Here is a 63544-nt window from a genome sequence, read left to right on the forward strand (position 1 = left end):
ATGATTTAAGCTACTTAATTATTTCTGCCACATTTTACCGTCAATTCTACAAATATTTTTATGCTAATCTTCTGTCTTGAAACTAGATATGAAATTGTTTTGGTCTCTTTTCCTTGTAGATAATTATATATTAGGAAAGGCTGGTTAAATTAAATTGTTTACAAAAACATCAATGCCAGGTGTGTTTTGAGTAAACTTTATAATACCATGAATTTTCATTTCTTATTTACAGATTATGAGGATTTCAAGAAAGCCATTCAAAACTATTTCTTCCATAAAAAGGAAAGTGCATCCCTCATGGAATATCTCAGCAATGTGGAAAGTTTGACGAAAGAGTACCTAGACAAAAGGTCTGCAGGTCCCAGTACCAGCAATGAGCCAACGCCTAACAGCAACACTAGAAGGATGATGCACGTTCATCCACCAGCCCCAAGACCAGAATCAATGATGACGATGATACCCCATGCTTTGGGAATGACTGCAGTGAGGACAACGTGGACACAGAAAAGAAGGGAAGACTAGAATGGGGTATCTACATGTCCAGAAAACTTCTTTCCATCTACAAGGAGAATGCAGACACATTGCAGACAACCAGAAACAAAAGGAAAGTATGGGATGAGATAGCTGCAGCCCTCCCTCAAGAGACCTCCAGAAATATTAACATCACAGGGGAGCAAGCAAGAGAAAGGTTTTATACTTTGAAAAGAGGATACAGAAAATATGTTTTGGAATCAAATAAGTCAGGAAACAAGAGGCCACGACCTTTCCTCCTTGAAAAAGAAATGGAAGAAATTCTTGCGAAAGACCCGACATTTGCTCCAGTAGCAGCTAGAGGCTCTCTTACTAAAACTGGCACCGAGGATTCAGATGAGGAAGAGGATGACGAATCACAGGTTAACACAACTCCGCCCCCAGAAAAAAGGAGGAAGAAGAACAAAACAGAGGAATTGCGCAAAATCTTAGAAGAAAGGGACGACAAGTTTTTGAATACTCTCCGGGAAATGCAGGAATCGCAAAATGCTGTATTGAACAAAATAATTGAAAAGCTTTCTTAAGCTGTCAATTTGGTAAGATGCACATGATGCATGTATGAGTAATTTGCGCATGTTGCAATGCCCTTTATTAATTATTTTTCTGCAGCAAGGAAAGCTATTCTAATATATGTTATACACTGTAAAGTGTTGCATACAATCGATCATGTTCATGAAATTTGTTCATCTTTTATTTTTGTAACTTTATTTCCTGATAAATTTTGTTATACAAAATTGTGCATAAAAACTTTTAACAAAACATATGTTTTCTGTTTTTGAAACAACACATCATGTCTATTGTTGAGTGGCTAACTCTAAAATTCAATTTAATTGAACAAGATGCTGCATTATGTTATTTCGTAGTCGTACACCATTCATTTGATAGCCACTAGGTCTTGATTCTGCATTATCACAAGCATGGTTGTCGGTGTTATCATCAAACAGATCAAAATTTTCCTCATTCATTTTGATGCAAATATTGTGTAAAACACAAGCTGAAAGAATGGTTTTGACAATCAAGTTCATGTCTCAAGCATCAAATCTAAGCAGACGTCTAAATCTGACCTTCAAAAGCCCAAAACTTCTCTCAATAACTTGTCTAGTCTTGATGTGACACACATTAAAGAGACGTTGGCCTCTTGTTAAGTTACCAAAGTCTCTAAATGGTGTCACAAGCCAGCCTAGGAGTGGAAAAGCTGAATCCCCTAGTAAATAGAACCCTGGGGGAAACAGATTATCCGACTTAACAAACAATTCTGATGATCTGAGTACAGACGCATCGTGGGTACTGCCTGGATTGCCCGTCCAAACATATGTGAATTGCAAATTTGCATCACATGTAGCTAAAAGTACCACTGAATGAAACTTTTTTCTATTATAATACGCATTACGATTTTCTCTGGGAGCCTTAATAGGAATGTGCGATCCATCAACTGCCCCAAGTACATTGAGGAATCCCGAGATCTCTCCAAATGCATCACTTGTCTCCTGGGCTTTTGCACCACGAGGCCACTGTATAACAGATGGCATTATTTCGTCCACTAGTGTTCTTGCAACTCTTGAAATACTCAAGTGAAAGGAACTTTTTCCTACGTCAAACCTACCCGCCATTGACCGGAAACTCTCCAGATTACCTATTGGTGGATGATTGAAAAAAAAAAGATGTAGATTACTAGATTGTACAAATGTTTGTTAAAGGATTAGACATTTCAATTTATTAGTAACGGAATATAAATGATGATAATTACTTGCATTGATATAGCAAATTATACAATTTCAGAACCCACCTATGTACCAAAGGAACATTAGAGTATCCTTAATAGGGTCAACTTCTGGCCCATGTGGCTTGTTGTACGTTTCACAATTGCCTATTTGCGTCGATAAGCAATCAAAAGAATCTCTTGTAAGTCTGAAATGACTTCTAAATTCATCAGGCATATACCTTGGGATAATTTGGTCATAATAGTGTCTTATTCTTGTGATCTCCTCTTTTTGTTGTAGAAAAGTTTCTGCAAGCATGCTTGTGGTGCTAATATGGTTAATCATTGCGAGATAATTTTGACCACTCTGTGTTTGTATAGATGTTAAAACTGCTCTAAGAATTAACTTATTTTTGTCGTCCATTTTTATTGGTTTAAAATGGTAACAATTGGTGACCAACTGTAACCAAGGGATACCATTTGTTTTAATTTGACCAAATATCATTCATAGTTCTACAGGTAAAAATTGCTACAAATGGTAGCATTCGGTTACAATTGGCTACCATAGTTCACCGATGGCAACCAAATGCTGCCAGTGGTCGTTTCCAAATCCACCAATGGTACAACTCTGAACGCACCTAATAGCGACATCAGAATTTGTTGGAGCGGATCAAAGATCTGATTTTAATTTAGATTGTTTATATACTGGTCGCACGCCAGTATAGAATTTATCTCAGATAAAATTTTGTTGAATAATAAAGATTTTAACATAATGTACATTGCAGTTTATTTCCTCTTTACTTGCAGCAGACATTTTTCTTAAACTTACAAATAAAAATTGACTTATCACAGATTCCCCCCTCCCCCGTTTAAAAAAAAATCAAATAAACGTATAAAAACAATTTGTTGATCACATAAGGAAAATGGATCCCCCGGGAGCATGTAATACCGTAAATAGTAGTGAAAATAAAGACACTTTTGAGCAGCTAAAGAGCTAAAGGCATACCACGCATTCCCCATTCCTCACCCCGATTAGAATTTTCCTGATTTTGTGAATTTTATTTTTCTTCTTGCATGTGAAGATTTTTTGAATGATGTTGCCACGCCCCATTTAAAAAACGTTCCTGGAAATTACCGTAAATATAGTGAATACTAAATGTGAGCATTCATCCAAATGAGAGCAAGTTAAAGCTGTTTCCTATCTCTGAAGAAATGTCCCGATTCGTTAGCTCTGCAAGATTTTGAGAAGATTTTGGTATTTATATTTCAGAAGATTTACAATAACTTCTTAGAGTAGTTTCCCCTTATTGTGACGTCAAAGTTCACGTCGGTCAAGTGTAGTCTGTCTCTTTGAAAACACACTAGAAAAAAAAACTAAGCGAAAAATACTGTTTTGTTCACTTAAAAAGCATATTGTTCTGGAAATTACACAATTTATCTGTTTCTCAAAAGTTTTACTTTGATTCTCGCGAGATGGTATCCAGTCTAGTGAGATCGGCCGACATTGAGGAATTGCATTGTGGGTCGAAATTTACTGACTCCGAAAAATTTTGTCGGATCAATGTGTAAGAAATCCATTGTGACGTCACTCGAAAGGACGATAACTCCGTTAGTCTTTAAAGTAATGGAAATTGGCGTTGTGTTATTTACAGTGCATGTACATAGTCTTTTACCTTGTTCTCGTGAGAGTGTGAAATGGGAAACCACAATTACAGGGAACTACTGGGACAATTAAAACAATGCATTACTGGTCCGATTTACTGACGCCAAAAAAATCCGTTGAATGAATGTGCAAATAGTCCAAATTTTCTATTCACACACGCCTTGCCGGTAGAGCTCGCTTCGCGCCGGCGCTGCGCGCCGGCGAGCTGCGCTCGCTACTAAGCATACTAAACCAGTCTGGCTTTTAACGTGACTGGTACCCTACCGGTAGTTAACAGTATAAAACCTATTGCAATTGTTTTCGTCGTTTGTTAACATTTTTTCTTTCTTCTTGAAAACTACAAGGCCCTTTGTTGCCATATTTGATTTAAAGCCTATCTAAGACAGGAATCTAAATTGTGAAACGCATGACATTATCACCCCTTGGGCCGCATTGGCTGCGCCATTTATGCAAAAAGGGTCAAATCATCTTCTCTAGTCTAATCCACGTGAGTGAGATAAACTAAATAAATGGTTATTATATCCATAAAGTTCTCTACAAAAATTGTGAAATTCATTGTCCTTGATCAGGAGTTCGGAGTGGACTATGGCTGGTCTAACATAGCCATGTAGTAAAATGAAATATATCTTAGAAATCTATTTTTTCTTCTTCGGGGTAAATTTGAGAAATTGGTTATAATGTCCAAGAAGTCCTACCAATATTAGAAAATCCACGGTCCTTTGGTCAGGGGTTGTAGCCTTAGGGCGCGAGGCCAACAGACCATATTGTGAAAATATATCTAATCTTAGGAAATCTTTTCTACATCCACAGCATTAGGGAAGATTAATGCATGCTTATGATATCCATGAAGCCCTCTACTAATTCTCATATTCAAGGCACCGCGGTCAGTGGTTCAGGACCTTATAGTAAAATATATAGAATCTTCGAAAAAATGTCTCTACACCCACTCGTATGCATTTTAGAAAAACTAAATGTATGATTATGATGTCTATAAAAAGTATTGTGAAATTCATGGGCCCTGTGTCAGTGGTTAAGGTCCTAAGACGGGCCAATATGGCCATTAAGTGTACATGTAAATGTAAAAAAATAAAATCTTAAAAATCTTAAACGACACACTTATGACAAAACTGCGCTGACTAGAATCATAAAAAAAAAGTTGCTACAGGGAGTCCGACACGATGTTATTACTCGGGCTACTTTAATGTACTTTGTAAAAAAGATCTCCATTAATCTCCGACAAGCAAGAGTCGTTAATTTCCTACAATCAAGAGTCTCTCTTTTTGATTGATTTATTTATTTAAATATTTAAATAAGTTATATAAAGATAGATCTTCACAATAAATTACGCAGTTTATATCAATCGGGTTAAAAAGATATAAAATTAATCAATAATTTTTATAATTATAAAAGTCCACAATAAATGCAGCATTTGAATAAGTTACCCGCCTTAAATCGATCACGTGACGTCACGCTCTGTGGCGACGACGAGAAAGATAGGCATACCGTTAAGTTTGACAGATTTGGCAAAGACAGACTGACAAGGATAAGAACAAAGAGAAGATTTTCGTCGGAGACCCTGTAGATTGATGGAATAGGATTTAAAGCCGAATTAAACTTAAGTTTTTCTCATGAAGTAGTAGGGGCTTTGCTATAGTCAGGTTCATACGTGCTCCGTGTGCTCAATGTCTTTACTTTATAAGTTATAAACCACAAGTGGATTTTCGTTCAGAGGATTTTTTGAATAAAAAATAAATAAACACTCTCTGTACATGCATCCCTCGGGGAGAAGGGGTATTCACTCATTTTACCGTGTCGTTGATGCTAAAATCCGTGTTTCATCTTGGACAAGTTTCATCAATTTATAGCGTTCTACATTAATGAATAATGGAGTAATAATGCTTCGGGTATCATCTGATGTAAGAATTATCTAATATTAAACATGAAAAACGTTATTCTAATTTGTAAAAAAAAGTTTCTTCCATCGTGTTTTCAATAGTAGGTTTTCCCGCACGGATGCGCAGTGGCCTTACAAATGGCGGATCACATGAATATTCATCAATAGTGTAGCAAAGGTTAGAGAAAAATAACTAATTAAAGAACATGTTTTATGGGCCAAGAGTTTGTGAAACGTCTAATTATATGAAACATGATGTATATTTTTACTCAAACTCATGTCAAAAATTTACTCTACGCCACATATACCTTTAACGAAAACTACTCATAAAACATCAAACAGTAATGCATTTGAACGAGCATTTTATGTTTAGCGCACATTGATGACGTCATAATGAAAAATTACGTCATTTTAATGTCTGTAAGGATTTCATACTTAGTACAATGCACAACATCAATTACGCGGACAAACGTATACAATATGTTAAATTTTCGATCAAATAATGCCAATACCGTATCTTATTCTTTGAAGAGGCCCATAGGCTTTGACTGTCACCTGAGTACCATAGCCCGAAGGTGGACCTGTCAATGAGTCTCAAGTTTGCATTTGCAGGGTTTAGCTTCATATAGGAGTCTAACCCCAAAACCCCTCCGACTGTTTCCCCCACTTTTATAATTTGAGACTAGTATTTGCAAACATCAATTCATAAAAGGGAGGGTTAGAGTCGGAGGAATCTCTGATTATCCGTACCCCAGCTCAAGGGTTTTAATGATTAAATGCATTTACCACTATATGACCATTATGGCCCCGCCTTACGGCCAGAACCTTTGACCTACGCAGGGTCATGAATTTCGCAATTTTTTAAGAAGGCTTCATAGTTATCAAAACCATGCGTTTATGGTTTTTTTTTGTACAGGTGAAGGAATAGAAAGGAAGGCATTGAAAACAATTGCTTTTCTAAAATTTCTTGCACACTTGGCTCTGCTTATGAAGCCCCAAGGGTGATAGGGTCATAAATTTCACAATGTAGAGTCCTCTCATCCTATAGATATAAATAACAATTGGCTTTGTAGTTTTCAAGATGAATGTTAATATGTATACAAGTCGGAACCCGGGGGAGGGGGGGGGGGGCTAGGGGGCCCTCCCCCCTCCCCCTCACTTACCACCTTTTTGCAAAGTTTCCCATGTACGTAACCGTAACGAAAAACCTTTGTTTTTTTAGTTTGTTTTTTTCTGGGGGGTTTTTTTTGTCAAGAATTTCTGATAAGTCTAGCCTCCGCCCCCTTTCAATTTGCCTCCGACGACACTGATATGTAAAATTGTTACTGGGCTTTGCACGACAATGGACGAAGACCAATGGCAATAGATCACCAGAGTCACTCAGGTGACTATAAAATCAATATGGCAGCACGTGTATTTAAACGTTTTATTATATCGCAACAAAAGAAAACAACAATAGGTGGCGAGAAACAGGTAAACGAACTTTTCAAAAATCTAGAATAACACTATAGTTTCATAACTATAACAGAATGACGGTGGTTGGCGGAACGAGGATAGTGAACTTTGATAAGTAACAAAATACTATAGTCATACATGTACAACGCATACCGTGAAAGTTTCATTTTGTTAATTTTATAAAAATTCGTATTAATTTGAAAAAAAATATTAATGCATATCAAGCGTTAGTGTGGCGATCGGGGTTTTTTTGGAACGCAGTTTGCTTTTTGCAATTCGAAAGTGAACTGCATTCTAGAAAGCAGTTCGCGGTCCAATTTTTACACATTTTATAACATCCAGTCGTCAATTTCAAAAACGCATGTATAATAGTAAGAGTGATACAATGGTTCCTCAATAGTTTCGACAATAGAGTAAATGAAATCATTCAAACAAAATTAAGGCAGGGATGTTTTATTAAATGATGATCTACACATGCAGAAGAAATACTATTGTTTCTCCAGTCTGCATATGTGAAAAGAAAGAAGAAGCAAATCACTTTGTATAAAAGTTTTTCGAATACACGATTTCGGTTTTACAGACACGCATGTTTTACTATGTTAATGGTAACTTAGATTATGTAACTAATGTTAAAATTATTACTGCTATGCAGAAATGTATGACCAATTCTTGCATATTTACATGAGTATTATATTGTGTTTTTCCTGTTTTGTCCTTGCCTTTCTTGTTCTTTATATCATGATTAATGATAATTGTGAATTAAGGGCTCCAAAGTCCAACCCCTCTCTACGTCGTAGATTCTGGAAACGGTTAAAACCGGTTTATTGGACAATGGTGAAGCTGGAGGGCAAACCACCCACCAGCGGATAAATACGAAAATAGAAACGACTACCACATATTCACACAAAACGAGGAGACACATGACGCGACAGCCGACAAAGTTGTTCTCAGCCAAGCATCCCACCAGAATAGGAGTGTAGAATTTAAGGACATTACACCAAACCGTAAAATGTCAACAACTGGCTATGAAAATGGATAGATATAACATAGAAATCCTATGACTAAGTGAAGTTAGATGGAATACCTGAGGAATGACCATCTTTTCATCTGGACACACCATCGTTTATTCAGATAACTCCAACAAAGATAATATTCACGATAAGGAAGTGGGATATATGCTTACCTAAAAATCAGCAAGCGACTTACTGGAATGAAACCCTGTGTCATTAAAGATTATCTCAGCAAGATTTTAGACTAAGTCCCAGCTCAGCTATGTTAAGGGCGTCCATACAAAAATAGCGATATTTATCACATAAAATGTTAGCCTTTGAACAATCTTGGTATTCTACTCCAAACATTTGTTAAACAAAGTGATATTTTATCGATTATACAAATTAAATAATTTGTTATCGGATGAGCAATTTTTGAGTCTCTTGGGAATACCCTGTCACGTGATACTGCTAAAAATAGATGAACCAGGAATAATACGAAAGAATGCAAAGTGCAAGGGCATAACATAAACAAATAAAGTTATTTCTGTTTCTAACTTGTAAAATGAACCTTCAAAATATCGAAAAGTGCTGGGAGCTTAAAATATTCAAGTAAGAACAATTATTAAATTCAATGTAAACAGTGTATGAACAGCAATTTACTGGGATTTCCCGCAATTAACGCTTATTTATATGAAATGCGTAGCGACTTCATACAGCTCCCAGCACTTTTTGATATAATAGGGATACAATGGTAAGACATGGAAATTTTCAATATATTTGATCAAGTGTATGCCCTTGCACTACTGCATTTTATCTGACCCACTTCACTTTCAGCGTCATTTGCGTGAAATTCAAACGCAACACTGACTAAGATCATGATTTTAATTTTCATTCTTAAAATAATTTAACGCTGTGAATTTCACTTAAATAATGTTAAAATGTTGTTTCTGTTCACACCAATCATCATTATAAAATTGTTGAAATTGGAAAAAAATAATTTCATCAGTTGCCTTTTCATCAGTTTCATCAGGGGGGGGGGGGGGGTGTAAGTGTTGAGTTTGTAATTTACACATTTATGTTTCATAATAATTTATGTTACTATGCTGGTGAATAAATTCTTTTAATGTATTATCAGGTTTACTTGTAATTATAATTGATATTTTAGTACTAATTAAAGAAAGCAAGAAGAAACAATATATCAATATTATCAAGAATTTATTTTGATAATCAACTTTACAAATACTATAGAGATTGCTTTTCTGTGACAAACTGTTCAACAAGACTACCAGTAGTGTTTTCTGATTTTTAGTATTTTTCAGTCATAATGTGGAATTTATGGAAATTGACAATTCTTCTTGCACACTACATGTTCTTCTCTTCTGTCTTTTTGATATTAGGAGGTAGTCCAGTTGATAAGAAAACCAATACCTGAAATGATGAATATATATCAATTTCAAATTTCATTTCAATAGATATCAATGCAAATAATTATAATAGGTTACATTAGTATCATTATCAATATGATATTAAAAAACAACAAACTATGCATGAAGTTGAAGTTTATATATACATTTGTAGTACCTACTTTTTATCAACATCCCAAGAAGTGTTTTCAGTGGACCACCTACTGCCCAAGTAATCCTGAAAATGAATAATGTGTCATAATTAGCAAGCTATTGTGTTAAAGATAACATGAAAATGAAACATTACTCTATTATTGGGCATATTAATGGGGGTTTCAATTTCAGTGATATTACAACAGGCATAATCAAATGTTTAAAATGTGTGGAAATTCAGTTTGAACACACTTTAATTTTGTCTTAAATAAAATTAATTAGATCTTCATAAAGAAGGCTGAATAAAATAACACAAACAACATTACAATCTTGTCTATAATCATTCCAGATCCTCACAGTAATCTTTGTAGTGCTAGCACATACAGTGTTTGGCCATGGCCTTTTTAATGTGTACTTTGAACATGGAGGAAATGCGATCTATTATTATCGCGATATGAGACCAGTAAAAAGCTACAATGAGCCTCAACGCTCTCTATGATCAAAACTAGCGAAACGCAGAACAATTACTTTGCCTGACTGAGTCACCAAACTGATGTTTGAACACAATATTACATGAAAAACAAATGTAAACAAGTAAACAAAATCGAAGCCGAGGAATTTCACTTCGTTTCCGTTCCATCCAACAATATTATATAATATAAAACAATATCTAGGGGAAGTACAGATAAATCCTACCTTGTTCAGTTGAATCCTATGCCGATTTCTGTCCACGCTGGTTGTAAACGAGTTAAATTCCGAGATATATCACTGAAGTCCACATGTTCATTCTGATCACAGCTGCAAGCGCCGATGTGACGTAGTCAACCTCGACACGTCATCAGACGACTTAGGAATTTCATGATTTCGCGAGATATAAAGAATAGTTTATGATTTTATTTCAGTACACCTTTCTTGAACCATTCAAACCCAATAATTAATCATATTCATTTTGGTAGATGTTTGTTAATTACCGAAATACCCATATCTCGTAAAATCTCATGAATAAGGGGCGGGGCTTATGCAAATTTTTCTAAATCACACGTGGTAGAATTCTTAGACCTTCCTTAACATAGCTGAGAGAAAACAACCATCATCCATGTATACGCTCAGACAAACAACGCAGATGAGTATGAGAAGGAAGATTCTATTCCTTCCTATAGACAGTTGTCAACAATGTGCCAAAACGTGGTGACAGGCGACCTAAATGCTGTTGGGTTGGGGAGAACACACAGAGAGAGAGAGAGAGAGAGAGAGAGAGAGAGAGAGAGAGAGAAATCGGACCCAATGAAATTGGAGTTATGAATGAAAATGGTGACTTTTTTGCTGACTTTTGTGCAGTGGGCGGTATTGCTATAGGAGGAACTTTATTTCTGCATAAGTCTTGTCATAAAACAACATAGGTGTCACCAACTGGAGGTACAAAAAACCAAATAGATCACATCGATTATGCTCGAAGATGGAGATCACCCCTTCAAGATGTAAGAGTAAATGAGGAGCAGACATATCTTCAGACCATCACCTGCTGGTTGCAGATATAAGATTAAAACTTAGCGCACAGAAACGAACTGAAGCCAAGAGGAAAACTTCAATACGGGGATCCACATAGCGAAGGAATTTCAGTTGTCACTCAAGAACAGATTCAGTGTATTACAACAACTAAATGTAAAAGAAGAAATAAACACTACATGAGAACATACTAAAGATGTCATCATAACAACATCTGAAGAAACAGTGGGATTTATTTAACACGATCGGAAACAGTGGATTTCAGAAAAGACATAGGAAACGATATGCGAGAGACGTCTGACAAAGAACGAATACGAAAGGCAACAAGTGAAATAAAAAAATTAACAGAAGATGAAAACAAGATAAAAGAGACGATGTAGAACAACTAGCTCATCAAGCAGAGAACGCATGCGGAAATGGTGTCATCAAATCCATTTATAAACCACAAGACAACTAGGAGGTAGACCAGCAAACTCCTGACGCTTAGCAAGTTAGAAGACCAACTCGGAAGATGGAAAGAACATTTTCAGAAGGTAATTAACCGATCTCCACCATGAAACCCACCAAATCTAGAACCTGGTCCAACACTAAACATCAATGTCGAAGGTATTGCAATAGCAGGAGCAGCAACAGCCAAATGACATCTCAAAAATGAAAAATCTGGCGGAGTCGACAACATACCTCAAGCGGCCTTAAAGTGCATGGACAACATTTCAATATCCTATATCCATCGTCTCCTAAACAGGATATGGAATGAGGAATGTAAACCAGAAGACTGGCAGAAAGGACTCCTCGTAAAGCTACCAAAATATAGAAACTTCTCTATGTAACAACTGTGGAGAGGAATTACCCCCTCATATTCAGACAAGAGCGTTTGTGTGTCGATCAGATAGCCACATTAAGAATCATCATACTCATTGAACAGACCATTGAGTGGCAGACATCCCTATCCCTGGATTTCATTGACTTCCAAAAGGCATTTGACAGTGTGGACCACCAAATTTGGGAAATCCTCAAACACTATGGAATCCCGCACAAAATTATAAGCATCATTCAGAAACTGTACGACGGATTCACATGTCAAGTCATCCGTGAAGAAACCCTGTCTGAACCATTCCAAGTAACAATAGGAGTGAGGCAAGTGTGCCTACTTTCTCCCTTTCTTTTTCTCCGCGTTATAGACTGGGTCAGCATAACAGCATACAGCAGCCCAACCGACATGCAATGGACACTGACATCACGTCTAGAAGATCTTGACTTCGCCAACATAATGTCTCTCTCTCTCTCTCTCTCTCCTCTCTCTCTCTCACTCACTCACTCTCTCTCTCTCTCTCTCTCTCTCTCTCTCTCTCTCTCTCTCTCTCTCTCTCTCTCTCCAGGACTCAAACACCAGACTACAAACAACAACAAAGCAAACTGGTCTCTACATCAATGCCAAGAAGACGAAAACAATGAGAATTAACCCTAAAGAAACTGACAACATCGAGATCAGCAACACTGAAGTAGAGGATATCAAAGATTTCACCTACTTAGGAAGTATTGTCAGTACATCTGGAGGCACAGATGAAGACATCAAGGCAAAAAAAAGGAAGGAGATGCAAGCTTTTGTCATTTTAAGACCAGTGTGGAGAAGCAGGGCATTAAGAAAAAGCAACAAATACAGGTTATTTAACACCAATCAGTACACCTGTATGGATCTGAAACCTGAAGAGAAACATCACAAAATCAGTCCTAGTCCTGTGATAAAATCAAGTGCATGTGAATTATTTGTATTAGTGTGAGAACCTGGTAAGTTGTCAGAACTTGTGTTCAAACCCACTGTATATTATAATTTTATATACATGAATACAATAAAATACGTTCAAACCAAACCACATTCTGCTATGTTTACGCCCCAGTTCATTATTTTGAAACATGATTTATGTTTTTATCACCAATTCTTGTAAGACAATTGTGATTTAGAATCGCTTATAATATAGATATACATGTACTTGTGTGTTAACGTTTCGTAATGTATATAGATATACGTGTACTTGTGTATTAACGTTCTCGCTCACAACATCTCGGCCTCATGTTCAGAAAACCTTGAGAAGTGACGATTGAAATATACTTGTTTGTCACATGCCTATTAGAAATTTTTGTCAAACTACTAGTAAACTTATTTTAATTTGAACAATTAAAACAACTTATAAACTTACTGAAAGGGCAAAAATATTTACTGAGTATACCTTGATTAAGCGATCTAAATATATCTTGAAATACATGTATTGTTTTTAATTATGCACAATGGTCAAACTGAATAGAGGGACTAGGAAAAATGTATGTACGAGGCTGTAGCAACTTTTTCCTGACCTTTTGCACTTAAAATAGAAAATTTCTATAATAGTTATCATTTGATTTGGAATAAAAACTTTTTAAATATCAAGAACTGTATAAGTTTGATTCAGTTTGCCTAGACATATATGTATTCAGTATCATTTTGACATAATAAAACATGAGGGTCAGTGATGTCAAATTTAGATATAGGTAAAAATATCAGACTTTTTATATACATTTGCAAGATTTTATGCAAAACGTCTATCACTCTCTCAACATATAATTTCGAACATGTCACACAGAACCTACAGAATATGTTACAAACCTATTAAATGTTAAAATTGTGAATAATGAATAAAGTATAATGAAAAGAAAAGTATTTTGAAAAATAAAAGTGCTTGCTTCTGTCATTTTCGTCTAAAAAACCTCCGCACAAAAAAATAGTTCCCCGAAAAAACTTGTTTGTTTCTTGAATTCAAATGAATTTTCTTTCTGAATGTTGTGTAATTATAAAATATTAATCTTTCTGTGATGATTAAATAAATAAATCATACATTTTAAATAAAATGATCATCTACGCAATGAAATCAAAACATAAGTGAGATACCTTAATTAATCAGTCTACACGAGTGCAGATTAGAATTTATGTGGTGCAGGTGTTGCAAAACCATTCCATCCTTAAAACGAAAATAAAAGAAAAACACCCCCTCTGACACAATAGATAATTAAAAGAGACTGTGTGATAACCAACGAACAATAATCAGGAATGTAATATAATTTTTGTAATGGTACAGTATAGGAAATATTCATTAGTGAAAAAAAGAAAAAGAATTATCTATATTTTTGTGGAAAAGCTAGCGTAGAATATTTTTCCTTCTACATATTACATTAGCATCGATATCCAAAGCATTTGTTGTTATGTTGTATCTGTAACTATATATATATATTTTTTTTAGCGCAATTGAGTATCTGACTAGAGTAATATAACACGAATAGATAGTATAGGCACTGATCAAATCATTTGCCTCCACTGCGGTATGGTACATGTAGTGAAATTCATATTTCTTTTTATGTGAAAAATATTTGCTGTGAGAAAAAGTGTGTGGGGGGGGGGGGGGGTCGATGCCACCTGCCACGTTATTGCATCTTAAACTACAAAAAAAATTACCTATATCGTGGTACTGATATCAATAATAATACTGAAACGATCAGAATTTTGAAGAATAGCGTTTTAAATATAAAGTATCTTATTCGAGGTTCTTCTCTGACGCTGCCTCATCATTTTATCTACATCTCATTTTAAAACCTATAGATTGTATAAAGGCAGCGGGGTGTTTTTAAAAAAATTATTTTATGACAGAATCAAATAGACTTTATAAGATGTGCGTTTTTTTATTCAGTTTGTTTAAAAAATACGGAGTATCGTACATTTCCCCTATCTCCAGATCTCAACAAAAACATCACGTACAATTAATTGTATCCTTAATTAAGCTAATTTGTTTTGGCATATATAAGCAATTTTCGCAAGATCGCCACACATCTCATCAGGAAATAGGACCAAGAGCTGAACTTACCAGGCTTACAAGAAATTGATCTCAATCGTGTTTTGTGACCAAACCATGGCCAGATCCGGCTTCTACAAATAATGCAGATATTATCGGGATTATTATGCCGTATTGATTCCTTATATAACAAATATAGCGCTTATGTTCTTTGCATAAGAGAAGGGTATATAAAGTTTGGTTAGGTTAAAAAGTTAGATGATAATTTTAAGCGATTTTCGGGAGGTTTTTCTGAACATGTAATCATATTCATAGTTGTTTTTTTCAGTTACTAGCATAGTCCTATAAAGAGCCAAAAATATATGGAGAAATTTCGTTTTTGAAAGGAAAATACTAGTACATTACCAAATGGAAATGTACAAATACTGTATATACGAATGTAACACCGAACCCATCGAAGTGCCCGGTCTAGGTTCCTGATTTAGTATTCTATTGAAATTTCCGTTTCGTAGTTGGCGCGAAAAGAATTAATGAAATGAATGTAAACATGGTAAACATTCAGTAAATTATTTTATCAGTGTCTGTAGATCAACCAGTTTCTAAATCAATGGTAAGTTCCCTGAAGGTTTTCAGGTTAGCAAATACATATATGAACTTAACCAATTGTCGTGATCGTCATTAAATGAATGTAATGTGCAACCGAGAAAATTCGAACGAAATAATCTCTAGGATGGGGTACCGTTACCTCTTAACTTTGCAATTGGAAACCCTTGTTTTATATGGTTATACTATTAGAATTGATTTAAAATTGTTAACAAAAGTTATTTTATTATTGCAGAGACATGTGTCTGATTCTTGGAATGGTTTCAGCATTGATTAGGGCATGCATGTATTGATGTATCGTTTATCATGGTTTATGTGTTTACACATGGTTTATGACGCCCCGATCCTACCATTTTTAGATGTCTGTTTTTAGCTAATTGTGATTTTCGTAATATGTAAATGGTGTGACCTTTGGACTGAATGCAGATTTAACACAATGCAGTTTGAATTTTGTACAACAATTTATTTGAAACGCACACAATAAGATATAGAGGATCAGCCTACTTAAATCCTTAGCCAAATTTTAACTAAATGTCGCTTGCTCAGTGTACATTATGATGTCATGTTTTGTACATAAAACATACAAGTTTTGTCTTGAGAAATAGCCAAAGAGAGTTACATAATTCGGACAAAAATTTATTTCTTCTTTCATTGTTTATCAATTTAATTCATATGTTGACTACCGGTAATAAAATGGAATACTTTATTCAGTATCTAAGAGATCAGTTCCTTTATGTTGTTTTTATTTTCCACCTGATTATTTGGTAAGACATACGTAGAAATAGTCGTGTTTCTTGATTAAAGCACTATTGAAACTTATTTGGTTTTCAATTTAAGTTTTATATCCCCTCGCGCAACTTCATGGGTTGTTGCGAGGGGGATATAGCATCGCTGCTTTGCGTGTGTATGTACGTGGGTCCAATCTAGACTCATTAGCAAAATTCCAAGAAAACCCTTAAATGAATATTCATCAAACTTTGTACACTTCTTTGGCAATATGGTAAAAGGACAAACCCTATTGATTTCCAAGTCATTTGATTCAATATTTTTTAAATTATCGTAAAATAAAACGAAGTTAAAACAGCAATTTTATATACGACTTAACAATAGACATTTCCAGTAATTTTATGTTACAACTTGAAGAAATCGCTACTCATAACTGTATGCAATTCAAATCAACAACTTGATATTTTTGGGGATTTAAATCAAATAAAGGTAAAAAAACAAAAAACAAATGTTTTGTAGTATTGGAGGGTTAGATGATTGCCCATAGTTAAAAGTTGAAGTTGGCAAGAGATAAAAGTCATCCGATTTACGTCAAAACAGGCAGTCAACTTTTGGACAAATTTTTCCTGTATTACTTATAATAGAACTACCCAGGTAGCCCAAAATTTTGAAGAGCCTTTGACAGATATCGCACATTTATCATGTGAAAATTTTTTCATACTAATATCTACTACTATGGGTTGACATACCACAAGCAACAAGAATTGTCCATCACAGCAGACTACAGATCGCTAGATCTTCAGCTACGTTTCATAATCATAAATGTATGCGGATCATTTATGTATGCTTATATAAGAATGAATGTCACTAAATAAATCTAAATTATTAAACTTTAAAACGTGTTGAGTTTCTGATAGGAAAAGAAAACTGTACAAGTTTACAACCACGTAAATGTAACTCCCCCCTTAAATGCAACTCCCCCTTCCCCCAGGAAAGTTTTTAATTTAATAGGGGCAATAAACATCGATAAGCGTCAGTCTATCAATGATCGAACTAACTTTTTAAAAACAAAATGGCAGCCAATATGGCGGTGCCCTGGGCTGGAAGAAATTTTTTTAGCCCATAGTACCCCTGATTCAACTCTTTTATCTTTCACTGATTTTCTTATATATACATGTCATTATAAATCCTTGCTGCGCAAGGTGGGCTTTGCCCGCCTCTTGCTGTGCTCACTATTATTTCCATCAATAAAAATATGACACAAAGAAATATTCTTAGGATTTTATATTTGTATTAGTGCCCTCATGCAAAAAAAAAAAAAAAATAATAGAATAAAAAAAATCCCTCTTTATCTAACCTAATTTTTTCATCAGTGTTACCCTAAACACACAATATTTTCTTAAGCTTAATCAATTGTCAACCTTTCAGTCATTGGATGTGCTTTTACTTAAATTTGTCCAACTTCAAGCCATAAAAACTAAATCAATTGGTGCATACAAGGAAGTATTCATAATCCCCTATTTTGCCATTACCAGAAAGCTGTCACTTTCAAGAAACTGAATACAAGTTTAGTCAAGGTCAACAGAAGTTTGAGTTATTGAGATTTAACTGCATCATATACAGAGCAACACTTTACCTGCTATTATTCATTTTTGCAGGATCTAAGAAATTATTTCAGTGTGAAATCTTTCAAGAAGTCAAATGAGGGAGAAGAAACAAGTACTAAAAACGAAAAGGAAGGGCAAGCTGAAAAGGCACTGAATAAAAAGAGTTCATCAAGTAGAGAAAATGGCTCAAAGAGTAAAGCTCCCAAGAACCAATCTTCGAAGAAAACAACTCCCCAGAAAAAAAATTCAGGGCCGAAAAAAGACACTGAGAAACAGAAAAAGAAAGTTTATGTGATAGACAGTGACTCTGACTCAGAGTTTCAGAAAACCTCTCAGAGAGACAAGCCACCAAGTGCAAAGAAAGAAGTGAGTAAAAGTAAAAAAGCAAAGAAGTCTCAGTTAGAGGACAGCGATGATGAAGAAGTCGCAGGAAAAAATGGCAAGAGGAAACGTCATCAAGTATGTAAAGCTTGTTAATAAAATCTATCTTCAGTTTAGGTTCTTTGCAGTTTGCATACACTAGTCATTAGAATTTTTTTTAAGGGGGGGGGGGTCTATTGGGAGTTTTTTGGTACCGTCGGGCATTTGCGTGATGTTGATAATTGATGATATTAATAGCTCACCTGAGCTGAAAGCTCAAGTGAACTATTTTGATCACCCAGAACCACGAGGCCAATTTCAACCAAACTTGGCACAAAGCATCTTTAGGCAAAGGGAATTCAAAGTTGTGAAAATTAAGAATAACACCCATTTACAAGGGGAGATAATTAGGAATTACTGAAAATGTTCAAGAAATTTTCAATAATCTTCTCAAGAACTATTGGGCCAGGAAAGCTAAAACTTATTTGGATGCATCTTCAGGTAGTGTAATTTCAAGGTTGTGAAAATCATTATTCCCGGGGGTAGGGTGGATCACAATGGGGGGGGGGGGTGGTCGAATTTTTACTCAGGAATATAGAGTAAATCTTTAAAAATCTTCTTTTCAGTCACCATTTGGCCAGGAAAGCTGAAACTTATGTGGAAGCACTTTCATGTAGTGTTGATTAAGAGGCGAACATTTTTTTTTTAATTGGATTACGGATTTTTTATTTAAAAAATTGGGTCGGTAGGTCGAAAAAAAAAAAAAAAAAAACCTGGCAAACTTCAAAGAAATAAAATAAGTCTTATGTTTTGTTTGATTTTTTATTTACTATTCCATGTACACATGCTTAAGTGTGTCTTTGGGCCACTTTCAGGGCATTCCGAACCGCAGGTCTCACACCTCTATTGACACACGATTTACAAATTCAGGCCTCTCACACCTATTTTTGGTACTGGGGCCGGGGCGAATGGATTGGGAAAAATGCAACGTTTTGATAGAAATTGGGAATTTTTATTCCTTGCTTAATGTACAGTCCTCTGAACAAAAACCAGGGTATATTGATAGGATTTTTTAAAAGTTATTTTTTTTTAAAATTATTTTTAAAACTGGGAACATGTGTGTATAATAAAGAGAAGGAAAAAAGTGTATTCACAGTGTGTGATACAAGTTTGTTACTGACTGAAGATGTAAAATTTCCCAAAAGGTTTTTTGTGTTTAGTAGCTTGCTATATGTCAAATGGCATAGAAAATAATAAAAGTTTTTTTTTTTTAGAATTTAAAAAAAAGTTATCTTATTTTTATTAATGTAAAATTTAATCTATATTTGTATTTATACCTTTTACAGATAAATGTTTCCTGATTGTGTTAGCCTATTGACAATATTTATTAAATCAGTCTCTGTACTTCTGTGTATTTGGGGTATTAGTCCAACCCATTGACCCACTTACTACCGTTTTGTAGAGGATCTAGATCTGTTTAGAAAAAAAAATTTATAATAATTTTAACATTTATTGCAGAATTATAAACTACTAACAGCTTATCAACTAACTGTAATATCAGAAATAAAAGTAAATTAATGAACATCGTTTTTAAAATTACACCTTCTCTGTCTGAGAAAATTCTGGCTAAGTTACCGATCACAAGAAACAGTTTACAACGCGGTAGTGTTGCACATATTCACAGTGCCTTTATGACTGCTGAATATACAATATATATTTAGAATAAGTATAGTTTTCTTTTAAGTTACTTTATTAATTTTAGGCGATCTCAAATTGGGGAAAACACTCAATTTTGGGGGGAAATATGCCTTTTCACGTTGGGAATGAGGCCGAATATCGCCCCCTGTTAAAGAGAATCGAGAGGCCTGAAATTGGTCTTACAATGAAATATTGTTGCTTTAACTGATGCAAAATGTCTCCGTCATCGGTACATAGAATTACCGAAATACCCGCGATTTACCGAAATACCCGGTGAAAACACCGAAATACCCTTCAAAAACACCAAAATGTCCATTATTACGCCATAATGAGTGTATGTCTAGTATTTCATATAGATAGTTATTTTTAAATAAAGTTAATTTTTGGAATAAATGTATATATTTATTATAGTAATTGAACTTGTGTTATATACGTGTGCAAGAGAAAGGAGCAATTCTGATAGGAATTACGTCTTTAAATAGTTGCTCTTTTTATAGTTGCTTCCACTCTATATGGATTTTTGATAGTTATTATATGATATTAAAAAATAAAAGCTGATAAACTGTTATTTTTAATTATTAGGAATAAAATTTCACACCTCTATTCGAGTGAAAAGCAATTCATGCAAGAGTTATCGTTCTTAACCAAATGTCTACACATGTTAAAAATCGCTATTTATGTCAAAATAATTACATTATCAAACTGAAAATTTGGGAAATACATTTAAACACTTAGATTTAAACTGCTATGTTAAATATTTGTGCTCAAATAAGGCATTTCGGTGTTTTTGAAGGGCATTTCGGTAAATCACGGGTATTTCGGTAATTCTAGTTACCCCTCCATCATATATCGTACTTCTGTCTGACGACTTTATTTCCAAAACTTTGAAACATAATATACGTAGGTTCTTACACTTTCAAGAACTTCTGACACTGCTTGCCCCCAGTATGTGTGGGACAACACTGTTTCAAGGTCTTAAACGATTTTGCAAATGACAGATATGTGAAATTATGCCATTTAAATGATAAAACACAAACCACCGTTAGACAACATGGCACACGTGTGATAGAGAAGTCCGTATTCCAAACCCGATCAATTTTAAAACTGAAAGTGTAAAAGTTAAGGTTTTTTTTTCGTGAATGAAACCAATTTATGTGGTTTTTATTGATATTTTTCACCAGCCATTTTATTTTATTTTTTGTATTTCTTTTAATTTATGTCGGTCAGTAAAAAAAAATTTGGAAAAGTGCATTTTATTTTTTTTCTAAAAGTCAAAAAAATTCGGTCGGCGGATCCGTAATCCAACTAATAAAAAAACGTTCGCCAGAGTTGTGAAAATCATGACTTCTGGGGGTAGGGTGGGGCTACAATGAAAGGGTCGAATTTTTACATAGGAATATAGAGTAAATCTTTTAAAATCTTATTCTCAGAAACCTATCAGCCAGGAAAGCTGAAACTTGTGTGGAAGCATTGTGTGGTAGTGAAAATTCAAGTTTATTCAAATCATGATCCCTTGGGATAGGATCTTATAATCTTTTTCTAAAAAATCATTTGCCTAGAAAAGCTATAACTTTAGAGAAAGGAACTTATATGAAAGCAAATTCAGATTGTGTACATTCAAATTTGTTAAAATAAAAATCTTTAGGAGTAGGGTGGGGCCACATCGGGGATCCAGTTACAAGTACAAAGGAAAACATTTTAATTATTCAGTTTTTATTTAATTATATATGGATTTACTTTTGTGCAGGCATTTTTATGTATTGATGATTATTTCAAATTGTTTAAACTTTGGCCCTGGGACGATTCTTGGGCCTCACAAGGGGTTCAGAGTTTGATGTAGGTTTATATCCTGTATATAAACAATTATTTAGGGTCTTTTTAAGAACTGCAATGCTTAATGTGATATGACTATAAAATCATCCTGTTTGGGAAGGGACTTGATTATAAACATAAGAATATCCAGGGGGAAATGTTTTTTTTTTTAATATAGGATCTACATGTATTATACCACATTGTCCAGATATTTTGTATTATGACTCCATGAAGCTGATTTTATCATGCCTATTGTTGCTCAGGTGATCGATGTGGCCCATGGGCCTCTTGTATTTTGTATTACATCTGTAGCTAAGCAAATCCTAACCATTCAGGAAAAACTGGCCCCCTTAAAACTTGATTGATTCCACAGTAACTGCAAGATTAACCTTATTTATAGAGAATATAGTGTAATGTATTTTAAGGTCAGTGTCATGGTAATATATAGGAGTATTTTATTATGCAGGGCAATTTTTTGATTTCTGTTAGTTTTGAAATCGTTGAGTGGGATAATTTCCACTAAACAAATACTAAATAACTAAACTGATAAGATATTTCTTTGTATAGGTAAGTAGTGATGAAGAAGACGTAGCAATTTCTAAACACAAACGCAAATCAAAAAGAAATCTAGACTCAGATTCTGAAGAGGAAAAGGAAGTTAAAAAAAGGCACAGAAAGGAGAGTGGGAAAAAGTCAAAGTCACACGTGAATGATTCAGGTTTGTAAAATAAGTGAACTCAGATCTTCGTTAAGTGTTTTACAGGTGACTTTTGAGGGATGAAAAAGAATCTTTAATGGTGTTCTGCACAGTCAGTTCCATGTATTTATTACTAATATAAAAAGTATTATGCATTTAAGTTGTGGTTGAATCTTTCCTTAGCTTCAGCAGTATAGCCCTCCTGAATTGGTACCTGTAAAATGCAAATGAAATATAACCAAAATTAAACAAAGCAAAATCTACTGAAATGAAATGAAACAAATCGAAATCAAACAAAAACGAAACCTACAGAAAAAAAATGAATCAAATCAAGCAAAATGAAATCAGTATTTAAACTATCTAACCATTATAATTTGCAATATATTGTATAGTGTATGGTTTGGAAGTAAGGGTCAGTTATAATGAGTCTCTTCTGAAACGCAATGAAAGATAACAATTTTTTACGCATTTCTTGACCATCTATGATACTAAGCGGATGAGAGTCATTGACTCCCTCTGAATGGGACACCAGTTCGTAAATTTCGTGTTGGTAGATAACGTTTTGTTAAATTTTTTTTTCTTGTTTTGCATTTTATAGTTACCCCTACATAATTTTCATGGTGGAGGGACATCATAAATATTAATAATGGTTAAAAAGCAGAAGCAGTTGTAATTGCTTTAAATATATCTAAAAGAATCAAAATCTTGTTCTAGGGTTATTAGCTCACCTGAGCTGAAAGCTCAAGTGAGCTATTCTGATCACTTTCTGTCCGTCGTCCGTCCGTCCGTCTGTCCGTCTGTCTGTCCGTCTGTAAACTTTTTACATTTTGAACTTCTTCTCTAAAACCGCTTATCCAATTTCAACCAAATTTGGCACAAAGCATCCTTATGGGAGGGCGAATATAAATTGCAGAATTAAAAGTCCGATCTGTATTCAAAGCGGAGAAAACCTTGAAACTGTAGAAAAAGGGGGGTGCATTTTAAAAAATCTTCTTCTCAAGAACTACTGATTCCAATTCAACGCAGTTTAGCATAAATTATCCTTATGGGAAGGAAAATATAAATTGCAAAAATTAAGGTCTAATTCTGTTTCAAATCTGAGTTATTACAAAAATAATAATAAAGGAAAGGCGTGTTTCAATCAGTTTAATAGCTTCGGATTCGGCATCCGGTAAAATGGGTAGACAAGACTTGGCCTGGGCAAAACAAAAGATTGGCAGTTATTAATCTGCCAATCTCATTAAAATTTCAGGATATTTGATGGACCAGTATATTTGTATTTGCTGTAAATATTGCTGCAAAATAATGCGTATTTGGAATTGACGATTGCCGATCTGCCCGGGCTTTTATTTTGCCACGGCCCAGGTTTGCGTACCCATTTTACCAAGACTCGTATTCCATACATCTAAAACGAGGTTCATTGTTTAAAGCAGCCATGACATTATATGAAAAAGAGTCGATCTGACTATGATGAATTTGCTTGTTGTGCAACAGTTCGCAAATGAAGGGAAATTTTTGAAACATGCAAAATATATTGGTGCCGATTTTGTGAAGTAAATTGAGGCTAAATATTTCAATGCGTTGACAGTTTTCACACATGACGTTGGTGTTAGCTTGTTCTGATTTTCGTTTCGTTTTCATTATTTATGCTTTGTAACCTGGGAACTATCGTCTGTATTTCGTGATTTTTACGTATCATATCAAACAGAGACTTCGGTAAATCAAACAGTTAACTGTTTACCTGCCCAAATGAAGCAAAATCTGATGTATCAAAAAAGTACTGAAATACAATTCATTCTATCGGTAATTCGGCATTATATTTTGCGTAATGGTATATTAATGCAATAGGTTTTGTTGAGATGCTCGGCATTTTCTCGAGTTTATTCAGTTTAAATAGAGTTTGATATCACTGTCGGAAATATGTAGGTATATACATGTACATGTATATATATGATTCATTTCGAAAAAATAAATTGTGTTCTTTATTTGTTATAGTGCATGTTTCTTGTGTTTTAATTGTTTACAATTTATATTTACTAACCAAATTTGAGTGTTAAGCTTCGAATTATAAGCAAGATACAGAGATTTGCTCACAATTCTATGTTTGTACACAGATCTTAAAAACTGAAGATTAAACAACTAAAAAAAATTTCAATATTTATTAAGAAAATTTTCAAAGTCTCTTCTTCCAGAAACTTTAACAACTTATTGTATTGTAAACTTAACCTTTTTTAGCTCACCTGAGCCAAAGTCTTCTCAAAAACTATTAGGCCAGGAAAGCTCAAATTTGAGTGGAAGCATCCTCAGATAGTGTAGATTCAAGTTTGTTTAAATCATGGTCCCCAGGGGGTAGGGTGGGGCCACAATAGAGGGATCATGTTTTACATAAGAATATATACAGAAAATCTTTAAAAATCTTCTCAAAAACTATTAGGCCAGAAAAGCTCAAATTGAAATGGAAGCATCCTCAGGTAGTGTAGATTCAAGTTTGTTCAAATCATGATCCCCGGGGGTAGGGTGGGGCCACAATTGGGAGATCAAGTTTTACATAGGAATATTAATATATTGAGAAAATCTTTAAAAATCTTCTTCTCAAAATCTATTAGGCCAGAAAAGCTCAAATTTGAGTGGAAGCATCCTCAGATAGTATAGATTCAAGTTTGTTCAAATCATGGTCCCCGGGGGTAGGGTGGGGCCACAATTGGGGGATTAAGTTTTATATAGAAATATATAGAGGAAATCTTTTAAAAATCTTCTCAAAAATATTTGGCCAAGAAATCTCAAATTGGCATGTAACCATCCTTAGGAAGAGTAGATTCAAGTTTGTTCAAATCATGGTCCCTGGGGGTAGGGCGGGGTCACAATGGGGGGTGAATTTTTATAGATAGAGAAAATCTTTAAAAGTCTTCTTCTCAAAATTATTAGGCCAGGAAAGCCCAAATTTGAGTGGAAGCATCCCCAGATCATATAGATTCAAGTTTGTTTAAATAATAGTCCAGGGGTAGGGTGAGGCCACAATGGGGGATGCATTTTTACTTAGGAATATATAGAGAAAATCTTTAAAAATCTTCTTTTTAAAGAATTTTTGGCCAGAAAGGGTTTAAACTTGTGTAGAGGCATCCTCGGGTAGTGTAAATTCAAGTTTGCAAAATCACAGTCCCTAGTGGTAGGGCGGGACCATGATAGCGGTTTGAATTTTTACATAGGAAATAAAGAGAAAATCTTTATAACTATTCTGGAAAAGTGTTCGGTTCAAAACTCAGTACTTAGTGTGAAAGCAAAGGTTATGCAGATTTAAGTCTGATGAAACCATGATTCCCTAGAGAAAAATGGGGCCATGAAATGGGGGGGGGGGTATATAGGAATAGAGACAAATCTTCTTACAGGTACAACAACAAAAGGGGCTTGGTATTTACCAAAAAATAAGAGGTTGATAAAAATTGGCAGATTTTCAATTTTTTTAAGCAAGATCTACTGTACTCAGTTGTCAAGATATTTTGATACTGTAATGCTAATTTGATCAGAATTAAGGCAATTGTTGCTCAGGTGAGCGATGTGGCCCCTGGGCCTCTTGTATATATATATATATATATATATATATATATATATATATATATATATATATATATATATATATATATATATATATATATATATATATATATATATATGGAGGGTTTTTGTTCAACTGTTATGAATATTACCAGTTCCCATTCAGTTTGGAAATTACATGTATCATCAAAATAGATGATTCTCAAATAACAGCTATTAACCCATGTTTGATTGTATGTATTATTTTACAAATGATTGATCAGTTTCTTAAATCTTAAAGCTGTCAACAATATGCATTTGGTGCCATTTTTTCCCTAATTTTACTGTAAATTCTTTATATTACGTGAGTATTTAATTGGAGATCCAGCTGTTTTGTATCAAATTGCAAGATTATAAATTGCGAACACAGAACATTTTATCTGTCCAAAATTAAGTATAATTTTATAAATGTTTTCTACACCAGAATTGTCATCTGACAGCATATTACAATGGGTTAGAGCATTAACTCCCAAGCTTTAAGTCATGAGTTCGAGTTAGAGCATTAACTACTAATCTTTAAGTCATTAGTTCGAGTCCTACTGGGACTTATATCATTTTACCTTTCCAACTAATTTTAAAACATTTTTTTTTGGTCAAATATCATAAAATTTGAAAATTCTAAAACAATGAAAGTATTTTGATTATGATGTTCTTTCATCCATGTTAATATCAGCAGGTGTCCCATACCACCTTAAGATTTATGACTTTTTATTACAGATGAGGAAAAACCTAAAAAGTCAACACTGGATATATTTTTGAAAACCCCTAGTCCCAAAAAGCAGATTAAGGAGAAAGAAGGAAAGTCTGAAACCAAAGCAAAAACTCCTATTAATCCGTTGGATTTCTTAGGAGGCGACTCGGTAAAGCGATCTGATAGAACAGTGGCAGCTAAACGCACAAAGGTCAGTCATTTCTACAAAATATTTTGTAAACAAGATATTTAGATAAACACCTTAATCTTGCATGTTCATTTGGTGTACGTGCTCGGACATTTTAGAATTAGTGAAGCTACGATTTTCCAATTGCATAAACATATTCCACGTGTGTCTTCATAAGTTGATAGGTTGTTTTGATCCTGAAGGCACTCGCTAACATCATAATGCAATGTATTTTACACTAACTGGCACAAATAAACAGCTGATTTTTAATTTTTAATTAATATGAGTCATATAAAGAACATTATCATTGATAATTATATAAATTGGGAATGCTTTGTGAAATATGTTTTACTTAATTAAAGCATTAATTAATTAATTAGCACCTTCTGTCTGTATTAGCTTTGTCTGAAAATGTTGAACAAGCATGAGAGCATACCTGTTAACCTTTCAATTTCAATTCCAATTTATTATCCTTGAGCTTTACAACTCATCGGAATACAAATTATAATACATATAAAATTATATACAAATGTGTAATGTGCAGTAAGTGAGTGGACATATTAAGACAATATAATCATGTACATATCTTAGATATGAATGAACATAAATGTATAAGTAGCTTAAACTGTAGTATTATTACAGTGCTGCGCTCTTATTTTGGAAGCGCTAGATAAATATTTTCCTAAATTATTGAGTTCCTTTGTATTATTAACACTTAAAAGTTTAGTTAGCTTAAAAACACTTGGTTTTTTGTAATAAAAACTCTTTATATATTTCTTTCGTAATTTTCGTAACTTTCAATGTTGCTATGTGGGAGAATCTCCCCCCAGCCAACTTGGCTAAGGGGGAGGTTTCGGGTAATGACATTCAGGACATTTCAACACTAGAAAACCAGTGATAGTACTTTTAACAATTAACCAAATACAGATTAAACATCTTTATTTGCATTCAGAAACTGCTGATATATAACTACAACTTGTGTTGCTGCCATTAGAACCTCATCACTTGGTTTGTTTTCAAAACAACAAACATCTTGATTTTGTTTAGAACAAATTAAGGAACATATGGTGTCATTGTTTAAGTCTGATCTCATATCTGTTTGAATTTTCTTAAGCATGGAAAAGATTCTCTCTGGATCAGCATTGCTGACAGGTATCACACTACAAGCTAAAGCTAATTTATCCAGTAGTCCAAATCTGCATTTGCTACTAAATGGTTCCATAACTTTGGCCATCTGGCTCCAGAATTTGTCAGCTCCCAAGTCAGCAGGTGGTAGCTCTTCTTTTGGTGTTAGCTGTTAGTCCAGAAATTCCTTCTGTAATTCATCCAAACTGCATGTATCACCAAGGATCTGGGGAAATCTTTTAGCAAGTTTCAAGACAATTCTTCTGATCTTATCACGTGACTGTCAAGTGTACAGGTAGTTTTGTTGGGCAGAACTTGATGTTCCTTTACATCCACTTACTGCTTTTTTGTGCAGTGCTGACTCTTAATGTCGTCTTACATCATACAAACCCCCTGATGAAACGCTAAAGTTTGTCCCACACAGAGAACAAAAACACATATCCGTGGCAACACTACTAGGTTGTATCCATGAATGGACTTTCTTCCATTCATGCTGAAATTTGCATGAGTATTTCTTTTTCTTAGCTTCAGGGATAGTTGGTCCTGAATTCCAAAGTTTCCTGGCTGCCCAGCCCAGACATCGCTCAAATGCAATCGAATAGTTAAAAACAGGCATTTATATAAGATACAAGTGATATATACTCACCGATGAGTGTAGTTCCATTGTCGTTGTTATTCCTTTGGTTTTGTATACAATAGGGCTTTTTGTCATGTCCGTAGAAAAATCCAGAGAGACTCTGAAATGCTTTGAAAGACAAGCATTCTAATGACCCACGCTGTGAACCAAAATGGCAACTGAATTCGAATTTCCTTGCTTGCGGGAGAGTAAGTAGGAGATAAATATGTATGCGGGAGGTTTTCGTCTCCTGTGCCTGTAAATGTAGATTTTGCTGGAGTCTCCTGTGCAATGGGGGAGGGTTAACAGGTATGTGAGAGTCATCCATGATGACAATGCACGTGTATGTTTTTACTTTATACTATAGCATTGAATCATGATTTTTTTAAGTATACAGTCTCATAACTGCAGTGGTGTGTACATACAAATTGAGTAACGCTGAAACTTGCGTGGTAGCATCCTCAGATAGTGTAGATTCAGATTTGTTAAAATCATCATGATCCCAAGAGGTTGCGTGGGCTACAAAGGAGGGTTGAATTTTAATGTAAGAATAAAGGAAAACATTTTAACATCTTCTCAAAAACCAATAGGCCAAAAACCTTAAACTTGTGTAGAAGAATCCTCGGATAGTGAAGATTCAATTTTTTTTTCAAATCATGATACAATGGAGGGGGGTGAATTTTTGCATAGTTAATAAAGAGAAAATATCTCATTGTCAAAAACTAAAACAACCAAAGGAGTTTGATGTTTAGTGGAGATATTCGAAAAAAATCCTAATAAAACAATCTACTCTACTTAATTGTCCGAAACTATGTTTTGCATTTGATAGCATTAAAATATTTTCATCAGTTTGCTGAGGTGAGCAATTTGACCCCTGGGCCTCTTGTACTTTTATGAATATTGAGTACCTTTATGTCATTTATGAATACTTGATCAACAACACAAAAGATTTGAACATGTATCACGTTAAAAAAAAAGAGGTACATGAAACAAATCACAGCTGTGCTAGAATTTATTTGTGCCAATGTCTTTGCACTTGCGTTTGTTCTAAAATAGGTATGGGCCAAACTCTCTTGTTCATTACTTAAAGATATTATTTAGTTTACCCATTCTTATGATTTAGTTGATTGCCATATCAAAGTAATATGTTTAACTAAGATATGTGACTGCTAGAATAAGAAATTATAAATGCCATGGCCTAATGGACAAAATGCTCTCATTCAGAGATTTGATAATAGATTTAAAATAATTGAGGTTTGTTAATTTGAAAATTGCACAATAATTCAGGAAGAGTCAGGCAGGTCCCCTGTTGTGTATGACGTTGAGATGCACGAAGATGATGACTTCCAGAAAACACTTGACATGGCGGATGAGAGCAAACCCAAAAAAGTACGGGTAAATTTTGCATTAACTCTCAGGATCAATTTCAGACAAAAACATTTTGTAATCTACTTGTATCATTTTTTTATTCCCTACATGAAGATCAGTTTAAAGATATAAAAAAAGAAGTGATTTGTACTTTTAATCAAGATTCTTTTTATGGTTAACGTATTAAACTTAAATGTTCATTTCTTGACTTTGCTGCATACCTGCTTAACTTTGTTAAAATCCATCAGAATATTATTTGACATCCATTTTATTACCTGCAGTTTTTAAAAAATTGATTAAGATCAATGTTTGAATTAATGTTAGATTTCTGAATGATAATATTTAAATGGTACTTATGAGCAATCATTCTTTTATTTAAGTCTAGTGTACTAAACAAAATTTTTCAGATGAAAAGTGATGTCAAGCAAGCATCTTCGGGTTCATCAGACAGTGAGTTTGATTATTCATGAATTATCCTTGTAAATTGGTTCAATTCAAAATATGTTTGTAATGTTCTATTTCATTGGAAATATTGCAAAAAGTTTATACCTATACATATATAAACTTTTTTAGCTGGTGTCATAATAGCTTGAACCAAAATATGTATAAGAAAGAATTTTTCAGTCTCTGGACATTCACTAAGTTTGCAAATAGACAGATGGAATTCAAATTGTATTTGTCACCTTTCTGTGGTAGGCAAACCAAGTCTGGCAAGCAAATTAGCAGCCAAGGTCCAATCCAGTGAGGAAATTGATGTAATTCCTGATACACCGCTCTCCAGCAAGGTATGCACAGGTGTAGGGTACAGGTATATATATCCTGTATCATGGCTGCATTTACTTACTGTATGCATGGTTATTTTCGCGCCCCCCCCCCCCCCCCCATGTTATTTTCGCCCTTTTTAGCTCACCTAAGCCAAAGGCTCAAGTGAGCTTTTCTGATCACAATTTGTCCGCTGTCTGTCGTTGTTGTCGTCGTTGTTGTAAACTTTTCACATTTTCATCTTCTTCTCAAGAACCACTGGGCAGATTTCAACCAAATTTATCACAAAGCACCACTAGGTGAAGGGGATTCAAGTTTGTTCAAATGAAGGGCCACGCCCTCTTTAAAGGGGAGATAATTGACAATTATTGAAAATTTGTTGGTATTTTTCAAAAATCTTCTTCTCAAAAAGTATTCGGTCTAAAAAGCTTAAACTTGTGTGGAGGCATCCTCAGGTAGTGTAGATTCAAGTTTGTTCAAATCATAGTCCCCGGGGTAGGGAGGGGCCACAAGTGGGGGATCATGTTTTACATAGGAATATATAGAGAGAATCTTTAAAAATCTTTTCCTCAAAAACTATCAGGCCAGAAAAGCTCAAATTAAAATGGGAGCATCCTCAGATAGTGTAGATTCAAGTTTGTTCAAATCATGGTCCCCGGGGATAGGGTGGGGCCACAATAGGGGGATCATGTTTTACATAGGAATATATAGAGAGAATCTTTAAAAATCTTCTTCTCAAAAACTGTTAGGCCAGGAAAGCTCAAATTAAAATGGAAGCATTCTCAGGTAGTGTAGATTCAAGTTTGTTCAAATCATGGTCCCTGTGGGTAGGGTGGAGCCACAATAGGGGGATCAAGTTTTCCATAGGAATATATAGAGAAAATCTTTAAAAATCTTTTCTCAAAAACTATTAAGCCAGGAAAGCTCAAATTAAAATGGAAGCATCCTCAGGTAGTGTAGATTCAAGTTTGTTCAAATCATGGTCCCCGGGGGAAGGGTTGGGCCACAAAAAGGGGATCATGTTTTACAGTACAGCTCACGAGTATCCAGACACCCACAGTGTAAAAAACACGGTGGAAAACGTTCTGTGTCGCACCGTGTACATGGTGTGACACCATGTATGTGTATTGGAAAATTCAAGAAAAAGCACCGTGTTGCACGACGGCTGCCCGTGTAACTCCGTGGCCACTGTGTTACTCCGTGGATATTGTTACCTGAGACGTTAATAGAAATGCCGTATGTTTAGAAATAAATAAATTATGGCTAAACAAGGGTTGAAACATATATATCCTTTTCATATTTAAAAAAAAAAATGAATGTCGACTCAAGTTGCACGGACCCAGAAAATTTTCGGGGCTGTCAACGTGAAGTTATTTTTTTGTGATCTGAAAACTTGACGTAAATGGGTACCTTTTAATTCATTTGTTCTTAAATAAATTGAAATAAATTCACCAATTTGAAATATATTTAATAATCAATTGATATATAATCAAAATTCAAATCAATTTAATTCATCGTGTGTTTTTTTCTAAACACGCTTGATGTTGTTACTGACGATCTGATTAAAATATCGGGAGCTTAAACGTCTTATTTTCTGTTATATCTGAAAACACTTTCTGATTTATTAATTAATTTACAGCCTTACTTTAAACCAATTAAAAATGAGAAATGAAAACATTTCAGATCATGTTTTTTTCAAAAACATGTTGATGTGCTGTAGTAAATAGCAACCCCATATTACCGGTGACTCGAATAATTTGGACTTCAGCTATTTATGAAGCAATAAATAAACAAAAAATCTCTTTTATATTTTAGATTATAGATAAATACATGTACATACTCTTGTTCAATTATATTCAAGCATTGTAGGTGTACTAAAAATATACCCGCATTTCATAAAATAACTTTCAACTTTATTTCCATACCGCTGGTAATGGCGCCCTGATTTCACATGAAAAAATCACTCGTGCGATACACCTGTACGGAAGCTGATCAAATACACAACATTGTCTTTCATCTTGGGTTCTATACACAACAGGTGTTATTGTCTGTCTTGTTAGGTGTCATCGTAATTTACAACTAACTGTGTGTATATTTGGACGTCTGAACAGGTGTACTCGAGATGCCGTTATTCACACCTTTCCACGGACACCTGTTTGGTAACTCATCACAACCCATCGTGTGTATGGTCTGAATATATTTTACTTCTACTTTGTTAGTTCCATGATTTTTCCTAATCTCTAACAAACAAAAAAATTGTCTGTAGATGTGTACACAAACTACTACACGTAAGACAATCGGCGAGTGGATCCGGAGAACAAATCCGAATTCAGCAACTCTATAAATGAGGGAATTTCACAAAGTATTAACTTGCTATAAGAAATTATTTACTGGGTACACATACATGTATGTACGAAAAAACCTGATTGATTAAAAAGATGAATGAGATAATACCGGTAACTTTTTGCAAGCATTTATAACAAACACAACTTTATTTACTTTATAACCAATCTAATATGTGTGATGTGAAATAGCGTCGAAATTTTAACGAAAAATCTTATTACATCCTATACTTTACAAAGTTCTTGTGTTGAAATCGTTATTAAAACCATGGATCTTAAATAAATGAATGAAATTCATACAAATAGAACTCTTATAATTCTAAAATGATTGCACAAAAGACAAAAGTACACAGAGAGAGAGAGAGAGATTTTACAGCGCAATATTCCAACCCTCATACATACAGTATAAGAATGAAAAAACTAAACATTTTAAACACTAAAAACTTCATTGTTAAACATTTTTCTATCTTGTGGACTTAAAAAAACAATAGATCGACATTTATTCCTTATGGAAGGCATGGAAGGAGCAGGTGGTCTATCTCGCGGGCTGATTTGATTGACAGGGATAGCACGTGGACTCTGACTGCATAATTTCTATCGCAATTTTAAGGAAAAGGGTTCAATATAAGGGAAACTATAAATCTAACTTATTACACTGAATTACAAGTGAAATGTACTTAAAATTAAACTCATACCAGTATTCTCTCTCTCTCTCTCTCTCTCTCTCTCTCTCTCTCTCTCATATGACGATCATTAAACAATCAAACAGTAATTATTGCAATACTGAGTAGTTTCTTGGAACACAAATAATTTCTAAACTCAAGTTGCTTATAAAGATGAAATAAAAATTTACAAATTCCGATCCACGGATTCTAAGTGCTATGAATATGTACCGTGCAGTACTACATGGACAAGTACATCACACATATGTATAAAAGAAAGAAAATTTGAAAATATGAATATAAAGCTGTATAATTATATTATTTAGAGAAAGTACAGCTGTTTTCAACAACCCGTTAGATTTGTTATCGTTGAATAAAGTATAAGTGAGAGAAGATCACAGTTATGATTCTATGCCCTATTGAAACTGCCAATCTACAGCAACTACGATTACTACTACGTTTAAAAATGGACTGAAACAAAAACTTATGGAACAGTGTATTTGAATTTTAAAAAGGAAAATAAAGTGTTAGTGTTTTATTTGATTGAACCTTTATGTGGGCGATATCGATTTTTTTGTTCTTAATATCAACAAAAATCAATCGTAACAATCGCATACGTCTGAAAATTGCGTGCCTGAGATTTTTTTTTAATTATTTCTATTTCTTTGTACATCAATAAATATTTTATTCTTTATAAGTTTTATTCCTAAATCCTCCTTTTTAGCTCACCGAGACGAAGTCAAGGAGAGCTTATGCTATACCCTCGGCGTCGGCGTCGGCGTCCGGACCTGGTCAAAGTTTTTGTTGCAGGTCCTGTATCTAAGCTATTACTTGTCCTGTCTTCACCAAACTTGCATGGATGATGCATCTGGACCTACTTATGGACTTGAAAGACTTGGATGCTGAATCTGGGTCCTAAATTTCAGATGCTGGAGGAGGTTAAGGTTGTTGGACCAGGTTAAAGTTTTTGTTGCAGGTGCCCTTTGATAGCAATATCTTAGTTACTGCTGGTCCGTACTTCACCAAACTTGCATGGATGGTGTGTCTTATGATACTGATGCACCAGACAGGTTTGAGTGCTGAATCTGAGCTATAGGTTTCGGATGCTGGATGAGGTTAAGGTTTTTGGAGCAGGTTAAAGTTTTTGTTGCAGGTGCCCATTGATAGCAATATCTAAGTTACTACTGGTCCTAACTTCACCAAACTTGTATGGATGATGCGTCTTATGATACTGATGCACCTGACAAGCTTGAATGCTGAATATGAGCAATAGGTTTCGGATGCTGGAAGAGGTTAAGGTTTTTAGAGCTGGTTAAAGTTTTTGTTGCCGGTGCCCTCTGATATTATATCTTAGTTACTACTGGTCCTAACTTCACCAAACTTGTATGGATGGTGCGTCTTATGATACTGATGCACCTGATAACCTTGAATGCTGAATCTGAGCAATAGGATTCGGATGCTGGAGGAGGTTAAGGTTTTAAGAGCTGGTTAAATAAAGTTTTTGAAACAGGTGCCCTCTGATGATGATATCTTAGTTATTACTTGTCCTTACTTCACCAGACTTCCATGGATGGTGTGGCTTATGATACTGATGCACCTGACAGGCTTGAATGCTGAGTGTGAGCCATAGGTTTCGGATGCTGGATAAAGTTAAGTTTTTTGGAACAGGTCACATGTTTAATAGATGATAGTATACTATTTCAAACTTGCATAGTTGATTTAACTGTAATATGAATGAATCGCAGAGGTAGCTTCAGATGCCAATGCACCTGATGGGCTTGAATGCTGAATCTGAGTCATAGGTTTCGGATGCTGGATGAGGTTTAGTTTTTTGGAACAGGTCACATGTTTTATAGATGAAAGCTTGCATAGTTGATTTAACTTTATTATAAATTAAACGCAGAGGTTGCTTCAGATGCAGAGCCTGATCTCCATTATCAAGGATGCTAAAGAAATCTCTTACCTCACTCAAACCAGATCGATAGATAGATGTGTTTGTTGATAAATGATATAACATGATTCCTATGATATAGTATTGTATGATATGAAACAATCTTGTTTGATATGATACAATATGATATCATATGTTATATTATAAAAAGTTATACGACACGATATGATATTGTATCAATTGTTTTGATATTTTATGATATGATATTGTATCATGATATTGTTATGTATAGTATTGTATATTATGATACAATATTGTATAATATTATATTGTATTTTAATTTATTATTTTATCAAATGATACAATTACATAAGATATTGCAAAATATTATATTGTATCCTATGATACAATATTGTATATTCTATAATATTGTATCATACAATATTTATAATATGATATTGGTTTTAGTTATATAGAATTAAATCACATGAAATTGTATTATATGATATTGTAATATTATATTATATTGTATCATACGATATTGTATGATATGATATTGGTTTATATGATATATTATCATATCACATGATATTGTATTATATGATATTGTAATATATATTATTGTGTCATATGATACAATATGTATCATATAATAATGTATTTTATAATATTTTACTTTATCACATAATATTGTATCATTTGATAAGATACAATGTTGGAATCAAATTATATTGTATTATATGATATAATATCATATAATGTATCAAATATGTTTCAGTGTCATTCAATACAATATCATACTATATTATACAATATAATATCATGTTTCAATGTTATGATGTATTATGTAATATGATATTGTAATATAATACTATATTGTATTATATTTTATGATATTGTATTATGTGATCAAATACAATAAGGTATAACACAATACATTGTCATATCATACGTTACAATATCATATCTCATTATTGTTTATTACGGTATTTTATTGTATTATATGATATATATTATATATATGACATGATGCAATATTTAATTTTATATCATTGAATTGATAAACATATGAACATATGATTATCATAAAAAAAATTATCAGATGATACAATATTTTGTCAAAAGAGAATCCACGAATAACCAAGATCATAAACTATGATTTTCATATAAAATGATAAAGGTGGTCTTATGAAGGTGATGTCTCATAAGGGTGATGCTCCGTCTCGGTGAGCTTAGTAATCTATGATTACCTATGTTTTCACAGGTAAATACTGCGTGTTACACCGTGTTACTGTCCATGTTGCATCGCGTTGCACCTTGTCGCACCGTGTTTTTTCTCGTTTCGTGGCCGTAACAGAGAACAATAGATCAAAGGTACCGACACTTCCACGCTCAGCGTGGACTTTCAAACATGGTGGTCGGTGTTTTTCTCGGGATACTCGTGAGCTGTACTGTACATAGGAATAAATAAAGAAAATCTTTAAAAATCTAATTAGGCCAGAAAAGCTCAAATTAAAATGGAAGCATCCCCAGGTAGTGCAGATTCAAGTTTGTTCAAATCATAGTCCCTGAGGTAGGGTGGGGCCACAATAGGGGAATCAATTTTTCCATAGGAATATATAGAGAAATTAAATCTTTAAAAATCTTCTTCTCAAAAACTATTAGGCCAGGAAAACTCAAATTTGAGTGGAAGCATCCTCAGATAGTGTAGATTCAAGTTTGTTCAAATCATGGTCCCTAGGGTGGGGTGGGGCCACAATTGGGGGATAAATCTTTATACAGGAATATATAGAGAAAATCTTTAAAAATCTTCTTTTAAAACTATTTGGCCAAGAAAGCTCAAATTGGCGTGTAACCATCCTCAGATAATGTAGATTCAAGTTTGTTCAAATCATGGTCCCTGGTGGTAGGGCGGGGCCACAATAAGGGGATCAATATATAGAGAAAATCTTTAAAAATCTTCTTCTCAAAACTATTAGAACAGGAAAGCCCAAATTTGAGTGGAAGCATTCCCAGATCATATAGATTCAAGTTTGTTTAAATAATAGTCCAGGGGTAGGGTGAGGCCACAATGGGGGATGAATTTTTACATAGGAATATATAGAGAAAATCTTTAAAAATCTTCTCAAAACTATTAGAACAGGAAAGCCCAAATTTGAGTGGAAGCATTCCCAGATCATATAGATTCAAGTTTGTTTAAATAATAGTCCAGGGGTAGGGTGAGGCCACAATGGGGGATGAATTTTTACATAGGAATATATAGAGAAAATCTTTAAAAATCTTCTTTTAAAGACTATTTGGCCAGAAAAGCTTGTGTAGGCATCCTCGGGTAGTGTAAATTCAAGTTTGCAAAATCACAGTCCCTAGTGGTAGGGCGGGGCCGTGATGGCGGTTTTTTGTTTTTTTTTTAGTCCAAAACTCAGTACTTACTGAGAAAGCACAGGTTATGCAGATTTAAGATTGATGATTTCCTAGAGAAAAGTGGGGCCACGAAATGGGGTGGGGTATATAGGAATAGAGAAAATCTTCTTACAGGTACAACAACAAAAGGGGCTTGGTATTTACCAAAAAAAAGAGGTGAATAAAAATTGGCAGATTTTCAATTTTTTTAAGCAAGATCTACTGTACTTAGTTGTCAAGATATTTTGATACTGTAATGCTAATTTGATCAGAATCAAGGCAATTGTTGCTCAGGTGAGCGATGTGGCCCCTGGGCCTCTTCTTCCTGTTTTCTCTAAACATTCGAAGGCTGCAATGTGGATAACAAAATAATGTCAGATTTGAAATTGTAGAGTCAGTTTACAAAGATATCTGAGAAGAAAGACTCCCCAAAGAAAGGAAAGACAGTCTCGCCTAAAAAGACTGTCCCACAGAAGACCTCTCCTGTTAAGTTCACCCCCAAGAAGTCTCCTGGGTTCTCAAGCGAGGCAGCAGCCACACCCACATCTGAAGTGTCGAAAACTTCCAGTGCAAAAGCAAGTCCTACCAAAGTAGTAAGTCAGAGGAATGCAGCAGAGAGGCTAGCATTTTGTTAAGGTCAAGGTCAAGTAAATGAAAGGAGCCTATGGATTTTTGAAAATTGGGTTTTGTCTTTCAATGATGCTTTATTAGTTTAGTTTTATAAGGTGCACCTGTGCGTAATTAAAGATAAACGTAGTGAAGAGTGGTGTTTTTAAACTCATATTTATTAAATTTAAATGAAACCAATTACAAATCTTGAAATGTTTTTCCTTCTTGACAAGCAAAATATTTAAACAATGAAATGCTTTCTTTGTTGATTCATGGATGATATGAAGGTGGAGACATTGCAGAATTTTTTTTCAGCAATGATTCATAACATGCATGATTCAGCAAAGAAAGCATTTTATTGTTTATATTTACATCTTTCTATTAACAAATTAACAAATTGGTCAGGAAAAGTGAAAAAAATTTACTTCATATTGTTTATGTACATCAGTATGTAAGATAGAAGAAATAGCCATATCATCTTCTATGGAAACTTGATGGATGTAAATATATCCATAATACATACAGTCTTTAAAAACAGAATATTATATGTTCTTGCATGACATCTTCTTTGGTATTGGGAGTACTTCTATGGGTTATGGAAATTGAGAAAATGTTTCATTTTCTATATAGTTCTCTTATAGTCATAAAGTACATGAAAAGATACATCAAATCAATTACGACATCATAATTAATCTAGCACTGAAAAGAGACTCTAGAAAATTGAATGATATGTTTTAATAATATATCTGGTTCATTAAAGACATTGTTTCTAACTAAAAATATAGGGGTTAAATAAGCCATAGTATCTATAGTAAAAAATATGAAAAATTTAACAGAATTAATTAAAACAAATCAAGACAATATGAATGAGCTGAATAGATGTTACTGATTTTGAGATTTTATTCCTGTACATTTGTAATGAAGAAGCTCTTACCATTGTTCTCTGCCTTTAACAGTCCCCTGACACTCCTTCCATGGCTAAGAAAGGTAGCACTTACCGCAGCTACCTGAACAGAGAGGGACCCCGGGCACTTGGATCCAAAGAAATTCCTGAGGTCAGAGTGCTGTTAGTTCTCACAGGATGCAACAGAAATAGCAAACATTGTGCTAACTTTGAACGAAGTTTTAGATTTAGAATTCAGAGGGCTAATTACTGGAGTATATGATTTTAAAAAAGTTTTATGTTTAAGTAAGAATCTAATTGCCATGTATATAATATTTGTTGTGTCCCAATTTATATGGTGTAATATTACATTCAGGGTGGAGAAAACTGTTTGGAGTCCCTAACCTTTGTGATCACTGGCGTGTTAGAATCTCTGGAGCGGGACGAGGCCAAGAGTTTGATAGAAAAATATGGCGGAAAAGTGACAGGAAGTATTAGCAAGAAAACCAGCTATCTAGTTGCAGGGCGAGATGCAGGAGAAAGCAAATTAACTAAGGTGAGGTAATAGCATGTATGCAGTATTGTGTTTTTAAAGGCCCAGCATGAAATGATTGGGAGATATTTGGCGGAATCATATGAATTCATGGCGATTAATTTTCATTACCGGGTTATTGTCAAATTAAAAAAAAAGAAGCTTTTTGAGATGTAATTTTGTGGGTTTGCTTCTTTGTATAATGATTGAAGACTGTGCTCCATAATTGGTGACCAGTGGGTCTAGTACAGATACATTTTATTCAACTGGATCCTCTGTTAATTTTTAGCATGGCCCCTTTTGTGAAGTCCCTTTATTTATTGGGATTGGGTAGACAACATAGAGAGAATTTCAGTTTCTTATTTAAAAGTTATATCTAGTTGACAATATTTGATCTTTAATATTGAAAACTGTTCGGACAAATAAATTTGAAGTTCAGATAAGTAAATTTTTTGGTCACTTGTCCGAATGCGTAATAGTCTGTCAAGCAATTGATTTGTAATTTATAATTTTTATAATTAAGTCTATATGTACTGTATTTGCCTGACACCAAATCATCTCAAATACTTAATTGTGAGTAGTAGTGGGAGAACTTGTGTGTGTGTATGCCAGATGACTGGAGTCTTTGACATTTAATTCTGCATTTCATAACAATGCTTTGACAAGTTGTTACTATCAAATCTTGATACACATGCGTGGGACTTGGGATTTCTCTCACAGCTGTACCGTTAAGTTTGTTGGCATTCAGATGCATTTAACTTACAGAGTATTTACCTGAGCAGCTGTAGATCTGTACATCTAAATTGACTTATTATCCCCTCGCACAACTTGTTGCGAGGGGGATATAGCATCGCTGCTGTGCATGTGTGTGTATGTATGTGAGTATGTGTGTGTGTGTGTGTCCATTGTCAGCTCTTTAGCAAAATTCCCAGAAAACCCTCCAATGAATATTCATCAAACTTTGTACACTTCTTTGGCATGGTAAAAGGACAAACCCTTTTGATTTCCAAGTAAATTGATTCAATATTTTTTGAATTATCGTAAAAAAGCGAAGTTAAAACATGAATTCTATGTACGACTTGACAGTAGACATTTCCGGTAATTTTATGTAAACTTTAAGTAAATGGCTACCGTGTGCAGTTCAAATCAACAACTTTATATATTTGGGATTTTAATCTAGTAAAGGTAAAAAAACAAAAAACAAACGTTTTGTAATATTGTAGGGTTAGATGATTGCCCATAGGTAAAAGTTGAAGCAGGCAAGAAATTAAAGTCATCCTATTGACATCGAAACAAGCAGTCAGCTTTCGGACAAATTTTACCTATTACTAAAAATAAAACTAGTCCAAAATTCAGAGGATACTTTGACAATTATCGCACATTTATCACGCGAAGATTGTTTCATATCAATAATAACTGCATATCTACTACACTATGAGTTGACATATACCACAAGCAACTAGTGTTGTCCATTAGAGCAGACTACAGATCGCTAGATCTGCAGCTACGTTTCATAATATACATGTAAACGAATCGTTTATGTATGCTTATATAAAAATGAATGTCACTTAATGAATCTATATTATTTAACTTTAAAGCATATGTTTACATGTTTTGAGTTTCTGCTAGGAATAGGAAAACTGTGCAACCACGTACATGTAAACACCCCCCCCCCCCCTCCCATTTATACTGCACAAAGCTTGGGGATTAGGATAAAATAGAAATTATGAATTCAAAGTGGTTTTTAGAAATTCTTCTTTCATATTTATTTTGATCTGATAAATTTTGAGGGGAGGGGATGCTCCGCTTTGCGGTGCCCTTGTTATAGATCTTCACATGCAATAAATAAAAGATTAACATAACTTACATACAGTAAAACTTGTTGAATCTGGATGTTGTGCATTCCGGCATGTTGTCCAATCTGGTGAAATTATTCAGTCCCATGACATTTTCCTTTCATTTATGTTTAAAAAATGTTGTGCAATCCAGATCTTGTCTATTCTGTTAACCGACTGCGATAAAAAGAAAGACTACTTATGATTAGTGAGAGTTATCTCCTGTAATCCGGGCACTTATCAATCAGCCATTATGCAGGATAATTACTGCCCAATTATTTTTCAATTTTCCTGTCATATGCTATTGATTTAAACAACTTTTAATTTCAGTTTATACCGTTAAGTCTAGTTATAATTACATTTTTAGCTCACCTGAGCTGAAAGCTCAAGTGAGCTATTCTGATCACATTTTGTCCGTCCGTTCATCTGTCCGTAAACTTTTAACATTTTCAACATCTTCTCAAGAACTACTGAGCCAATTTCAACCAAACTTGGCACAAATCATCCTTAGGCAAAGGGGATTCAAAGTTGTGAAAATTCAAGGGGAGATAATTAGAAATTAATGAAAAATTTCGAGAAATTTTCAAAAATCTTCTCAAGAACAATAAAGCCAGAACAGCTGAAACTTGTGTGGAAGCATCCTCAGGTAGTGTAGATTTAAAGTTGTGAAATTCATGACCCCCGGGGGTAGGATGGGGCCACAATGGGGGCTCAAAGTTTTACATAGGAATATATAGAGTAAATCTTTAAAAATCTTCTTCTCAGAAACTAATCAGACAGCAAAGCTGAAACTTGTGGGGAAGCATCCTGCGGTAGTGTAGATTCCAAGTTGTGAAATTCATGACCCCCGGGGGTAGGATGGGGCCACAATGGGGGCTCGAAGTTTTACAAAGGAATATATAAAGTAAATCTTTAAAAAATCTTCTTCTCAGAAACTAATCAGCCAGGAAAGCTGAAACCTGTGTGGAAGCATCCTCAGGTAGTGTAGATTCAAAGTTGTGAAATTCATGACCCCCGGGGGTAGGGTGGGGCCACAATGGGGGCTGGATGTTTTACATAGGAATATATGGAGTAAATCTTTAAAAATCTTCTTCTCAGAAACTAATCAGGCAGCAAAGCTGAAACCCGTGTGGAAGCATCCTCAGGTAGTGTAGATTCCAAGTTGTGAAAATCATGATCCCCGGGGGTAAGGTCGGGCCAAAGTTCTACAAAGGAATATATAGAGTAAATTTTTAAAACTCCTCTTCTCAAAAACTAATCAGCCAGGAAAGCTGAAACTTGTGTGGAAGCATCCTCAGGAAGTGTAGATTCAAAGTTGTGAAAATCATGATTCGTGGGGGTAGGGTGGGGCCACATATTGGGGGGTGTTAAAGGTTTACATAGGAATATATAGAGTAAATCTTTAAAAATCTTCTTCTCAGAAACTAATCAGCCAGATGATTCTTTATAATTGTTAAGACTTTGTCTCCAGAACAGATCTTCGGCCTCACAAGAAGGTTCAGATTTTGATGTAGCTTTATATCCCATATATAAACAATTGTTAAGAATCTTTTTGAGAACTGCAATACTCAACATGTGATATGACTATAAAATCATCCTGTTAGAAAAGGGACTAATGATTATAAACATAAAAATATCCAGGGGGAAAATGGATTTTATTTACACAGGATCTTCATGTATTATTGTACATTGTCCAGATTGTTTGTATTATGACTCCATGAAGCTGATTTTATCATACCTATTGTTCCTCATGTGAGCGATGTGGCCCATGGGTCTCTTGTTAGATTATACTTCAGTAACTTCACCCCATTATTTTCAGGCCATGATTCTGGACATTGTGGGAATAAGACTATCGATATCGTTTGAAATGCCCATTGTATGGTTACACTTACATGTACAGAGTTATAATTTTTCTGTCAAAATGCTACATTATTTATTAAATTCTCCTGTATATTAATATTTATTGATTGTTCCCTGCATCAAAACAGTTTTGCCATTACATAATCAGCCACTTGTTGACTTGTCGCATGGTCAATGTTTGTTTAACAATATCCGGAGAAGCATGGACTTGACTCAGGTTAATTGGATGATTAAAAATTGATCAATTACTATGATTTGAAAAAGTATTCACATTTTATGTACTGTAAATTCCTAATTAAATGCGAGGAATTAATATCCGCCTTAAATCGCGAGAAGCATCCTGCAAGGATTTTAAAATCTCGCCATTATTTTCTGAGAGTTGAAAACTACAAGAAATAAGGAGAAAAGTTCAACGTTTGTGATTTTATATTTTCATGATTTGATACAAACCAGCAGGATCGCGGAATTAAGTACTCGTTTAATATAAGGAATTTACAGTATTCTGTTATGCAATTATTGTTTTCCAAATAGAATATAAAAATGAAAATTGGCAACATAATCAAGATCAAGGAGGTCTGATATGCATCAAAAGAATTGGAAATTTTGCAAGTATAGACGTTTAACTCTTTTCCCCTTAGAGGTTTCTATCCTATAACCCTTAATGACGCGTTTTGACAACCCTGGCCATATCCTTAATGACGACTTTTGACGCACCCTATATACAGCATTTAATTGGACCCCTCAACACCTGTTGTTTATTATAAACATTGACTGGTTTACACCTATTCTAAATAAAGATATCATGTGATTTACCTGTGTATGGTGGCGTGATGCATTACTACAATAAACAAAGATGGTGGACTGGGATGCGGACATCACACATGTTTTCAATTTTTGTTTATAATCAAGTTTAGAGGCAGAATTTTCAGTGTTTTCAATTTTTGTTTATAATCAAGTTTAGAGGCAGAATTTTCTAGATTTATTGGTAGTGAGATTGAATGATGAAAGCCAGATGCCAAATTCATGCAAAATTTTGTAGAAAAACTGTGTAATTACAGAAAACAGAACACAAGGTGTGCACTACCTGTAACCCCTAAATACACGAATATACTGGTAAATTTATATTTTTTTCAAAAAGTTAACACACTTATTTTGTTAACATGTTAGATTTATCAAATCCTCTTACACCATTTATTGAAAAAAAATCGTAAATATAAGTCTGAAAACGATAGACATGAATTGAAAAGTCAGCCACAGGTACATTTAATTATTTACGATCAAAAAACGTATTCTATGATGATAATAGGATCTTTCCATAAAAATTATTGAATAATTATTTGTAATACATACAGTTTTAAATATGTTTATCAAGTATCTGCTTAATAAAGCTTTAATGTAGAACACTCAGTTTTATTTTCAAATACCTGTTAGCTACTGGATTGTTTTATTAGTGACTAAAATAATTTTTTTTTTCAATGAATATTGAAATTTTAATTCATTACAAATCCATTGATATATAATTTTCTATGTGTTTGATTTGCTAAGACCTGTAATAAGTCTATTCAAAAACACACACCAGCTGTTTTCAGTACATCTGAAAACAGTCTAAGGGTAGCCCAGGGTAGAGTGTTAAGGATATGGCCTATGCGTCAAAAGGTGGCATTAAGGGTAAAGAGTTAAGACCTACTGTATTAAATGCTAAAATTAATTTGCAACAATGTTCTCCAAACCGGATGTTGCCTAATCCAGCCAAATTTTTCATCACCACCCACACCGAATACCATGGATGTTTGGAAAAGCAAACTCTGAAATTTGCCGAAACTTTGAGCCAAGAAATATATTCAATATGGATGAAACTGGTCTATTTTTGGGGGATACTTCAAGAAAAACTCTTTCTAACTGTTCCAGTGGGAAGCGCTCAAAATAGAGAATAACGTTTGCACTGTGTGCATCCATAATAGGCGAAAAATTAAAACCACTGCTAATAAGAAAGTCTTGACAACTGCTATGCTGTGTGAAAATTAAGCCAGAAACATTACCTGTAATATAAGTTTAATTCCAAGGTGTGGATGAACTCTAAAATAATGGAAGAGTGGTTAACAGTTGGATAAATCAATGGGGTATAAAAAAAAAAATTCTTCTCTTTCTAGAAAATGCCCTGTCTCTTTGGAACTTACAGCTGAAATTTCTTCCTCCAAACACTACTTCAAAAACTCAACCCATGGACATGGGCATAATCCAGGCCATGAAGCTTAAATTCAGGAATATTTATTTAAAAACAGAACAGCTTTTAAATTCATTGTAGATGTTTTCAGCTCATGTGCTATGTTTTATAGGTAAAATCAAAGTGTTAAAAATCACAAAGCTTAAGAAGCATCCTGTCCATAAATGCATTTTGATTAATTCATTTGCAAACTTGGTGCATCTTCAAGCAGACATCATCCTGTTTATTGCAAGTAATTAGAATTTGTATGAGCCCATGCACACTCATTCTTTCGTAACCTTCCTTGCATGTATGAAAGCTAATTTCTCTGTCTATTATGTGGGCATAGTTAGTGTTAATTACCATAGAAATTAAAACTAAATGGGTTTTTAATATTTTTGTTTTCCTTAGTTAGTAATTAATGCAATAAACTGTTGTTCATTTTAATATTTCATTTAAATGCAATTTCTAATAACAAATTATATATTGGTAGGATCATTGGTCACAATTATGTGTCCTAAAAACTGTCATTTTAAATAAATCCACAAAAATTGCTATACTCATAAAAAATAATGAAACCATGCAGAGCAAAAAGAATGATTCGCATTAAAGTTCTATGATTGTAATCAATAACCTGATCTACAATTAATGAAAGTTTTCAATCTTAATTAATCTTAGTTAAGTTAAATCAATCTTAGTTAAGTAAAACTTAACTACTTATTGACAACAGTTCAATTTGAAAATAGCATAATTACTTGGAAGTGCGTACAGAACGTTGGCTTTTAATTCAGCCACTTTCAACCTACAGCAGCTAGACGGACTTCGCTGCATGCCAGACATCAAGCTGTCTCATCAATTTATGTTCCCAAACCAATGAACCTTTCAGGCATACAAGCTACTTGATTTTCTACACATATAAGGTTGTAATTTTATGAAGTTCAGTGAGAACAATGATCTATAAATATTTGTCTAAAAATATCACGAATATATATTCCATATCCTTATGACATCACAGTGAATTTTCTACAGCCAATTTTGGTTCAAATTTTGGTCCTCTCCCTTTTCAAATTTCATGATTTTTTTCCTGTAATTTTTCCCAAATTCATTTTTTGTCCACCACCTTCCCCTAAAAAAACACAGCATTGTTTATCATTGTAAAGAGTCTAAGGAAAGAACAATAAAATATACTAAAGATGAAGATAAATCAATTTAATGTACTGTATAGTTTATCTATATAAACAGTAACACTAGTCACTGGCTTTTCTCATTTGACCCACACTTCTATGACTTTATCCAATTCAAAAGCCCAGTCTCTTTTTAAAAATAGAAAAATCACAGCATCACTAACAACAAAAAATCCTTTAAAGTAACCTTTCTAACCTTTTAATAAATTTTGCAACTTTTCCAACCATTTGAATTTTACATTTGCAAAATTTTGACTATTAATCCATAAACAAAACAGTTGTTTGGTAGACTTGGTATCTGTTTTCTTTGTTTATCAGGTATAGTTAAGGAAAGCTTTTTAGCTCACCTTAACTTTATTCATCAGTTAAGTGAGATGGGTTATGAAATGTCATACGAAATGATAGATAGACAGAAACATAAAGAAATTTTTCTCTCATTTATTTGTAGGAATTGAGATATGAACTTACCCTTTTTTTTGCCTGTAAGAATTTGTCCTAAAACACAATTTTGTATAAATTTCAAAGACAGCTATGGGATATAATAGATTCTTGGGTACAAAAATATTATTTTTCCTCTCATCCCTCAAATATTACATAATGTGATATTGGGGAAAAAAATCCATATTTATACCTTATTTGAACTTAAAATAGTTATTTGGAAGTATATTTGATTTCTTAAAGCTTCTTGTGTTTAGATTTTTAGGTCGCTGTTAGACATGGTTGCTAAGGTGAGCTATGTGGCGCAAGGGCCTCTAGTTTCAAAAAGGTCAGCTATGTGGCTGGAGGGCCTCTAGTTTCAAAAAGTTATGTTCATCGCCTTTGTATTTTCATATAGGCCCAAAGCTTTGGAACAAAGCAAATTGATGAAGATGGGTTGCTGAACTTGATACGAACGCTTCCTGGAAAGCGATCCAAGTATGAACTAAAAGCAGAGGCGCAGATTAAAAAGGTAGGCAGTGTGCTTACAGATTCCATACTCCCTCCTGTATAAATTATGTGGAATGTCTGTAGTAATGTTTTGCAAAAATTTTAAACTCTCTTAATCTTTCTTATTCACTTTGGTACATTTTGCAGTATGACTTCCCTAATTGTATGTGTTTTGAATATATTATCTACATGTTGTGACACTAAAGGATCTCTAAAGCAAAATTTTACAAACATATATATATTTGAAACGTTGGCTTTGTATTTCCAATAGTTAATTGCATTGTCAATTTTTTTTTTCAACTTTATTTCTATCGCTATTTAAACATACGTAATTTATTACCCTTTTGGACACAGTGTATTTGTTAGTAAGCCTTCATTAATTTATCAGATGGAAGTGCATTAAATAAATATGAACACATACTTGGACCATCTCTACAGTACTATCAGTCCTTTGATTTCATAATATTGATGCTTGCAGGAATCGTCTTTCTCTCAGAAAGTAGAGTCAAAACCTCCTGTTAAGTCTTTGATGAAAGAGTCATCTGTAACCAGCATTGGAGACTCTCAGGAGTCGGCATCTTCATCCAGCAGACCTTCAGGAGAAGCAATTAGGGCGGGGGAGAGTAGCCTCATGTGGGTAGACAAGTACAAGCCCACTCAGCTCAAACAGATCATCGGGCAGACTGGAGAGAAGAGCAATGCCAGGAAGCTTCTCCACTGGCTCACCAACTGGCACAAGAATCGGGCCGCTGGAACCAAGCCACAAGGTCGGTAGAAATTTTGGGGGTAAAGGGTTGAAAAGAGGCAGGGTATTGGGTTATTGAGCTGTGTTTGTGTTATAAAAACAAGAAAGAAAGGGGCTAGATCAGATGAAAGGACTAAAGGATTGTGTGTGTGATGGTTTTAAATATATTGAAAAAAGAGAAAGAAGTAAACAGAAATTTTTTATTGGTGAGATATTCTGTGGTAAAATAAGTTTTGGATATCCTGATATATTGACCATGTCTCCTTTTAAGTGGAAGAAATCAGTGTAGAGGTATAGAACCTAGGTAAGCCAAGGCAAGGATTCGATTAATTGAGTACATTCAGGCCAGGTCAAATGTTACTAAGTGTGCTTTTATACCACAAGTGGAAAAAATACTGCCAATTTAAGGGGGATTGCAAATTAATATTTATAGATTGTGTTAGAAATTTGATTTTTCTCTGTTTAGGTAAATTCTTTAATAAGAGTGATGACGGGTCAGGATTCCGAGCAGCTTTGCTGTCTGGGCCTCCTGGTATAGGCAAAACAACAACAGCAACCCTAGTGTGTAAGGTCAGTAAACTCTTACTGATTTATATCATTCTGTCTGGAGAAATAGAACATCTGTACAAACTATTATCAGTACCTGATAATTAGACCACATGCACATTAATTTACTCCATAATAAATAGATCATTTCCTTATTTGCTATACATTTAACTATAGTTGATTTTATGCAGGTTGAATTTAGGCCAAAAACTCACCGATATGTATGTTGCATTGAATATTTTTAAATTGTATATTTTTAGGAGGCTGGTTTTTCCTATGTAGAATTAAATGCTTCGGACACAAGATCAAAGAAAAGTTTGAAAGGGGAGGTGGCTGAGTCATTGGATAATAAAACAATTGTGGATTTTATTGGTATGTGTTTATATATTAACATACTGCATCAGTTTCTCAAAACATTCCTTTAAATTAGAAATTTTAGCAAGAATTAATTTTGGCATTGATAGTAAGTTTTCCAATCCTTCTAGAATTGGATAAGACTAGCAATTAGAACCATTTTAACAAGAGCTTGGACTTTGGGTAGTTGTGTCAAACAGCAATGTGACGTAGGTTTGTCTATTTCATTGCTGGCCACTCAGCCATGGCTCTGTGAAATCAACAAGAATTGTCTGGCTTTTGAGCTAATACTACGCAATCCGTGCACATTTCGCTTGAAACCGTGTCATTTTGAACATTTTTTGACACAAGAAATAGATAGCTATGTCTAACCGAAAGTCCAAGGTCTTGTTAAAATGGTTCTATATCTTTTGCATTGTAAGTACTGTGTTTTAGTATAGAATCTTTAAAACACTTAAGAAGACTTCTCATTTTTTTTAAAAATGGTAAGTTGGTACATTTTCAGGCTAAAACACTATGAATTAGTCTTTGCGAAAAATTCTATTAATCTGCAATCACAGCTTTAACAGAACAGGAGATCCATTATTTCTTATCACTTCTCATTCTGTTTTCCAAAATATCTTCCCCTTTTTGGCCCTGTTGGTTATTTCATCCATTCCAATCACTGAACCTCGTTATGTTTATTTTCATTCTACAAAAAAAGACCCAGCAGACTACTATTAAAAACTTTTTCCATACATTTATTAAGGGGCATTTATGTTTTTCAATATTTTCACCTAAAGTAGTTGGCAAAATCACTGAATTCATTTCCAAAACTAACTCACGTGAGATTTTCCTAGGAGGCACAAACAAAAGCACGGAGGGCAAGAAACACTGTCTGCTGATGGATGAAGTGGATGGAATGGCGGGGAATGAGGACCGAGGAGGACTCCAGGAGCTGGTTGCCCTCATCAAGTCCTCACACATCCCCATCATCTGTATGTGTAACGACCGCAACCACCAGAAGATGAGGACCCTCTCCAACTACTGCTTCGACCTACGGTTTCAGAGACCTCGAGTCGAACAAATCAAGGTTAATGTTCTAGTATGAGTAGGGATTGCAATGATGAACTGGCTACTAAATCAGAACAATAGATCTTGAAAGAGTAGGAATAAAAGCAGCCTGTTTTAGAGACCATTGAGATTACAATCATAGTTATATTTTATCACATGTTTAGCTTAATATGCACTGGATATCACTCGTGTAATAAATTTTTGATATTGCACTGTATGTTCTTGCGCCATGTGACATCATAATTAAACATTATGTAGCTTTAGGCGGATGATTGATGTAGAATGAAAAATTAACAAAATAATTCAGTTAAAAAGTGTAGAGTTATAAATCTGAAGCAGTTAATGCTCTTTTGTTATTTTTCATAAATTGATAAAAATATGTAAGAAAATGAAATGCTTTTTTGTTAATCTTCAAGGAACTTTTTTCCATGTGTAAAGTTGTTGACATCTTATAGTTAATGTGTTGTGCAGCTCACAATTATAATGTTTACAGAAAAGATTGAGGTTTAACAAAAAGAAAGGCATGGTAAAAAAGGTTATAAAAGGATCTTTCATGATTTGTAATGGTAATAGGGTCAAAATTTGCGTTACGTGAACAGTTAACCATATAATATCGATAGTAGTATTTCTATTTATTGGGCTTAAAACAAAATAATATTGAAACCTCAAATATAGTATTGTCATGCTGTTTCATGTGTTAAATAATGAAGATATATATTATTTCGTTGAATAGATATCAGTTACTAAAGACAGATGGTCCTCTTCAAAATTGACTAAGAACATTAACTTCGCCGGACGTCATGGCGCAATGAGGGATACAAACATTGTTGATTTAACTTAGAAAAAAGCCTATACCAACTGAGAAAATGCTCAATGGTACAAATAATACTGTAGATTCCTAATAAAACGTGGAATTAATATCTGCGTAAAATCGTGAGAGCAACACTTGCTGATTTTAAAATCTTGCTGTTACTTTTCAGACAGTTTTGAACTGTAGAAAGTTATAACAAAAAGTTGGCGGTCGCGATTTTATATTCTCGCTATTTGATATAAACAGCGGAATTAAGTACTCAATAGTCTTAAGTTTCAAAATATCAAAAATTATTTGCAAATTTGTTTTTGACTGTAATACATTTTGTGGGTGTAGTTGTAATGGTATTTTTGACATTAGACAGCCCAAAGGAAAATATGTGTAAATATTGAAGTCAAAAGAATAATTCATGTCATCTGACATTCAGAGTTTTCATTACTGTAACCGAATAGACACATGGAAAAAAAAGGAAAATTTGAAGAACTAACTTGTGATTATCAAGCAAATGTAAACAATTAAGATGTTAAGTGGTATAGTCTCATTTTAAATTGCAAGGTGAAAAGCTTAAGAGACTAAGCGTGATATAAACAATGGGTATTTCCATTAACTCTATGTGCGTCATATGGATGCCATGTTTTGAACGTTACCGTGCGCCGTGGTGACAAAACAGGTTGATTTTAAAATAAGGTAACAAAAATATGTTTTCATCAAATGGAATGAAACTTCGTATATCAATAACATAAGTGTTGGTGCACAGATTAATCTGTTAAGTATGACTTTCTTGAAAAATATATGATAGACAGCCACATTGTCTTCGTAATTTTTGATTGACCCTCGTATATGATTTTTATCTAACGCTTTGTGTGTTTTCTATCACCTCGCCAGGCTTGGGGATAGCAAACACAAAAACTTGTTGGATAAAAATCATATACCATTGCAAATCATGAGAGATCCTATATAAATGAAAGTTTTTGACAATGATTTTTAAATTTATTGAATGACTGTGAAATCAATACAAATTCGTGGTGGCTCAATTTTTATGGTATTCATGGGTAACTTTCGTCCACGAATTTACATCCTAAACGAAAATTAAAGGGTTTAGTTTACCTACTGAAACTGAAATCTGACTCATCCATGAAATTACATCCCCACAAATAAGCAAAAAATCCATGATACTACAGTATATTGAAATGTTTTTGATATCAGCACTTTTTTAAGCTTTCTATTATGTAAATTGTTTTAAGCTATAACCTTCCCAATATATGATGTGACTGTGAAATTAGAATTTAAAATCTATTTTCATTCGTAGCTAAATTGTTTATGGTAAACTTAAGCGGAATTTCACCTATCATGGAAGGGAAGGGTTGATATGCATGAGATGCATGTAGTTGAGTTGACTCTAAAGTCATCTAAATGTTACTGAACTTCACATACTCTTTTTACATAGGTTGTGAAATATAAAACTACCAATGAATGATATTATTACTTACCGATTTTACTTCAGGCTACTTGTAAAAAAAATTAATTTAAGCAAGTAGGGGGTATACAGATATATTTACATGTATTCCCATATCCTGTTATTAAATGATGAGTGTATTTTGATGAATAGATGTATTTATTATACCCCCCCCCCCGCAAACGAAGATTGGGGGGGTATATAGGAATCAACTTGTCCATCCGTCTGTCTGTTCAATTCGTGACCGATCCATATCTTTCTTATGGAGAAACATTGGAAGTTCTTACTTCACACAAAGATTGCTTAAGACCTAAGGGTGTGTCATGACCTTGACCCAAGGTCATTTGGGCAAGGTCAGGGTCACTGACAGAAAAAATGCAAAATTCGTTTCCTGTCCATATCTTTCTTAGTTATGGAGAAACATTGGAAGTTCTCAGTTCATACAAAGATTGCTTATGACCTAAGGGTGTGTCTTGACCTTGACCCAAGGTCATTTGGGCAAGGCCAAGGTCACTGGCAGAAAAGTGCAAAATTCATATCTTGTCCGTATCTTTCTAATGGACAAATATTGGAAGTTCTTATTCACATCAAGGTTGATTATAACCTGAGGGTGTGACATGACCTTGACCCAAGGTCAATTTAGGAAGTTCAAGGTCATTGTTAAAAAAAAAAATCAGGCTCAGTATAGCAATAATTCAAAATGTTTATATTAAATGGCTGCTTGACATGTGGAATTTTATTTGATTCGAGTCATGTTTGTTAACATAAGGATGCAAATGCCCTTATGCATTAACAGTTAACTTAAATTAAAATGGAATTTAAAGAATAGAAATTGGTCTGTGTACTCATATTAGCATCAACAGTTTTAAAAATTAAAGCAGTTGTTATTTATAGAAAATGGACGGTGAAATAGATTCATCCAATCTTTTCTATCATAAAAAAAAAATACGTGAGTTATGATTTTTTCTTAGCGGAGGTATCAATTGTGAGCTTGCTCACAGTACCTCTAGCCTGTTTTTAATTGCGTGTGTTGTATTAATTATTGTTAATCGTAAATCCAGGGATGGGAATGTTATTGTAATAAAATTTGTCTAATCTAGCGGTTTTAAAATATTCTGCTGTATTAGTTATCATCCGGTTTGGAGGACATTTCTTTAAATTAATTTCATATTAACTTACATTCTATATTTTAACATGAATATACATGAATTTTATGAATTTTTAACAACAAAAGCACTTAAGTATTTTATTCAAATCCAAATATGCATGTTTATAGTACATAAACAATTGATCAGTTTTTCTGCATTAATAATTTGTAATTAATACAATACTTGATCTATGGATGCAATACATAGTTGACACAACAGCATTTACTGTATTTTACTTAAACCAAAAAATGAACACCGTATGTATGAGTGATTCAATATTTACAGGGTGCTATGATGTCTGTAGCATTTAAAGAGGGCTTGAAAATTCCACCTCCAGCCATGAATGAAATTATCTTGTCAGCCAACCAAGATATTCGACAGGTGAGTATAAGAATTTTGAATTTGAATATTTTGTTTGTCAGTTGGTTTATTCAATATCCTCTTTAAGCAATATGAGTTTGTTCAGAGTATGCAATTCAATGCATATATGTATAGAATTTTTGACCTTATTTGTACAGGTTTTACATAATTTGTCAATGTGGACTGCTGGAGAAAAGAATCTGACATACGATCAGGCCAAGAAGGATTCAAAAAATGCCAAGAAGGATTTCAAGTTGGTAAGAAAATCCCGAACACCTACTGTAGATTTCTTCTATTATGCAAGTACTTGATTCTTGAATTTATCCATTTTGCCTCAAATCGAAGTTTTATTTAGTTTACATCTGGCTGAAAGATCCATGAGATGTTGGGTTTTTTTTTGCGATTTTACGCAGATATTAATTTCTTGCGTTTTTTATTCCCTCGCGCAACTTGATGCGAAGGGGATATAGCAATGCTGTTGTGCATGTGAGTGTGTGTATGTATGTATGTCTATTCCAGCCTTGTAAGCAAAATTCAAAGAAAACCTAGCACCAATGTTTATCAAACTTCTTACACTTCTTAAGTATGATGATTAGACAAACACTATTAATTTTCAAGCCAATTGGTTGAATACTAAAATCATGTATGTCAAAATAATGCATTTCACCCCATAATGTTTCATGTTGCAAGGGAATGCTCCACTTAGCGGTGCCCTTGTTTATAAATCTACTCATCTGTCTTGTGTTAAATGATGTCTGGTTATGATCTTCTGTTTTCTTTAGGAATAGTTTATTAATCAGTCATAAAAGCAATTAAACATTTGAAAAAAAATTTAATCTGATTAAGGTACCTCACTACACCAAGACATTTCACAAAGTGGCAGTTAAATGTTTTGTTAAACTGTATCAATTAATTTGGTTGAATATCATTATAGCTCAGTGGTTAAATTATCGGGCTTGTGAAACACAGATTATAAGTTCGAATCCATTTGGGGCTTTTGTTCATATTTTTGTTCCCCGCCGCAACGCGGAGCGGGGACATAAAATGCCCGGCGTCCGTCTGTGTGTCCTTGCGTCTGTGTTTCCATCCGTCAAATTTTTTTGTTAGCGCTCTCATGCCTACAAATTTTGACGGATTTTCATTAAATTTATACCAAATGTTTATACCATTAATACTTTGGGCAAGTTCAAAAATCAGCATTGGTCGATACTTTTTGTTGAAGTTTTAGGACTTTGACCATATTAATGACTCCGTTTCATCCAAAAATTGACCTTGTAAGCACTCTCATGCCTACAAATTTTGACGGATTTACATGAAATTCATACCAAATGTTTATACCACTAATACCTTGGTCAAGTTCTTAAATCAGCCTTGGTCGATACTTTTTGTTGGAGTTATGGGACTTTGACCACAATAAATACTTCATTACATCAAAAATTGACCTTGAAAGTGCTTTCATGCCTACAAATTATAAGATATTCATAAAATTTAAATACCAAATGTTTTATGCATACAGTATACTAGTATACTGCTTGACCGGCGGGGGACCCAGGAATTCTATTCTTGTCTGAATAAAACTTTTAAAGATCAATTTGTTATCAAAAATTGCATATTTTTTCGCCTCTTTGACTAAAATACTTCTTTGCATCATATTATCTATTATAATCGAGTATTTTCAGAATGTCATTTTTAGAAACGATTTCAAAGTGTAGTGAGCTACTTGAATTGTTTTTTTGGTTTCTGAATACATAATATTTTCTTTATGAATTATCAAGCACTTTTAGTGATTGGAGGTTGATGTATAAATTTTCTTTTCTAGGGTCCTTTCGATGTTTGTCGTAAAGTTTTTGTTGGTGGTGAAGAAACAGCTGGGATGACAATCAATGATAAATCAGACCTATACTTCCACGATTACAACATAGCGCCTCTGTTTGTCCAAGAAAACTACATCCATGTCATTCCTTTTGCTGCAAAGTAAACTTATGACTTTATTTCTCATACTGTAGAATTCTTCCCTTTTACATGGGATATTTAAATTCATGAATTTTGCGATACTCCTTTTATTCAAAACAAAGCATCAAGATATTTTTTAAAAGACTTTAATGAAACAGTGTAAGGTTTGTACAGACATATTTATTGATAAATTTCAAAAGGGCGGGGGGGGGGATTAATCTAAACTATAATGAAGTGAAAAGAAATATTCACATACAGACACACCTTCCTTACAGATTTTTAGGACATAATTTAATCACAGAAATGATACCCAAAATATTGTTTTCACAACAGTAATTGAAGTGTTATTTATTTGAAACAACATCCAGCTTCACTGTCCTCTAACTTTTCTGTTATTCAGGGGTAACGTGGGTCGTCACTTGTCCTTGCTGGCCCGCGCTGCGGACAGTCTGTGTGACGGGGACCGAGTGGACCGCTCTATCAGGGAGAGGCAGTCCTGGAACCTACTGCCCTCTGCGGTGAGAAACTCGATTGTTGTTGAAGGCATATCTATTATTTATGTTGTTGATTTGTTTCCCCCTGCATTTGTTTTAACTTTATTACTGTTGATTCCTTATTTTACACGAATACTGTATACAGGGAAATATTCGCCCCTGTTTTATTTTCGCTCCTTTTGCCCTCGCTGTCAGCGTGCGAATTTAAGACTAGGCAAATACCAATATTCCCTGCTATTTCTTTAGTACACAATCTTGTCTGGGCAAATTTAAGATGGGTCAATACCATTTGCAAGTGCAGAAGGGCGGAAATAACACTGGGCGAAAATAACCCTGTATACAGTACTTAATTCAGTGATTCTAACATTTTGAATCAAATTCCCAAGAATATAAAATCATGAACATTAAACTTTTCTTGTAATGTCATAATACCATAGTTTTGTGTTGATGTTTTGCAAAACAACTCCTAGTTAAGACAAAGTGATCTATTTTATAAATGGTTCTTTTTCATATGATTGTAACTTAATGTTGAAGACTTGTACATGTAAATCAAATTTCATGTAACTTGGAACTATGATCTGAAAAAAAAAACTGTTTCCTTACAGGCAATGTATGCTAGTGTGATCCCAGGGGAGTACATGAGGGGCAGCCTTCCCCAGATGGTGAGTTTTCCAAGCTGGCTTGGCAAGAACTCGACCACAGGGAAGACAGATCGAATTCTCCAGGAACTCAGAACACATATGTCATTATCGTGAGTAGCTTCAGCCCACTCTTTAGACAGGGAAGGTTTTTCCACTTATGGTTTTAATACTGCTGTACTTTTGCTATTGGTGATTCCATATTTAGACAGTATTGTATAATTATGAACATGCAGATGGTACAGTATTCAATTCAGCTTAACTTTGATATTATTATGTTGATGTTTTTGAGAAATGAAAGGTGATTGCGTAGGACGAGAAGACGATTGAGATCTGTTAACAAGGCATTAACAGAATATATTTGTTTAAATAAAAATTTGCCATTATAATAATGAGATTATTACAGTTTAACTTCAGTGATCATGAAATTGACAATTTTTTAAAGAAACAAGCAAAATTTGAATTGTGTGTTAGAGATACCTGTAAGAATACGCATTATAAATGATGTTTTATCACACTCCTCAATAGATTAAAAATTATATTATTTAAGGCATACAAAAAATGTACGCAGCATGCGTAGGAAAGTGTGGTCTTTCAGATTGGGACCCCAACATTCACTGTTGTACTTTTTAGAACATCAGCAAATAAACTGAGTCTTAACCTTGATTATCTCCCATACCTGAGAAAATTCCTGACACAACCATTAGTGGTCAAAGAGAATGATGGGATACCTGAGGTCATCGATCTGATGGACAAGTATGACATCATCAAGGAGGACTTTGACAACATCCTGGAGGTCACCAAATGGCCCAACAGTGACGACCCAATGTCACAGCTCAGCTCCAAGGTTAGTTTCTAACCTTTCGATGCAATAAATTTAGAAACACTTCCTGTCTTAATAGGAAGAGGGATAAAGAAAAACGTAAACATAAGAATAAAAACAGTGAGGATCATTCTCTAGAGATACCAACTTCCATAACCACAATATAACTAAACAAAGTTTTAGCTAAGTCTGTCTTTCTTCATTTCTGATAATTACTAGTTTGCATGTTCGGTTTTTTAAGCCATTTTAAAGCAGTCTGCAAACATCATGTGTGTAAATATTTAATTGTAGATATTTATTGTCCATACTTTAAATCTATTTATTGGCCATACTTTAAATCTGTTTTAGACGAAAGCTGCCTTTACAAGAACCTACAATAAAGAGGTCCATATGACCCCCTATGCGACGGGAACCCTAACCAAGAAAGGTCGAGGGGGTGGGGCAGCTACAGCTGAGGACTACAGCATGGAAGGTGAGGAGGAAGGAGAGGGAACAGCTGCTGTCCAGGAGAGTGATGAAGAGGAGAAAAGCGATGTAGAACTGGACTCCATGATTAAGGTACATCTCTTTGACAAATTTAGGGGTTTTTAAAAAGACATGGTCATGATTTGAACTGATAAATTAGTTTTCTACATGTATTTATTTAATGTTAGAAATGCTTCACTTGGATATTTTTAATGGCCTACCAATATTTGAATGTCAGTTGTCAAGTTCTAGGAAAGATGTCCTGGTAAACAAGGCATTCTTATAATCTCAAAAAAATGAAATATCAGTGGGTATTCTTTCATACTTGTGTAATCAAACAAAATTTATAATGTGTGTTATTTTTCTTCAGTTTTAATTAACAGTTAGACTTGTACTCATTACCTACAGTTGAACTTCAGTATCTCGAACACCGATATTTCGAATACAATGGATATGTCGAAGTGATTTTAAGTCCCAAACACTTAAAAATTTAAGTATTTTACCCTTGATATCTTGAATACTTGGATATCTTGAAGTTTTTAACCAGTCCCATCTAGTTTGAGATAACGAGGTTTGACTGTATTTTCATCACATTTGCATAAATTTAACTCTTTACTTGAAGCAAACTAAAAAACCAAAAGGGAAGGATAAAGCACCAAAGGAAGTAACAGCAAAGGGAAAAGGAAAAGGAAAGGGGAGAGGAAAAGGGAAAAGTTGACAGCATAATAAGACTGAAACAGGAGAGAGAGAGAGAGAGAGAGAGAGAGAGAGAGAGAGAGAGAGAGAGAGAGAGAGAGAGAGTACCACAGAAAAGTTGAAATGATTAGATTAACTTTTGTAGACACTGAATATATATTATTTTCCATAGAGAATCAATTGTAATAAAAGGGTGTGATCGTTGAGAGTAAGCAGTTATACTGTTGTGTATTCCTTAGTGCTTTCATGTTATATACATGTTGGGGTTAAAAAAATTACAATGTCAGTGTTAACATTGCAATTTACTGATTAAATATCCTAAAATATGATAATCTGTGTTTTGCATAACCTGCAATTATTTTATGAAATTGGGGTGTTTTTTCTTAGAACAACAGTCTAAAAAAATCTCAATTAGAGCCTCATTAATTACAAGTCTATTCTGAACATCTGCTTGTGAACTCATGCAAATATTGAAGAAAGGAGTAGTTAGTTCCTTTGTTTGCAGTGCAACAAATAGAATTGTTTATAGCAGGTATAGCAATTACTATTTAAAATGTTGAAACTTGTTAAACCATATCTTTAATCTTCACATCCATATAGAGAGAGAGATAGAGAGTTCATATGAAGGTCACAGTATCAATGTTTGGTACATTGAAGCCTCCAGAAAATACGGTTGGTTAGTTGATGCATGCAAAATTTTAAGGATGCTTAATACCCCAAGATTCTACTCTTTATGACAGTACCCCATATTGTTAAAATTTGGTCGCTATGTAGAGCAATTGGTGTACCGGTAGATTTGATCTAGAAATCCTTATCTTTTAAATGATAGAGAAGTTTAGGCTTGTACGCAAAACTTTTCCCAAAGATTTGGTGGATTCTAAAGAAGTAGATCTTTTTATACCCCCCCCCCCCCTCTCAAAGTTTCGGGGGTATATGGGAATCACATATCAGTCTGTGCAGTTGTCCTGTTCACATCTTTCTTACAGAGGAACATTAGAATCAGTAATTATTCATACAAATGACATATTGTTTGAGGGAAGCAGGGATTGTATACATGTAATTACACGAAATGAAACCAAAATAATTACCTCATACACATATTATACACAAAGAATTATTTTTTACTCCTAAAGGTTCTTCGACACACCAAAATGTTATTTGATTGATCGATAAAGAATCTTTTTAGGTCACCTGAGTCACTCAGGTGACCTATTGCAATTGGTCTTCGTCCGTCGTCGTGCGTCTGTGCGTCGTGCGTCGTGCGTTAACAATTTTACATTTTTAACTTCTTCTTGAAAACTACCAGGCCAATTGTTACCATTTTTGGCGTGAAGCATCTCTATGGTAAGGAGAATCTAAATTGTGAAATTCATGGCTCTACCACCCCTGGGGTGCCACAGGCGGGGCCAAATATGCAAAAAAAGCCAAATTTTCAAAAATCTTCTTCTCTACTCCCACGCATGTGAGGAAAAAACTGGTTGCATGGTTATGATGTCCATGAAGCCCTCTACCAAAATTGTGAAATTTATGGCCACAGGGTCAGGGGTTCTGGCTCTAGGGTGGGGCCAATATGGCCATATAGTAAAAATGTATTAAATCTTAGAAAATCTTCTTCTTTACTACCATATATGTTTTTTAAAAACTAAATGCATGATTATGATGTCCATGAAGCCCTCTACCTTAATTGTGAAATTCATGACCCCTGGATCAGGGGTTCAGGATCTAGGGTGGGGCCAATATGGCCAAATAGTAAAAATGTATTAAATCTTAGAAAATCTTCTCCTCTACTCCCATATATATTTGTAAAAAACTAAATGCATGTTTATGATGTCCATGAAGCCCTCTACCTAAATTGTGAAATTCATGGCCCCTTGGTCAGGGGTTCTGGCTCTAGGGTGGGGCCAATATGGCCCTATAATGAAAATGTATTAAATCTTAGAAAATCTTCTTCTTTACTCCCATATATATTTGTTAAAAACTAAATGCATGATTATGATGTCCATTTAGCCTTCTATCAAAATTGTGAAATTCATGACCCCTGGGTCAGGGGTTCAGGCACTAGGGTGGGGCCAATATGGCCATATAGTAAAAATGTATTAAATCTTAGAAAATCTTCTTCTCTACTTCCATATATATTTCTTAAAAACTAAATGCATGGTTATGATGTCCATGAGGCTCTCTACCAAAATTGTGAAATTCATGACCCCTTTGTTAGGTGTTCAGGCTCTTGGGTGGGGCCAATATGGCCATATAGTAAAACTGTTTTAAATCTTAAAAAATTTTCTTCTCTACTCCCACACATGTGGGCAAAAAACTGAATACATGGTTATGATGTCCATGAGGGCCTCTACTAAAATTGTGAAATTCATGACCCCTTTATTAGGTGTTCAGGCTCTAGGGTGGGGCCAATATGGCCATATAGTAAAACTTTTTTAAATCTTAAAAAATCTTCTTCTCTACTCCCACACATGTGAGCAAAAAACTGAATACATGGTTATGATGTCCATGAGGGCTTCTACTAAAGTTGTGAAATTCATGACCCTTTCATTAGGTGTTCATGCTCTAGGGTTGGGCCAATATGGCCATATAGTAATACTGTTTTAAATCTTAAAAAATCTTCTTCTCTACTCCCACACATGTGGGCAAAAAGCTGAATACACGGTTATGATATCCACAATCTCCTTTACCTAAATAGTGAAATTCATGGCCCCTTGGTCAGGGGTTCATGACATGAAGAAGGGGTTGGGGGGGGGGGGGGGCGCAATATGGCAATATATTGTTAATGCATATAAATAAATGTGTAAAAATTTTCTTCTATATTCTCACACATCTGTATAAAAAAACTGACTAATAATTATGTTTACCAGGAAGTCCACTTAACTGAAATTTTAATTTTCATGTCCCCTCAAGGATTGGTTTTGACTCTAGGGCAGGGCCAAAATGGATGTATAGATGTTAATGCATATAACGTTAAAATATTATCTTCTTTACTCCCACACACCTGAAAGGAAAACTGAATTCATGATTTTGTAGACCAGATCTTTTAGTTTTTCACCAAAATTATAGGTTTCACGGTTCTTTTTGAAATGTGGTCGTCATTACAAATTTATAATTTTTCTACTCCAGTATGAAACCTAATTAATTAGATGCATATATGAGACTCCGTGACAAGTTTGTGTATGAAATATATGCTACTCAGGTGACCGTTAAGGCCAATTGGCCTCTTGTTTGAAAAATGAATTTACAAAGTGGACCAATATCGGTTTCAGTCATGTTTCAGTTATCTGATTTTTTTATTTTTTTTATTTTTTGGGGGGTGGAGGGGGGGGGGGGGGATGGGAAAAAATGTTTTGACTGCAAACATAGTATTTTAAAGCTTAAAACTTGGTCTCAATTGATGTGTAATATAATTATGAATAAACATGTCGAAGGTGATTCTATCAAGTTTTTAAAATCTTCTTTGAAATCTTTTAAATCTGTGGATGACTCTAAAGAATAACAAATAATCACATAAAGCAAAACTATTTTACAAAGAAGTAACGAAAATGACAAATTAATGCCAATAAGGTAAATTGCAATTTATCACAATTGAACCGATCCCGGTAAATTGCAAGTAATTGACATGCATACTAAGATCCATATATAAACAAACCATTTAACAGCTAAACAATTTAAATATTTTTGCAAAGTTGTGATGTATTCAAATTTTGCTTGGGA

At 34.2% G+C, this 63544-nt stretch overlaps 1 protein-coding gene across 2 annotated transcripts; it reads left to right on the forward strand.

Annotated features, from left to right (window-relative positions):
* The first annotated feature begins 15620 nt into the window (after positions 1 to 15620).
* Positions 15621 to 60159, forward strand: LOC128180049 (replication factor C subunit 1-like). Of its 2 annotated transcripts, none has more exons than XM_052847847.1 (23): positions 15621 to 15724; positions 18102 to 18509; positions 22488 to 22638; positions 26926 to 27110; positions 30115 to 30222; positions 30603 to 30645; positions 30892 to 30980; positions 38645 to 38845; positions 39818 to 39916; positions 40121 to 40300; positions 48194 to 48307; positions 48764 to 49052; positions 49497 to 49600; positions 49837 to 49948; positions 50770 to 51002; positions 54684 to 54779; positions 54917 to 55015; positions 56578 to 56732; positions 57112 to 57229; positions 57811 to 57956; positions 58477 to 58690; positions 59015 to 59224; positions 59754 to 60159. In XM_052847847.1, the coding sequence occupies exons 1-23, from the start codon at positions 15722 to 15724 to the stop codon at positions 59847 to 59849; spliced, it is 3453 nt and encodes a 1150-aa protein (XP_052703807.1). In that variant the 5' UTR covers positions 15621 to 15721; the 3' UTR covers positions 59850 to 60159. The 2 variants fall into 2 exon arrangements, with proteins under 2 accessions (XP_052703807.1, XP_052703817.1); XM_052847857.1 differs by having other exon boundaries at positions 30115 to 30216.
* Positions 60160 to 63544: the final 3385 nt, after the last annotated feature.

This window comes from Crassostrea angulata, chromosome 1, assembly GCF_025612915.1.
Source record: "Crassostrea angulata isolate pt1a10 chromosome 1, ASM2561291v2, whole genome shotgun sequence".
Taxonomy (NCBI): Eukaryota; Metazoa; Mollusca; class Bivalvia; order Ostreida; family Ostreidae; genus Magallana; species Magallana angulata.

Bases quoted from the DNA above. Each gene is read 5' to 3' on its own strand.
- LOC128180049 (XM_052847847.1), top strand. The intron at 49,949-50,769 runs GTATGTGTTTAT...AGATTTTCCTAG, and splicing joins AACAATTGTGGATTTTATTG to GAGGCACAAACAAAAGCACG. The intron at 51,003-54,683 runs GTTAATGTTCTA...CAATATTTACAG, and splicing joins CTCGAGTCGAACAAATCAAG to GGTGCTATGATGTCTGTAGC.